A 60,948-nucleotide genomic window follows, 5' to 3' on the forward strand; every position below is an offset into this window, starting at 1 on the left:
TACATAAAACCATTGAACAGTAAAAGTAATATTAATAATAGAACAAAGACAAATGAAAGAACTATAAAACAATATCAGTACGCAGAATCTATACATCAAGACCATCGTGTATAATTTGAGAAGTTGATACGGAATATTTATCAACAAGGTCTTGATACCTTCCGATGAACTTTTTTAGAAAAAGGACGAGACGTTCTTTGACATACCCCTGGTTCATCAACTTTCTACTCAGACACTGATTACGTTTTACAAAGTCTGAGTAGGAACTGCAAGCTCTATAATATCGAATAAGTTGGGGACTATATATCCCATATGCAGGTGAAGTTGGTATATTGCTACTAAGGTGGGGGGAAATTTATAATTTCAAAATTAAAATCGTCTCGTTTGTCATAGATTCGGGTACTGAGATGACTGTGTAAGTCAAATTCGAGATATAATTCTAAAAATGAGGCGGAGGAAGCCGTGTCTGTTGTTTCTTTAATCTCTAGCTCTGGGGGATATATTAATGGAACCCAATCAGAAAAGTTCGGATTGTTTATGGAAAGAACATCATCAATATATCTGAAAGTGAAATTAAATAATCTGGCTTCTTTGATCCTCTTGTTTTTGACAAGTGTCTGGAGGAACTCCGATTCATATGAAAATAAGAAGAGGTCGACAAGAAGAGGCGCACAGTTTGTTCCTATAGGAATGCCGACAATTTGTTGGAAAAGTCTACCTCCAAACTCAACAAATATGTTGTTGATAAGAAACTCCAGCATACTGACCACTTGTTCTTCTGTGTAGCATGTTTGTCACTATTTACGAAATATGCCTTATGAAATCCCAAAGTAATAAATTTATAGCGTATGCTACCATTTTTATGTTGAAAGGCATTGTGGATTATTTCTTTTTTATGTTGAAAGGCATTGTGGATATAACTTTAGGAAAAAAAGGAAATGAGTATATTTGATAGTGAAATTAAAATCCCTTTTTAAAAAGACAGACGCTGTCATATTTTCAAAAATTAACTTTAAAGCTTTGCCTTTTTATTTAATATGAAGAATTTTTCTTTACTTTGTTCCCGAATTGTACTGAGTAAGATTCAGATTGAGAAACTGGAAAAAAAAAGTACACATTTATCTTATGCTATCTTCTTGGTTTTCCTCAAGGGTATCATCAGCCCAGTAGTCAGCACTTCTGTGATGACTTGAGGTATCATTCAGATGTTCATTATTATAAATTAACTGTTAACAAAACTTAGATTTTTGAAGTATTACTGCTTTTATACCTCAACAATAGATTACCTTAGCTGTATTTGGCAAAACCTTTTGAAATTTTTGGTCTTCAATGCTCTTCAACTTCGTAATTTATTTGGCCTTTTTAACATTTTTTTATTTGAGCGTCACTGATGAGTCCTGTGTAGACGAAGCACACGTCTGGCGTAAATATAAAATTCCAATCCTTGTTTCTATGATGAGTTCTTTTAGCCATCAATTTTTAAGAGCTCTTTAAGCAGTGGGGAGCATTTTCATGTGGAAAAGACATATTTTAAGTGCACGAAATAAAGAAGCTGCTAAATCATTTCTCTTCAATTTTATGAAAGAAGATAGAATTTGTATTGTATCTGATTGTTCCATGAAATATCTACCCTATACATATAGAGAAAATCAGCTTGATTGGTTTGATCAAAGAGGCATATCATGGTACATGTCTGTTTGCTTCAGAAGAATTGCCGTCTCTGACCTTTGTACACAACTTTGATCCACATATTTCACAGGACTCAAAAACATCAGCAACAATTTGTTATATTCTCAACAATGTTCTAAAACAATCCAGGTCGAATCTGTTCACCTCTGGTCAGATAATGTTGCATGTCTAAATGTGCAGATACTTTCATTAACTTCAATAACAACAAGTCTCCAAAGGACACAAAGCATCATTCAATGTATGTAAAGCCCAAGACGTAGAAGGGGCCTGTGATAGATCAGCTGCAACATTCAAGTCTGGAGTTAAGAGATTCATCAACCAAGGGAATTATGTTATTAATGGTAAGAGGATTAAAACAGTTAGTAGTCTGGAATTCTTTTAGTTTTTAGACAATGATGTTGTAATTGCTTAAGCCGAAGATGGCAGATGGCAGAATTTAATTTATGAGTTTGACTGTCCCTTTGGTATCTTTCGTCCCTCTTTTAAGTATAAAAACTCATCACTTAAGAAAACGTAAAATCTAAAATTTATAAAAATGGAAAGGGAGCTTATGTCAATAGATATAAACAATTTATCAAAGTTGCATAAAATTTTGTGAAAGTGTTAGTTCTTGTCCCAAAATTGGAAAATCCCCCCTTTTTTAAGCATAAAAATTCATAACACGGAAATGTAAAATCTGAAATTTATAAAAATTGAAAGGGAGCTTACATCAATAGATAAACAATTCACCAAAGTTTCATGGACATTGGTGAAAGCCTTTTTGAGTTATTGTCCGAAGTGTTGAAAATCCCCCTTTTTTTATGAATAAAGCCCCATAAATCCAAAACTTAAAATCTGAAATTTATAAAAATTAAAAGGGAGCTTACATCAATAGATATAAACAATTCACCAAAGTTTCATGAACATTGGTGAAAGCCTTTTTGAGTTATTGTCCGAAATGTTGAAAATCTCCCTTTTTATGAATAAAGCCCCATAAATCCAAAACTTAAAATCTGAAATTTATAAAAATTGAACATCAATAGATATAAACAATTCACCAAAGTTTCATGGACATTGGTGAAAGCCTTTTTGAGTAATTGTCCGAAGTGTTGAAAATCCCCCCTTTTTTATGAATAAAGCCCCATAAATCCAAAACTTAAAATCTGAAATTAAAAAAAAATGAAAGGGAGCTTACGTCAATAGATATAAACAATTCACTTAAGTTTCATGGAAATTGGTGAAAGTGTTTTTGAGTTATTGTCCGAAGTGTGGACGACGGACGGACGGACGGACAACGGTATACCATAATACGTCCCGTCTAAAAGACGACGGGCGTATATAAACGAAAAAGACACAGACAAATAATAGTACACGAGACACAACATAAAAAAAAAATGAAGATTAAACAACACGAACCCCAACAAAAACTAGGGGTGATTTCAAGAGTTCCAGAAGGGTTAACAGGTCCTGCTGCACGTGTGCCACACGTCGTGTTGCTCATGTTATTACAACCCCGGTAAATTGTTTAATTCTGTATAGGTCACATTCGTGAAAAGGGAAGGAAATTGTAGTAACGATATAAGGAACATATCCGACGTCATCTGTGAAACGGTTATTCAATAACGGTCAACCAACTCGTTGTATCCTCCTTAAAATTTACGAAGGAATGATTTAAACTTCACCATTTGGAACTCTTGGTTTAATAGCTTCATTGTGAGAAGCAACGTGTATCAAAAAGTAAGATCACAAAAATACTGAACTTTGAGGAAAATCAATTCGGAAAGTCCATAATCACATGGCAAAATCAAATAACAAAACGCATCAAAAACGAATGAACAAGAACTGTCATATTCCTGACTAGGAAACATGATAGGAAATATTAGCCCGGAAATATCGTAACAATTGTTAAGAGAAATATGCTTCGTAGGCATGCGCTGCTTGAATATTGCTACATAGAAATGGAAAGTTCACAATTTGGAAACTGAAATCATCCCTTTTGTCGAAAGTTTTTTGTAACCGACCATCATAGTCAATTTCTTGATGTTATTCAAGATATGAGGTAGACTTAACTGCATCTGTTGTATCCTTTATCTCTAGTTCGATGGGATAGATGCGTTGAACAGCCACCAAATAATCGAGTGAGAGAATATCATCTTTATAGCGGAAAGTAAAGTTAAGGGATAATGCTAACATCCTGTATAATTCAGCCTCATAATAAAGAAACAGCATTAGAACCAATGACATTTTTTTCATGATGAAAATACAGAAGGTATGAACGTATGGGGTCAGCCATTTGATTTTAAAGAAGTTTTATTTTTTTCAAATTGGTTATTCATTCATTTGCTATTTATTTCATCTTTTTGGAACAGATTTACATATTGTTCAAAATGTTTCTGGCATTTTGTCCAGCAGCATATTTATATTCATCATGCAGTGTCGTATCTTGTGCTGCTCTGTACGATTTTCCATCCTGCTCCACCAACATTTTGAATGAAAATTAAATTGATTGATTTTTCATTGACGAAATGCCACGTCAATTTTGTTTATTTGCCATTTTTTCTTTATGAATATGAAAAAAAAAATAAACATGCCCATATAGATTTTAGTTATAGGTATATATTTACTATTGAAATAATGATTTCCTCCTAATTAAGCCTAATTTTACATTTGACACTTATAAAATTTTAATTTTTTTCAATACAACCGCCTTTTAAAATCAAGAATTGAACAACCCGGGGAGTCGTTATATAGAGACCCCTATCCAAGATGGCGTTATTAACCGCGAAGTCGTCTATTGAATATCCTGGTTCCCGGTACTAATGTCTCATTTTAAAAAATAAAATTGTAGACAGATTTTCATAATATACCTTTAAATAAAATTCACATTAAAGTGTTGCTTTTATATTACAGAAGATGTATGAGATGATCAAAATGACACTGACCCACGTCAAGTAGTTAAAGTTACCTTGGCAAATGGTGTTGAATTGGATATTCCTATTACCACACCTGCACTTAATAAGAATAAGGAAAATAAACCTGACAAAATCAAAGATTATACACTATATGGTTAACAGGTTGGGATGACATTTATTTACACTTTTTTTAAATGTGAAAATACCAGATAGACAAAAAAATGCTCCCATTATTAAAAATGATCATGCTTCAACTTCGGGGTCACACCATGAATCCTAAGTACCAAAAAGAAATACTTAGAATGCTTGTGTAACAGTATTCTGTCATGGGTCTTTTTCAAGTTTTTGAAGCCTGTTTCATAAATACAACTGGAAAATCTGATTGAAATGTCCCTGAAGATCTCGTGCAAGAGTGGAATGAAATAGAGTAAAAAATAAACAAAAACACAATAAGCATATGTACAGCAATAAACTTGGTGCAAATATCTACAACAAAACATATGTACAGCAATAAACTTGGTGCAAATATTTACAACAGAACATCTGCATTACCATCTATTCACACGATCGCAGACAATTTTGACAGGGAAGCTTGAACAATTATCAGATAAAAAAAAACATTCCAGGAAACAAAATGATGAAGAGGAGTTACTGCTCACTCAGGACATGAAGAAAATTAGAGCATTTCATTACACCAGTGGTAGATTTTATAAGGAATTCAATTCTATTCCAAGGTCAATTTCTAAAAAGGTTGATGGACAATTGTTGTTGAAGTGGTCCAATAATAACAGAGGACTTTTTTCTTTGAAATAGCATCAATTACTAACATATGTCTCAAAGATAGTACAGCCATTCTATTTATAACAACATTGTTTCCTAGGTCACAGGTTGCTACTATTATGACTATTACGTAGATATAGAAAATCAATAATACAATGCATGTATTTTCATAGCAAACTGTAGAATTCCTTTAAAGACAAGCCATACAGGAACAATTCCAGTGTTAAATTTTCTTAACATATTGAGTGGAAGCTCACTCATGAAATATGCAGACAAAATAAACCTTGATGATTTACTTTTCGATATGTTTCAGATTGAAAGTGAGTTTTTTAAAGTAAAACACAATTATTCAGGTGTCAATAAAATGCTAAAAGATAAAAAAAAAAGCTTTCTAACAGAAAAAGATATTTACATCAGTTTTTTGGTCAAATTCTTTCAAAGTTCATCGGTCTTACATTGAACTAGAAAATAAATATAAATATAATAAACCTTTATATTTGGATATGAATTTTTCAACATTGGGAAATCTTCTGACAGTTTTACATAATTTATATATGCCGGTTTTGACGCCAAAGATGCTGCAAAGCTATCGGAAAACCCAGTATATAGATGTGGAAATATATATGTATCTATTAAGCTGTTCTCAGCATGGAAATATTGCAAAAGCATATGCTTTGCAATGTCCTGTTTCTTTCTGGATAACTTGAAAGGAGTATCCTCTGAACCTGAACTAACATTCAAACAAAGATCACATGTACACGATGTTTTACGCATGTCACAACATTGGTAGTTTTCTCTGTTTGTTGGTGCAGGAAACCCAAAGTATTCTGACATAAATTTTCTTCTGCATCTGTCCTCATTTTTAATATATTCCCCCATTTCCGATTTAAGATGTTCCTTCATGTCAGAATATTTGTAATACAGCACAGATTATGCATGTCGGCCATTCCTGCCACATCTTCCTATATTTCTTGGACATACATGTAAGCTATTAAGTAAAATAGACTTAAAAGACAAAAAAAGTGATAGTGAATATATGATTTATGTGAAAAAAAATGTAATGACAATTATGATTTCACAAACGTATGAATACTCTTCTAAATCTTATTAAAATTGAGATGATAAAGAAATTTGCAGACAAGACAGAGTTTATCGTAAATACTTTTTTTTAAAATTGCTAATGTAATTACTCTCCAAGCTTTCATGGATGTTCGCTGGTCATGTGTTTTACTGTTTGTCTGATATTTGGAATTCTCTGGTATTATCCACCAAACCACCATTAAAAGAGGGACGAAAGATACCGCAGTCAAACTCATAAATCGAAAATAAACTGACAACGACAATAGCTAAAAATGAAAAAGATAAACAGACAAATAACAATACACATGACACAACATAGAAAACTAAAGAATAAGCAGCACGAACCCCACCAAAAATTAGGGGTGATCTCAAGTAATCTGGAAGGGTAAGGCAGCAACCATTTGATTTTCTGGGGGGGGGGGGGGGCTATGGTTTTTTTTGGAAAAAAAAGTTTGTTTCCAGTTTTTGAAGAAAAAAATAATTTGTTTTTGATTCTGAGAAAAAAAAATTGTTTGTTTCACCCTCAGCTGCCACTATATGTAATGCTAAAATTGAAAGAAAAAAATTGTTTTCGACTTGTCGCGAAAAAAATAGAGTTTGTACAGAAAAAAAAACCATAAGCCCCCCCCCCCCAGAAAATCAAATGGTTGCTGCCTAAGCAGATCCTGTTCCACGTGAGGCATCCGTCGTGTTGCTCATGTTATTACAATTCCGGTAATAGTCTAATTGTAGGTCACATTCATGAAAGGGAAGAGGATTGTAGTTACGACGTTAGGAAAAAGTAAAATCACAAAAATACTGAACTCAGAGGAAAATCTAGTCGGAAAGTCCATAATCACATGGAAAAATTAAATGACAAAATACATCAAAAACGAATGGACAAGAACTGTCATATTCCTGACTTGGTACAGGCATTTTCAAATGTAGAATGGTTTTCAAGCGCTAAACCTCTCCCTCTCTAAGACAGTCTTATCAAATTGCGGTATGTTTACAATGATGCGTGAACTAAACAGGCATAATGAATTTTAAAAAGTCAAAATATGGGTACTTCAGTCATCATCGTGTATCAATTTTAAAAGGAACAATTTAACTGAACACAAAAATATCTATCTACAAAACACATTCATTGATTCGCGTGTCTGACGTCAGAAATTTTTTTAAACGTCACATATATTTGTCGTTCAATGTATATACAAACAATTTTAAAATTTCACATGGGCAATATTGACATATACAGGGTTAAAAAAAATCAAAAGTATGTAAGAAGTAATTTCAGAAATAGACCGTTATTTCAATAGTCCAAAAGTTATATAGAATTTATAAGAATCCACAAAAAGTTCATTCCACTTCGCGATTGAATAATTTTGACGTTTGTGGTTCAACGTACTTTCTAATTCATAATAGAAATATATCATAATGACATATAGTAAAACAATATCATACTGACGGGATATTTTAAAGTAAAGAGGAAAGTTATAAGAACCAAAGAAACACAAAAAGTCGCATATATACAAAAAAGTTAAATCACAAAAATACTGAACTTACAAAGGGAAATCAATTCGGAAAGTTCATAAACACATGGCAAAATCAAATAACAAAACGCATAAAAAAACGAATGGTCAAGAACTGTCATATTCCTGACTTGGTACAGGCTTTTTTAAATGTAGAAAATGGTGGAATAAACCTGGTTTTATAGCGCTAACCCTCTCACTTTGATGACAGTCTCATCAAATTCTGTTATATTTACATTGATGCGTTAATTAAACAGACACAAAAATTAAGATGAAATGGTTTTCCTTGAATTTTAAATGCTCTTTATCTCATATGCAATGGCAATATACCAACAAAGGTAACATCTGGCACAACAATAAAACATGAGGTTTATATAGAAATATTTAAATATGTACCGGATTACCTTTAAAATAAAATGTTTGATAGCAAAGTAGTATTCTGACAAAATAATGTTCTCTTTTCACATTTGAAAAGAACAACTTGCTTTCATGTACAACTATGGAACGCCAAAACTGTCTTTATGTGGAACTCTGACTTTACGTTTTATTATACTTCACGTTAAAATGCCATATTCTGATTGGCTGATACGAGGGTGTTAGTTTACTCTATCACATAGCTGAGAGGGTGACAATTTTTTTGAATGTTACCCTCTCGTCTAGACCAATCAAAACCGATAGTTTAAAGGACAATGCATTGAATTTACATGAAGTAATTAAATACAATGCTAAAAATCTACGTTTTGGCTCAGATTTTATTATTTGACTGTCAAAATTAAAAAAAAATAAAACATCTTGAATAACTTTTGTTAATTTTTTTTCTAACACCCATAACGTTGTTATGTACGTAACGTCATAGAAAATACTTTTAAAATAAAATTAATCTGTAAAAGACTATAATGATAGGACATTCAGTATAATAAATTAAATAACACATAGCTGAGAGGGTGATAGAGCAGATTGGTACCCCTTGAAAAAGCATTGTCAACCTTGGCTTCGCCGCGGTTGACAATGTTTTCTCGGGGTAACAATCTGCTCTATCACCCTCTCAGCTATGTGTTATTTTTATAATGTTGTTTTACAATAACTTGATGATATTTTGTCTATTTATATAAAAAAGGAGATTTGGTATGCTTGAATAATGTGGCGGGATCCCCCTAACATGGTACAGTGGCATAACAGTACAATATAAGAACGAAATATACAAAATCAGTTGAAAAAGGCTTAACTTATACGATAGACAAAAAAAACCAAGTGGATGTGGACGGGTACTTATACATCCCAGCAATAAAAAGACACTAGGTACAAATTTGAGTTTACTCGCTATAACCAGACAGCTAGTTCAAAGCCATTAACAACTAATAAAAAAAATCATGTATATAAGACTTAATTAATATAGTTTTGACATTACATAATGACGTTTTGATACAACTCAATATGGAATAGTCATTACCTAATGATATTTCCATATTTCACGATATGGTTTCGTATTAACTTGATATAGTTTTGTCATTGCTCAATATGGTTTTGTCATTACTCGGTGTGGTTTCAAGATTATTCAATGTGATTGTGTCATTAATCAAAGTGGTTTTAACATTACTTGATGTCAATGTGACTTAACGTTATGTAGTTGTTTTATTACAAGATATGGTTTTGTCATTTCGAAATGATGATTTGCCTATTCTTCATATGGTTTTAACATTACGTAATCATGTTTCAAAAATTGACGATTTACGCTACATGTGTTTATTTCAGTATTTGATGTTGTATACCATTACTTGATGAGGTAAAACCACGTGATTATTTCGGGAAAAAATCTTTTTTTTAAACAGATTTCAATATGTCGATGTTTAATTGTGCTTTGGATGGGTATCGCTATCCGTTGAGTTAAAGTTCGAGTGGTTGTTCAGAGTTGGTATGAAAAAGGGGAACAGCAGACAATAATAAGAAAAACAGTACTTAAAAGTTTAATGTATTAGGACATAATTGGGATATCCCCAAACCACTTGTTCCTGACGTTTTATTCCCACGTAACCCTGTGTCTCGCCTGATATAATTGCTGTCAGTGTAAAAACGTAATTTCGACTGTACATTTATTGATACATTTATTAGTAAAAACTACAAAAAAAATATTTCTGAAGATGATTTTTTTATATCTCATAGTATAACATATAATAATCTCTCAAATAGAGACCGCTATTAATAGAATAGCAAAAATAGAGTAATCTCAAATAGAATAGCAAAAAAGATATTTGATCTCTCAAATAGAGTATTAAAAGCAATGAGAAAACGTGTTACATACACAAAGACACAATATTCTAAAAGAGTATTTAACGAATTCAAATGAAGAAAAAAATACATAAACAGACGAAATAAATAAAGAGATAAAAATATGACGAACAATAAACTAATTGAAGAGCTTATAAATAAAACAGAGGAAACAATACAAACTAACAGAAAGAAAAAAAAGATTAAGAAAAAAAACAGGTGTCGTATCCTCATAAGAGAAATGAAATTGGAACTATTCTACATATGACAAAGGAGGAAACCTATAGGGCAGGGGTACCTGATGAGAATAAGCCTAGGTCTACATGACCATAACCGAAACACCTTTTTTTTAGTATACACACAATAATTAAACTACAAACATGCAATTGTGAATTTCTAGAAAAATATGGAAATAAATGCCGAAGATTGTATTCCATAACCGGAAATATTTATCATACACTGAGTTTACCAGCTCTTAATTACTCTAAATGTATGCACATAGGAAATTGATTTAAAAACGAAGGATTATGATTAGATATACTGGATTGGTCCTTGACCCCATTGATTTTAACATGTATCCTCATAAGAGAAATGAAATTGGAACTATTCTTCATATTGCAAAGGGGGAAACATATAGGCTAGGGATACCTGATGAGGATAAGCCTAGGTCTACATGACCATAACCGAAACACCCTTTTTTAGTAAACACACAATAATTAAACTACAAACATGCAATTGTGAATTTATTAAAAAAATATGGAAATAAATGCAGAAGACTGTATTCCATAACCGGAAATATTTATCATACACTGAGTTTACCAGCTCTTAATTACTCGAAATGTATGCACATAGGAAATTGATTTAAAAACGAAGGATTATGATAAGATATACTGGATTGGTCCTAGACCCGATTGATTTTAACAACTTATTAAAAAAAAGGAAAACAAAAATTATCTCTTAGGGAAATTCAAAACAAATAGTCCCTAATCAAATAGAATAATCAAAAGCTCGAACACATCAAACGAATAGATAAGAACTGTTATATTCCTGACTTTGTACAATCATTTGAGACAGTACATAAAGATAATCAGTACATTTATTAAAGAAAATGTCAAAAAATATGAATTCAACGTTTTAAGGTAGTATGATTGCATTAAAAATAATCGAGTGGCAGATGGTGTCGGATTCGCAGACTTTTTTAGAATTATACAGGAGGAAAATATAACCGAAACGAAACGGCAAGCAGACTAAATATGATATGATATGATGCCATCTGAAACGAGACAATGGAAGGAAGCTCCTATATTGTATTCATCGAAAAATGAGATTGTTGTGTCTGTGATTCTTTTCTTCATACGCTAATGATAAATTAAATTGACATCATAATCTATTATGTACAAGACGCAAAAGATAGCAAAATGTTCAAGGGAAAATCAAACTCATAAATTGAAAGTAAACTGCATGACAACGTTATGGCTAAAAAAGACAAAGACAAACAATAGTACACATAACACAACTTGAATATAAAATTGGGAATGTAAACGGGGAATATGTCATAAAAACAACAACCCGGCCAAAGAGAATACAACAGCCGAAGGCCACATATAGATCTTCAACGCAGCGAGAAAATGCCGCACCCGGAGGTGGTCCTCAGAATTTAACTAATTGAAAAATTACATGTATGTTTTCATCATATGAAAATCAAAACTATAAACAAACCAATACGAACCCGACCAAAAACTGAGGGTGACTCGGGTGCCTAATTTGTCCGAATCGAGCGTCATTGGTGAGTGTTAAGCTACGAAATCTCGCATACAAAATATTTAGCGTGCATGGTATCTTGTATAATTTGATCCGTTCTAAAACGAATTTACCTACGATTACCTAGTTTATGATCGTTTTTCTATTTTTATGTGCTTTGTTTTGTTTTGCTAACTGAAATATCTTTAAATTTGCACTTATTCTAAATCTTTTAAAATGATATGTAGAAATATTGAGTAACTCTTGACAGAAATCGGAGTAATTTAGGGTTTAAAAATGACAAAGTTGAAGTCATCTCTTCAAAAAGTTTTATGGACGTTTTATGAGATTCTACTTCTCGCTCACTATATGTTGTGGCAGTAATTTTTTTATATACTGTTTGAAACTTAAAAAACTGTTTTTATTTTATTTATTTAATAATTTATATCGTTAATTTCCTAGAACAATTGTTTCCTTAATATTTATAAACTTAATTTTTATTACAAAGAAAGAATAAATATGTTTTAGTGTCGATCTACTATTTTGATGGTACATATTTGGTATGGAATTGTGAACACGAAAGGAATTTTAAAGACATTCTTTATCGTGACAAAACCACATAAAGATGCCTAGCAATAATAGTGTGTAGATAACTACGAGGAATATATTAAGTAAACAAATATTGCTTAACGAAAAAAAACAACTAAAGTAATACAAAAAAAGTCATATCGTATATGGAAAAAGATATACATCTTTATGAGTAGTTATTATATCATTACGTATTCAAAAGACCCGACCTTCATTTACATAGAAAATAATTAAAACGAAATTATGATTTTACTGTATAAGGTGTCTCAAATTTTTAAATAAAATAAACTGATTTATTGGATTGTTTGAATGCATAAACGCAACATTGGTATGCATATTTTCCGGTCAATAAATTTAAGGTAGCCATCCAATGGTGACGTAAGTATCAAATATAAATCATATAAAAAAGAAGATGTGGTATGATTGCCAATGAGACAACTATCCACAAAAGACCAAAATGACACAGACATTAACAACTATAGGTCACCGTACCGCCTTCAACAATGAGGAAAGCCCATATCGCATAGTCAGCTATAAAAGGCCCCGATAAGACAATGTAAAACAATTCAAACGAGAAAACTAACGGCCTTATTTATGTAAAATAAATGAACGAAAAACAAATATGTAACACATAAACAAACGACAACCACAGAATTACAGGCTGCTGACTTGGGATAGGCACATACATAAATAATGTGGTGGGATTAAACATGTTAGCGGGATCCCAACCCTCCCCTAACCTGGGACAGCGGTATAACAGTACAACATAAGAACGAACTATAAAAATCAGTTGAAAAAGGCTTAACTCATCAGATGGACAAAAATACAGACTATTTCGACATTCAATGTAAATAACTTCGGCTAAACTCAATTTTTTTTTGTTACACTGACTGACCGAAACAATAATTTAATATCAAAATATGATGAAAAAAAAACGTGCTTTCTTATCCATCATTGTTTATCTTATATTTATTTATTAAGTCAACAGCAAGGCGTTTAGTAACACAGTATGTAAAATTAAGAAAGAAAAAAAAAAATGTAATATTTATATATGTAAGTATTATATATAGATGCTACCACTGCATAGAGTGTAATACGATATTTAACTACTTGAGACAGTTAAAATATTCAAATGTAACAGTCGAGTGGATAAATTCGTATTGCACGAGATTTGAGATTTGGTGGTGGAAATATTTTCTACAATGATTTCAAGACGATATTCAAACACTCTTAATCCTTCTTTTTGAATATCTGCAAAAGGTTGGAAAATGGCCATTGTTATATCATAGTTTGTTTCAGTGTTTGTAATATTTTTACGTTGTGTTTCCGTTGTGTCGTTTGTTTTCTCCTATATTTTAGTGTGAATTCACATTACTGTAAGACGTGTCATGGTTCTTTTCTATCCCAAATTCATGTATTTGGTTTTGACGCTATATTGGTTATTCTCATCGGATTTTGTCTAATGCGTAGTCCGTTGCTGTGCGTGTTACATTTTAATGTTGTGTCGTCGTTCTCCTGTAATATTTAATGCGTTTCCCTCAGTTTTAGTTTGTTACCCGATTTTTTTTTATCCATAGATTTATGAGTTTTGAACAGCGGTATACTACTGTTTCTTTTATTTAGCGAACAATTTTGAACTCCTAGGGGATATAAGAGCCCATTTTAGCGCAGGATTAATCCGTTCACCTGTATTTTCGATAGAAGAGGGACGAAAGATACCAAAGGGACGGTCAAACTCATAAATCTAAAACAAACTGACAACGCCATGGCTTAAAATGAAAAAGACAAACAGAAAAACAATAGTACACATGACACAACATAGAAAACTAAAGAATAAACAACACGAACCCCACCAAAAACTAGGGGTGATCTCAGGTGCTCCGGAAGGGTAAGCAGATCCTGCTCCACATGTGGCACCCGTCGTGTTGCTTATGTGATTACAAAATCCGGTAAATAGTCTAATTCGGTAGGTCACATTCATGAAAGGGAAGGGGATTGTAGTTACGACGTAAGGAACATATCCGATATCATTTGTGAAACGGTTATTCCATAACGGTCAACCAACTCGTGATGGCGTCCGTAAAATTTACGAAGGGATGATTTAAACTTCACCATTTGGAACTCTTGGTTTAATAGCTTCCTTGTGAGCAGTAACCCTCTATCAAGAAAATCATGATAGGAAATGCAAGCACGGGAATATCGTATCAATTGGGAGATATATACCCCGTATGCAGGTGCTGCTGGAATGTTGCTACTTAGAAATGGAAAGTTCACAATTGGAAAGCTGAAATCATCTCTTTTGTCGTAAAGTTTTGTTTTCAACCGACCCTCATTGTCAATTTCTAGATGTAAGTCAAGATATGAAGCCGACTTAACTGTATATGTAGTATCCTTTATCTCCAATTCGATGGGATAGATGCGTTCCACGTAGTCACCAAATTTTGAATTGTTTAATGAAAGAACGTCATCTATATAGCGGAAAGTAGAGTTCAAGGATATTGCTAACTTCTTATCTTTCTTCCTAACAAGTTCCTGCATGAAGTCAGCCTCATAATAATAAAGAAACAAGTCGGCAAGTAGAGGGGCACAGTTTGTTCCCATTGGGATGCCGACAGTCTGTTGAAAAACAGGTCCTCCGAACGTTACAAATATGTTGTCAATCAAGAAATCAAGCATCTTGATAATATCGGTTTCAGAGAATTTTTTGTTTGAATCAGAGTGATTCTTTACAAAGAATGATTTATCCCTCCCTAAGACAAGATACTTGTATCTACGTTGGCCATTCTTTTTTATGAAACAAAGTAATACCAACTCTTTCAATTTGTCTTTTAGTTTGGATAGCCTATTTTAGCAAAAACTTACCTGGTTGAAAAATACTCACTAGGCTTTGGACAAAAGTTCAGTGTAATACAAAGGGAACAAATAATGGTCCGGAGAAAATAATGGTCCAGAGTTATTCCATGACCATTATAATGAGCAATGTTATAGTTGTCATCCAGCTTTTTACGTTTTTCTTGATACTATTATCAAATTGCAAACAAAAATACGAATTATAGACGAATGTGCACCACAATCTAGACAAGAGAAAGAGAAAGAACAGTTCCTAATGCAAATCAACAGTATTGTGCAGGAGGTTTATTCAGAGCCCATTACAGACGTTCTCTAGGATCTAACTTCCAGGCTAGAACGAACTGTAAGCATTTGATTAAATTTTTTAGACATTATATGTTTTATATTGTGCTGTCTTTTAAGTCTATTTAATTTTGTTATTTATCATACTAAGTATATTATAATGGGTTGAAAATATTTCGCTGAAACGGGCTTTGAAAATTGTAATTTTCGCTTAAATTGGTTAAAAATCAGGCGCTAAAATGGTTTCTACTTTGGCGCTAAAATGTCCTCCGCCGAAACAGGCATGGGCATGTGAATTTTAGAGGACAGCAAGCACATTTGACGTCATAATTGATTTTTGACCAATGGAGAACTGAGATCAAACGAACCACACGTTGACTAAATAAAAATAACCAACGGGTTGGGAAAAAGTATAAATCAGGTGAGAATTAAAGAAATATTGTGTCACGAAATTTGTTCACCCGAGACGGTTAGATTCTAATATTCAAAGCCCGGTGTTTGCCGAGCTATTTTGATAATTAAAATTTATAACTGTTGAGAGTGGAGAAATATCGGGATACACGAGGTAGAATCTGTTTCTCTAATGATTTTTATCTTTTTCAAAGATTTTCAGAAAACTTGTGTTCTTTATGTGTGATATCATTAGGAATGGTTGCCTTCTTCATGAATTCTCAATGGTTTGACGTCATAATTTAATTTTGATCATTTGCTTAGAACAAATATTTCACTAGTGATGAGAAATATTTTTCTAACACCTATCAAGAAATGTGAAAACAAACCGCAAAATATTAGAGGAAATGTATGTCCACCAGCATTTAAAATACCAATCATTTTTTCTTATAAAATTGTCAGTTATTCTCTGAATGCGGAGGTGGCCTAGAGATTTACTTTTAGTCGAGTAGCAAGTATCAAGTTGCAAAAAGCGAGTATCAAGTTATGAAAGGTGAGTATCGAGTTATAAAAAGTGAGTAGCGAGTAACAAAAAGCGAGTATCGAGTTATAAAAAGTGAGGAGCAAGTAACAAAAAGTGAGTAGCGAGTTATAAAAAGCGAGTATCGAGTTATAAAAGTGAGTAGCGATTAACAAAAAGCAAGTATCGAGTTATAAAAAGTGAGTATCGAGTTATAAAAAGTGAGTAGCGAGTAACAAAAAGCGAGTATCGAGTTATAAAAAGTGAGTATCGAGTAACAAAAGCTACCATTTATATTTTTGGTTTTTCAACGAATGATCATCTCATGGTTTATTTCCCTTTTCATTACTTACTAATTCTGAAGGCTTTCAATACAATTTGATACCTTGCTATTTTATATGAATTCATTGCAAAGGATAGTCGTTTTACTTTATTTATAAATTACTGTAAATCAGGATAAATGTTTTTATTTCGTCATCTAACCTGATTATTTGTTTATAGTTTGCTTAGTATCGACCCGATGAGTTAAAACTTAAAAGCTGTTCTCTTCAGAGTTTTACTTGGTTGTTCTTATGTTGTGCTGTACCGGTAATGCCACTGTCCTATGTTAGAGGAAAGGGACAGATCCTGCACATACTTTTAACCTCCCTAAATATATATACGGTTTCCTAACTTACATGTTCCAAGTAAGAAATCTATGATTTTTGTTGTCTCTTGTTACTGTAATTCATATATACATGTTTTAACATTGATGATTTCGTATTTAAATCTGGGTGTTGTTTAATCTCATCTGAATTGTTTTACATGTGAAGTTGGGGGATTACAGCTTACTTTGCGGCACAAGCCAATGCTCAATGTTGAAGGCTGTACTGTGACCTATAATTGCTTACATTGAAGAGATTTTGTCATGGATGGAGATATGTCTCATTGGCAACCAAAGAGGGGAGCAAGGGGTTTAACTGTTATGCTGTTATGGGCCAAATTGATTCTTTGTTATCTGTTATTCTGAAAATATATTTGCTGTTAGCTGTTATTGTCTTATTCATTGTTAGCTGTTATTGGACTATTAGGGTTTTTGTTATCTGTTTTTGTGATAATATATTTGCTGTTAACTGTTATTGAAAATTGGAATGTTAGCATTTTTTTTTTGACAGCCCATATTTGGTAGAAATTGAAGACTGTTGAACATTGGGGTCTACCACTAGTAATATTGTGGTCCCGTATTCGGTGAAGGATTTCATTAACATATATACCCATCACAGATCAACACATAAACATATTAATATCAGTGAGGTCAAAGGACAATTCCAGTATAATTCATGATGATTATCCTTTGTAATAAAATTCATCTTTTATGAACGTGTAGCTTGTTGTTCGGTGTGAACCAAGGCTCCGTGTTGAAGGCTGTTTTTTTTTACCTACAATGATTTGCCTCTATAAATTGTTACTTGGATGGAGAGTCTGTCTCATTGCACTCATATACCTATATCTTTTCCTATATCTATGTATTTAGAATCATTTTTTTTTGTCTGGGGATAATGTTCCTTGTTTCCCGTACGTACATATTAAATTCGAGCATTTCTTTATATGACAAAAAGGAAAATATATGGCCAGGGATATCTGATGAGGATCTCAATTAAGAACTACATGTAGGTCCTTACTACCAATATTAATATGCATTTTTTAACAAAACTAATACAGATATAGTGTATGTTTCCTGGATTATTGCTTAACGTTTTGATAAATATTCCCATAATTAGCTAATTTGTAAATTTATTCATAAAAATACAAAGTGTAATTATGAAAAATCTTTTATTCAAACACCAATATACAAATTGAAATTATAGCCTCAGTCCTCCCCGGAGTTATGTTGTTTCGTTTTCCAATACAAAGCACTAGTATGTCAAGAAGAATACTAATTAGACTTGTATTATTTTTAATTTTTGTTTCTTATGTACAATTAGGAGTTGAGTATGGTGTTCATTAGCAATGAACTAGTTCATGTAGTATAGATATTTGTTTATGGGCCAGCTGAAGGACGCCTCCTGGTCTGGGAATTTCGCTCTGCATTGAAGACCTGTTTGTGACCTTCTGCTGTTGTCTGTTCTTTGGTCGGGTTGTTGTCTCTTTGACACATTCCCCATTTCCATTCTCAATTTTAATTCATCTCCAAACAAGCGTTATGGTATGGTTATAAAAGTATTCTTTCACAATGGAACAAGTAATGAAATTCATCACCTATATCATTACTAGAGCAAAAATTACAGTCATAGGTTTTGAATCCAAAAATTACTATTTAAAGTTCCAATTGAGGATAACATATTATAAACTTTGTCATAAGTTTACAAATTCAAAATTTAATTTGAAAAGTAAAATTCTTTCCTTGTATCTATTTTCAGTTCCTTAATTGTAAAGAAAAGGTGTATTTTACAGATAGGTTTTCACTATTATTTTCATTATTTTTTTATACTAATTGGAAATTTCAAGCTGACGTACTATTTTAATAAAGATGTCTCTGTTTATAGTTTAATATAGACACATGATCATCTAGGGGTAAGGTAGTTGGCTGTGACACAACGAAATGGGCGTAAGCAAACTTAAACACACATGGGGGTCTTGCACAGTCGTACTGCATTTATAAGAATGATATGTATTTTAGTATATTACTTTAACATTAGTTCTTTCAAAATGGCAAACAAAATATATCAATTTAAATTAATGAATTAAAATGAATATCCTTTGCAATGAACTATGATGCGCTGATATAAAAATGATAAGTACCTTTTGTTACTCGCTACTCACTTTTTATAACTCGATACTCACTTTTTATAACTCGATACTCGCTTTTTGTTACTCGCTACTCACTTTTTATAACTCGATACTCGGTTTTTGTTACTCGCTACTCACATTTTATAACTCGCTACTCACTTTTTGTTACTCGCTACTCACTGTTTATAACTCGCTACTCACTTTTTATAACTCGCTACTCACTTTTTGTTACTCGCTACTCACTTTTTATAACTCGATACTCACTTTTTATAACTCGCTACTCACTTTTTGTTACTCGCTACTCGCTTTTTGTAACTCGATACTCACTTTTTATAGCTCGATACTCACTTTTTGTTACTCGATACTTGATACTCGACAAAAAGAAATCCTCGTGACGAATGTGTTCTCTGAATTTCGAAGGCGAGATATTATCTGTTACAAACCATTACCACGGAAATATTGTTTCCTAAAAAAACAAACGTTCATACATTCGTGTTTTAAGAAGTTGGCAAACTAGAATATACAAAAATATAAAATATAATGTTTTAAGTACATATTAAGTACTAAATAAAGGGGAATAAAAATGTATAATGCATAAGAAGTTTTGAATTAATGAGAAACAATATTAATTTCAGTATGAGTATTGATGCTTGTTAATACATGTATACTGTTTGATATATATATATAATTAAAAAAAAGATGTGGTATGATTGTCAATGAGATAACTCTCAACAATAGACCAAATGACACAGAAATTAATAACTATTGGTCACTCTACGGCCTTCAACAATGAGCAAAGGTCATACCTCATAGTCAGCGATAAAGCCCCCAAAATGACAGTTGTTAAACAATCTAAACGAGAAAACTAACGGACTAATGTATGTACAAAAAATTAACGAAAAGCAAATATACATAGACTGTCGCGTTGTTAAATATGTTAGCGGAATCCCAACCTTACCTTAACCCAGGACAGAGGGGTAAAGAAACCCCGTTCATACATTCATGTTTTAAGAAGTTGGCAAACTTTATTGTTCAAAATAAATAAGATATTTGTATTTAGAACGTTAGTATGTAGTAAAGGTGAATAAAAATGTATTGTATAAGAAGCCTTAGAATTTATGAGAAAGCAGCATGTATTTCAGCACGAGTAATGAAGCTTGTGTAACGGGGCTTTATTGTGTGTATGATTTGGGACTAGTCATTATTTTGGGTCCATGTATCCGGGATCGTATTCCATCTTGTCCGTTAATGTTGGGAGCTAGCACTCGCATATTTGTCACCATAAAGTCACTGTTAGAATTACATGTATAACTAAATAAACTTAATGTTCACATCTTTAATCTTGTAACAGTACATGTATAGATAATATTCACAGTTATAAATTCCAATATAAAACTACATGTTATTTCATTCTCAAATATAATGCAACTTGTTATTTTAAACTCTTTAAAACGGCTGACCAATATAAAGTTTCTCACAAGATCGAGCTATAAACATCTGTTCTTTATTTAGATTAGACATTGCTTAATGGTATTAGATTATTTGGATAAACTTGTAAATGTTATTGCAGTTCTACTGTGCAACTCATGTATCGTATAAAGTGTCACATTAATCAAGATGAAAGATCATCAAACTGATTAAGAACTGACCATCAAATCTTTGATGTAATTGACCACGCCACATTACTCCCCGCTAAACAAAATTCGTTTTCACTCAATTTAAAAAATAAAATCAAAAGTTATTACATAAGTAAAAATTAAGATAAGGGGAGGCAATGTAATTAAAACATTAAAAAAATAACTTTTTCTTTAACTGAAACTACTTTTAAAAAATATAAACTAATAATAAAAAAAAGTAATGATAATTGCTACACCATGTAATTTATTAATTTACGTCGTGAATAGTTGTGGAAAACTTGCAAAAAGATTACTCTTAAAAACTGAATAAACATTTATCCTCCCAACTTCAAACTCTTGATATTTATAACTACAAAAGAGGCACTAAACAAAAATCATAAAAATATATTACACACAAGTTTGACAATCATAAATCTATTGAAATACATTATGGTAAGGTCTAATTGCGAATTTGGACCGTTAATCCAAGCATAAACGAAATAATAAAATAATTACAAGCGTCAATTAAAATAAACTTATCATTATCTCTGGGCAATCATAAAAATTAATTTACTACGAAAATCAGCATATCATTAGCTGCAATTTTCACATCTTTGTGACCGTATCACCATAGAACTCAGAATGACCAACACTGTCAATCTACTTCATGGGCACTCCCATATATACATTAAAATAACATAAGCAGCCCTTGTTACTTAACTATACACACAACACGCCCACTCTCGTAATGAAAAGATATTAAAACTATAGCTTATTCAAACAACTTAGAATGAAAAAAAATATACTAAACATAGCATAAAGCATTCTAATAGAAAAAAAAATTATGAAGACTTAAAATTATTTACAAAATAATGAAAATATTATCCACATGACTTCATCGGATGAACTTGCGGAACCACTTCTTCTAATCTTTCAACAGGAGTGTCATTTTCCTTCATTTCAGACGGTCCCTGTCGATACGCTGCCTGTTACGAATCGACAGATTTGCCAGTCCATACTGGTTTTTACATATATATACATCGTCACCAACAAAAAACTTCGATACTGCTAGTCTTTTGTCACATCTCAGAGTCATCTCAGGTTTCTAGTCATCGAAATTGTTCTCCAGCTTTTGTCCAATGTTCTTCAATATATAATACTCTCGCGTATAAACGTTAACATCCATGTTTAGTAAAAGCATATTCAAAAAACAAAGAAACAAATAGGCGGACGCAAAAGTTCACAAATATTTACAGCAAGTCACTTTATTACATTATGGCATATACAAAGTTATCCTAATTCAACCTCTCGCCACTTTGATCACAACGGCTCCTCATAAGTATCACTTGTATGGATGCACAAATTGTGTCTGCTTTCCCCACACACCACGCATTTGCTAATTTGTCCAGATTTCGCACACATCATAACTCCGGGTTCTGCCATAGAGACCACGGGTACCTCCACCAAATGTAATGGGGCTTTATTGTGTGTATGATTTGGGACTAATCATTATTTTGGGTCCATGTATCCGGGATCGTATTCCATCTTGCCCGTTAAGGTATAAAACCACTTATTCATAGCCCCATTGCTTTCTATGTTAAATTCTGCAATTTCAAGCATTTATGGCTACTTTGTCTTAAGTTCAAATAAAGTGGCAGTTATTTCATGTCAAAACTGTACCTTATCCTGACTTGTGCTGAAAGAATCAACATACTTTTAATTGCATATTAGAGCGTACTAGTTCCCCTAAGTTTGATAGTACAAAAAACAGGAACTTCTGATCTGAACAACAGGCCCAATGTGCCATCCTATTAAAATTTCCTGTACTGCTTTATTATTCAAGTAAACTTTTAACAAGGATTCTGCAGGGAGCCCAAGTGCCCAAGCTTTCATTTGATACAAAAACTACCAAAATATTCCCACTATTGACAAAGATACAGCTATGCGTAGGAACTATTTTGTTTAAAATATGTACAATTTCTTGTATGTTTTTTCCGACCGGGCCTGAATTAGTGGTTCTATACCTTAATGTAGGGAACTAGCACTCGCATATTTGTCACCATAAAGTCACTGTTAGAATTGCATGTATAACTAAGTCTACTTAATGTTCACATCTTTAATCTTGTAACAGTGCATGTATAGACAATATTCACAGTTTTAAATTCCATTATAAAACTACATGTTATTTCATTCTCAAATATAATGCAACTTGTTATTTCAAACTCTTTAAAACGACTGACCAATATGAAGTTTCTCACAAGATCGAGCTATAAACATCTGCTCTTAATTTAGATTAGACATTGCTTAACAGTATTATATTATTTGAATACACTTGTAAATGTTATTGCAGTTTTACTGTGCAACTCATGTATCGTATAAAATGTCACATTAATCAAACTGATTAAGAACTGACCATCAAATCTTTGATGTAATTGACCACGCCACATTTGTTAATACGTGTATACTGTTTAATATTGATAACCCTGCTATACATATTAGTTTGTCTTTAAGAAACGCAGACATGAATAAAAGCATGACGCCAAACTCCTCACCTGTCATGAAAACGTTTTCTATCTAGTGCGTTCAATTCGAAATCGTATCAAAAAGTTTTGTTTGAACATCGGTTAACTTTAGCTGCTGTTACGTCTAATTCAATATGATGGGAGACTAAAGATAAGCTACAGGTAAAATCACAAAAATACTGAACTCCGAGGAAAATTCAAAATGAAAAGTTCCTAATCAAATGATAAAATCAAATAATTTGCAAAATTCTTTCAATGACTGTTTGTATAAAGACAGGAATTGACTTTTTAAAAAAGTTGCTGTGTAATTTAATTTGAAAGAGATAAACTGAATGTGTATACACAAATGACATTGGTATATGTGTAGATCCTGCAAGATTGCCGCAAGTTTGCAACAACCAATTGCTACAAGCTTGCAGCAAACAATTGCTGCAAACTTGCGGCAAATCTAATTTGCATAATTATGTTTGCCGCAAGCTTCCCGCAAACTTCATTTGCATAGTAAAATGTTTGCCGCAGGGCTTATTTTTCGGTAAGGGTTAGTTCAAATTTCAAAACCTATTCATTAGACTTTAATCACATGAATCATGATTCGTGTAAAATGGTTCAAGTGGTAAATTAGAAATCGATGATGTACGCCGTTTCGTAATCATTGTATGTATACATATAAATTTTATCAAAATGTTATTGTCAAGCACTTGATTTTTATTCGGTAATGTATAAAATTTATTTGTATTTTATGAGAATATAATGTACATATTATCTAACTTTACTTTTATATATGCCCTACTTCGATATGTATTTATAAATATTATGTATGATTTTATTCACATGTATTTGATTTTGTGTGGTTATGACCTATGTGTTATTAATGTATAAGAGAGGGTGGTATGGTTCAAAGTTTTCACTACACAATAAGGTATGGGGGAAAACTGGTTTGAGAATATGTGTATGCTCATAAAATGCTTGCATGACCACAAAATTTATTTCATCAGATTATTTTTTGCGGGAAAAAAGTTATAAAAGTAAACCATTATAAGTCAATGTACGGTCTTCAACACGGAGCCTTGGCTCACACCGAACAGCATGCTATAAAGGGCTCCAAAAATTACTTATATGTAATTTTAAAACCATTCAAACGGGAAAACCAACGGTCTAATCTATATGAAAACGAGAAACGCGTATGAACTTTATAAACAGACGACAACTGCTGTTCATCAGATTTCTGACTTAGGACAGATGCAAACATTTGCAGGGGATTAAACGTTTTAATGGTACCAAACCTTCTCCCATTTCTGAAACAATAGTATAACATTACAACATAGAAAAATATATACACGAATATATCCGATAAAGATAGGTTAAGTGTACATAGGAACAATGACAATGTAACTACATAATCCATCTCCTGAATTTTGCACAACTCAGAAGATATAACTGCATACCCACCGATATTACACTAAATTCTTAGCTTCTTGCGAGGTTCGAGTTTCTAACAAATATGTGTTTTGCTTTGTGGACACTTTATCCATTGTCTTTGTTTTTGCTCAGTCTTTGCTGTTAATCATAAATGCCCCGTGCTTAGCGGCGAATCAGCCAATTTTCTGGTATTGTGACCCATTCGGACAGCAGGAGGGTCAAACGCTACTACCACACATCAACCAATGCAAAGTGAAGTAAAAACAAAAATGTAAAAAGATTTTGAAGAAAATCAAGTTTTAGTACATTAAATATTATTAGTTACATAAATAGTAAGTCTACGCTTCAATTGGATATATAGACAAGATATGGCATTGGGCCTTTTTTAAACCCTTCTTACCACATCCAACCCATAATCGTTCACGAATGTCCATACTAACACTGCAAGGTAAATGCATTCCAAAAGAGTTCAAGGTTTGATAAAGTAAAACCGAACCATCCGTAGAAATGAAGTGTAGCGCATCATTAAATGTATCAGTAGTTATAATTATTCCACGAGTTGTAACTGTAATGTCATTTGGACAAAACATATTATTTGACAGTTCGTAACCTTTATAAAACCAACGAAGCATTCCAGTTTCGTATAATGATACAATCCGTCCGTGTTCGTTGTCAATAGTATCGACGACATAAATAATATTTCCGTCTGTTGATACTCTAGATGGTACAGTAAATAATTTATTTTTTTCTGAATCCAATTCATAAATCCGACTTGTTCTACCAAAATTATCTAGCTTTCTTACTTGTCTAATACTTAATTTATTAACCAAAAAAGGAGCAGTTGTTTTCTCGCGAAGTCCAACAAGAATTCCACCTTCGTTCGAAATACATAGTCCTTTCGGAATAAGTGGTTGAAAATCATGTAATATTTCAACTGAACCATCTCCAGCTAATATTTTAACGGTTGTATCATTTGTTGAACTTGAAAATATAAGGCAACCTGAGCGAAGTATTGCAATTGAGCAGACGTCAATTTTCTGGTATGACTTTAAATGCGTCTCTGTAGATCCCACGGAAGCGTATTCTATAGTGTTGTCAACAGCACAGCCTAATAACGCAGTACTATCGTTCACTGCACATACTGGATTAATATATGACAGTTTTGTGTCAAAGGAGTGAAGTTTGAGCAGTTCAACATCAACACAACAATTTTCCTTTATGCATCCAAAACTGTCTGCAATAGATTTTCTAGACAGGAGGTTGCCATCTTGAAATCGAGGCATCTTTTCTATTGGCAGAACATTACAGTTTAACTCGCAGGAGATATAATCTGTAGATTGTTGTTTGTTGCAATATGTCCTTAACTGTCTTTCATATGTTGATAAAATTTGGCTTATTTCCATCCATTTTTTGTTTGCCTCTTGACAGAGTAAAGCAGAATACGTTTGTAACATTTCTTCGAGTTGCTTTTGACGTCTCCTTATATTTGTAACCAGTCTTTCATAATTAGCACATTCCGTTTTTCTCAAGTTTTCAATAAAATCCAGTTTTTTTAAAATATCGATCGAGTCTTTATTTTCCATAATGATTATCACTGAAAGTTTAAATGCTAGACTGTTTCGCACTTACACCGGTATTATATATACATGAATATGAAACGTTAAAGTTTAAAGTTACCTTACGTCTTGAATACTTTTCATATTAATATTTCCTACACAATTATATAATTTTAAAAGATACACATGGTTTCTTCTATACATGTGCCTGTTTCTGAGGCGTTATAATTGTAGATAAGATTTTAAAAAGGGATAATCATTAATTACAATAAGTAATCAAGCAGAATTGTAACTCCTACATGTTCATTTCCTATTGCTAAGAAATATATATGTATACTGATATATAAGGATATGGGTTATTTAATGTTAGAAATTGTTGAGATACAAAATTTAATCTATTGTACATTTGTTTTATACGGACGGTATTCGAGCAATATTTTTTTTTTTTTCAAATTGTCAACTTTAATCTTGGAATCTATCTATCTATCATATTGTTATTATATACAATGTAGTACATGAAATCAACATTATAATAAATAAAATGACGAAGGACAAAAGAATGTTCATAAAAAAAAAACAATTCATTACTAATTTTTACTCCCACTGATGGAGTTGTGTAACTTAGAAAGAAAAGTTTGATGTAAAAGAGATGCGAAAGATACCAAAGGGATGTTAAAACTCATAAACCGAATACAAACTGACAAACAAGCTCAGTGTACATCTGAACTAAAACAATGAGATCCAGTTTCTTAGCCGACATGACGAAAAAACGACGAGTTAAAGAATTCAACTTTATTTATGACTTAGAGAGCAACTATTTAATTTCAAATGAAGGTTGTTTTTTTATGAGTCAGAATTTTTTTTCCAACTTTCATTTATTGTTTCGACGGTATCTATCAAGTTCATATTTTTTTTTCTAAACTAAACACTCTAAGGTTTTGTTTGTTTGTTTTTTTTTTTTTTTTAAAGGATTCAGAATAAAAACAATTTGTCATCTACTTCACCAGAATATTTTTTTCATTAAAATAGAGATCAGAGTATATTTAAGGAATAACTCCTACGTCGTTCGGTTAAACTAGGGTCATCAGAGCCGTGCAGTTTAAATGATGTATACCGACTTGCTTGGCAGAATCAATTTGCGACAATTGCAGTTTTGAAAATGAAACAGTTGCGTCACGCTTTATTTTTCTGATGATTTCAAATACGCCAATAAATGGAATCAAATTTAACTGTACATTTGTTTTACCTATAGCATAAATGTAACATGTACTATGAAGACCTATCAACTTTAGAATAAACTCAACACTCATCAAAATTGAGAAAAATCACCAATAAATAAATTGTTCACTAACAGAATATATTTTCATATGTTAAGATGTCTGATATATAGTTCAATAAAATAAAGAATAATAAAGGGAAACCTTATGATGAATGTTTTACGGTTATTTTGAGTGGGGTTTTCAATAACATGAAACTAATACTCAGAAACTAGAATTTCAAAGACAAATTTTGAAAGAATGATTTGGAACATCTCTGTACAGATATCAAAGAAACTGCACTCATTTCATTCAAACAATCAAGCCTAATTTCACAGAATTCTTGATATGTTTTTTTTTTAAATCCAGTCTCATAATTATTTTTTTTAGAATGCCATGAATATTTATATTATTTTGTGTATTCGTGTATTATGTTTATATTATTTTGTGTATTCGTGTATTATGCTTATATTCTTTTGTGTATTCGTGTATTATGTTAAGTTTTGTAATATAAATGGTGAGACGAAAATAAACTATTTTTTGTTGGTGTTGTAACATTTTGTTGTGTAAGAACAGAGACATATAATACATGTATTATATATCTCTGGAACTGGTAATAATGAAAATATATATTTTCATAAAATTGGCGCAATTAGATGATTTTCCAATTGCCGCAAATGATACCTATAGCAATTTAAATGAAGTGGCTGACTATAATTATAATTAAATTCCTAATGTTGTAATTTATCAGGATAACTTTGACAGAGAATATACTGAAGAAACGTTGAATAAATGAATAATCTTAAAACATTATAGGAACAAAGTTTAATGTTAAAACAGTTAAATTGTCAATCCTAACTTATATCTTTAATGTTTAAATTAAATTAAACTTCAAATAAACATTTAAATATTAAATAACTGATCTGTACAAATTAAGGGAATTAACCAAAATTTAACATCCATTACATTAGTTTCCGTTTGTAGAAAGAAAACCGGGACGATAGATTTTGAAAGCAGAGAAAACTGTGCACCTTATAATCATAATGAATGTACCAGATGACAAATACGGATACTAAAAAAAAAAAACATGCTAGAAATAAGGCCTAGGTACGTGTACTTTAATACTGTCATGGGCCCGCGATGTCGCGGTTGTGTTCTTGTGAGTCAGTATTTTAACAAGATCCGTATTACAGTTGTACCCATGGTCTCATTTGAAAGATTGTTTGAAAATAAGCACACACGAATATCATCAACCTGATTAAAAGGTTTAACATTTTATAATCGAAATCAAGATGAAAAAAAGGGTGGGAGAATTTGAAAAACTTATACGTTCTGTTCGATATTTAACCTTTAAGTTAATAAATTGAAGGCAATAGTTAAAACTGTTTTCATTACAGTCACATTAGAATCAACTTAATAAAATAATTAAATGTTCATTTTGCAACTTAAGGTTCATTTTCCCTGCCTTAAGGCATTAATGCAACTTAAATGAAAACAAAGCTATTGCTTGATTGACTTTATATTAATTTTGGTGAAAGCATAAATAGATTAAATTGCTTTTAAATAGATTCTAAAAACCAAAGATTAACGATAATATCTTTTGAAGAAGTTTCTTTGAAATGATTTATTGTCATGGATTTAAGGTTAATGGAAAGTACATTTGATTTTCAACCGAATATAAGATAAATTTGTGACAGAAAGGGATTTTTGAACACGAAGGAAGTTCCAATAAATCAAGATGTGATATTAGATCATACAACTTTTATGTATATATGTATACGGACTTAATGATGTTCGCTTCCTTCAGAACACTAAAACTTCTCCACGTGTGTGTTTGTCTTTTAAAGCAGCTCCATTTGTTAAGACTTGTATACATTTTTGATAGAAATTATTGTAAATTAAGGAATGTATCTCCCTCATGCAAAGCTCTGATTCCTTTCACGGATTTGGCTATAGTTTTTGGACCTTTTGGATTATAGCTCTTCACCTTTTATATAAGCTTTGGATTTTAAATATTTTGGCCACGAGCATCACTGAAGAGACATGTATTGTCGAAATGCGCATCTGGTGCAAGTAAATTGGTACCGTTAATTTTATTACTACCACTGGGTCGATGCCTTTGCTGGTGGACTTTAAGTCCCCGAGGGTATCACCAGCCCAGTAGCCAGTACTTCGGTACTGGCATGAACATACGGATTTTTTGTGTTAATAAAATTTGCTGTTATAAAATGATAGAAATTATTATAAATTAAGGAATGTATCTCCCTCATGCAAAGCTCTGATTCCTTTCACGGATTTGGCTATGGTTTTTGGACCTTTTGGATTATAGCTCTTCATCTTTTATATAAGCTTTAGATTTTAAATATTTTGGCCACGAGCATCACTGAAGAGACATGTATGGTCGAAATGCGCATCTGGTGCAAGTAAATTGGTACCGTTAATTTTATTGACCATACCGAATAAATCTGTTTTACCTTTTTTTAATTTTATACATGTAGATATAATGAGAAAAAGTTGAAAAGGACAAATTTGTTCTGCAACTTGAGTTCAGGATATTATGGTTCCCTTTGTTGCTTAAATTCTAAACATGCGAATATTTAAAAAAAAAAATCCACAGCCTTACCCTTTGTACTCCTATATTATAATTTTTACATGCAACGTTAGCGATGATTTCTTAAAACACGTATATAAATAAAAAATGGTTAAGTTAGTATAAAAATGGACTTCCAGGGTGTGCTCGACTTAAGTGTATCAACATAAGTTTGTTTTTAATTTGAAAAAGATATGTTTTAGTTTTATAACGAAAATTTCTATAGTAAAGTCTGGACGTTTTATTTACAAAAATGTTGGCTGTAATTTCCACCAAATCTCAATTGTCCAACATTGCAGTGACATATTAAACAGTATTACTTTGAATAACGTTTCCCTTTGGTAAATGTACAAAATGACACGACACTTTTATACTGTATTTTTACTGTTTTTATATAGATGCACAATATTTGTAATTAACAGGCCTATAGAAGGCGTTTTCAACCTAATAATAACACAAAACTGTCAAATTTGTATTACGACTAGGTCCTTCATACATTGTAACAAATGATCCCGAAAGAAAAGTTTATTTCCAGCCAATGCATAATTATTTCTAAGTTATTGAAAACTATACTTAGATAAAATGCTACGCTGAGCGCAGCCTGATGCGACCACACAGGTCGAGGCAAATTTGGACACAATATTCAAGCTTGATACTGCCTGATTCTGGATTGGAATAAAACTTTTTACATAGTATAGGTTTCTGACAAAAAAAAATGTGGTAAAAGATCTTTAAAATTTGAAATAGGACATTTAATTTACCTAGAATAGTCTGATATCCAAAATCTAACAACAGGGTCAAATAAGCATATAAAAACCTTATGTAAATTAGTATGGACTGATTTGAAAACAGGGCCAAAAATAAATAATGTAAATACACAATAAGATTCAGCCGCAATAATTCAGTTTTTTATGAAGTCAAACAGTTTAATTTTGGACCCTTTTGAACTTAACGTAGACCAATTTATGAATATCCAAAAATGTAATACTAGTTAAAATATCCCACAAATTTATGACTTTAAGCTAATTCCCTTGAAAATTGGTTAAAAATATAATTTTGTATTTTTTTTTCAATTGAAGATTTCTAGCTCTATTGCGAAATTCTGTGCTTTTACGCAATACTGTGCTGTTGTGCAATGATGTGCTATTGCGCAAAACTGTGCAATTGAAGATTTCTTGCTATTGCACAATACTGTGCTTTTGCGCTATACTGTGCTACTGCATAATACTGTTCAACTAAAGAGTTCTTGCTATTGTGTTTGGAAAAAAAATGCCGCTTAACTCAACCCCGGCTTTCCTTTTGAGATATAAAACCGTGTGGTACAATTTCAGAGAGATCCAAACCATAACACGAAAGTTATTGTAGCTAATGTTTTGTTTTGTTTTGTTTTTTTATTTTGGCCCCTATTTCTTAAACTGTTGATACCATAACCCATAATAGTTATCAAAGGTACCAGGATTATAATTTAGTACGCCAGACGCGCGTTTCGTCTACATCAGACTCATCAGTGACGCTCAAATCCAAATATTTAGTAGGCCAAACAAGTACAAAGTTGAAGAGCATTGAGGATCAAAAATTCCAAAAAGTTGCGCCAAATACAGCTAAGGTAATCTATGCCTGGGATAAGAAAATCCTTAGTTTTTTTCGAAAAATTCATAGTTTTGTGAACAGGAAATTTATAAAAATGACCACATTATTGATATTCATGTCAACACCGAAGTGTTGACTACTAGGCTGGTGATACCTTCGGGGACGAAACGTCCACCAGCAGTGGCATCGACCCAGTGGTGTAAATAGTTATCAAAGGTATCAATCACAGCCTTCCTTTTGTTGTATTTATCCTTCTGGTAAAATTTCATAGATATCTAGCCACTTTAACTAAGTAAAAGTTATTGTCCGAAAATCAAATGTGTCTTCTCACGATGCCGACCACATCATTGCATTATACTAACGCAAACAAATTTTTGCAGTCCTATAAAAATCGTTTTTTTAAATGCAAAAGTACTTCTTAGAAGCAAGAATAAAATAGCTAATACAATTCAAATTATATATTAAAACGATAGAACTGTAAGATTGCATTTTAAAATTTTATGTGAAGTCAAATAAGCATGAACAGAGAAAGCGACAAATGTTCTTTTGCTTTAAAATGAATGCATTAAGTATTTAGCCAAGTCCTTTGCAATTAAAAATTTAATACGAGATTAAGATACAAATGTAACAAAAATTGTGATTATAAAATTGAATTTCGCAAAGAACTTCCTCGTTTATACATTATGAACAAATTAATAAATGAAAGGTATGTTTTTATTCATTGAGAGTTTTAAAAAAATAGTTCAATATGAATGCTTTTTAATTTACCATCAGAATCAGGATTTTTGTTTTGACACACGATTTTCAGATCGTAAATCCAAGCAGTTAATGCGGGTGAGAGTACCTGGTTGCGCATAAATAAAATGGAAATATGTTCTGTAGATTTAAGGTGGTACAGAACCTAACACTACAGGGAGATAACTCTGTAAAGTCAGCTAAACGTTTTAATACGTTGTGTTGTAAAAGGAATATTAAGCTTCTCAATGATAAAAATTGGCGTTTATCAAATTGCTATAAATATAACCAGTGTAATTTTTCTGACAAAACAGTTGGTTCAAATTTTTTTTAATTTTTTATATTTTTGTTAAAGTGTCAAAGTATATACTTTGACAAAATTTTATGAAAATTAAACGACACAAATTAATTTTAGTGAAAGTGTTGGGTACCACCTTAATCTTTACTTTTAATTTTCAATCATTGTCCATCATTAATCTTTGAACACTTTTGAGTTTATATATATAGTAGATTATAAAGTTGTTCAATGTTCAACACATTTATAAAAGAGGTGTATTTTATCCAAAAACTTATTTATTATACTTTTAAAACTAAAAATATTGAATGCAAACGATATGAACCTACAAGTTCTTGTACTATAGGTCTTTGTGTTGACAGCTTAGTAAGAGATTACATAGAAAATACAATAACAATACTACCTACAGTTATAAAAAGTAAAATCACAAAAATACTGAACTCAGAGGAAAATACAGAACGGAAATTCCCTAACCAAATGAAAAAATATAATGATAAAACACAGCAAACGAAAGGACAACTGTCATATTCCTGACTTGGTACAAGCATTTTCAAATGTGGAAAATGGTGGATTGAACCTGATTTTATAGCGCTAAGCCTCTCACTTGTATGACAGTCGCATCAAATTCCAAGGACCGAAATGCAAAATAAAAAAGCAACGCAGCAAAATTGAAAATAAAGATAATAAACAAGATAACAGTGTGGTAGATCGTTCATAGAAGCACGCAGGATCGATATAAATATACTATTGAAATATAACACAAAATAACCTAATTACAGCTTAATTGTTCCGTATGAATTCATTTTCTAATAATATTTGCTTCAGAATAATAGGTTATATACCTATTAGTTGAAGGAACACCCATTAACAACGATATAAAAAGTATATCTCATTTCTATTCCGTTGGTATTTTCATAATTAAGGTTGTAATTTTTTTTGTTGACAAAATATCGTTATTTTCATGACTTATAATTATTATATGACTTTTTGGTAGACTGTGTTTTATTACCTACAATGTACTCAGGATACATGAAATTATATATTAGTATGAAAGCTTATGTGGGTCATTCTATGCTGTAGAAAAAAAATTGTCCGTGGTCACGACTTACATTTTTTTTCTCTAGAGCATAGAATGACCCAAATAAGCTTTCATATATTTGGCTTTTTAACACCATATGACATGTAAGTTTAAAATGCACGTACTCATGCATTATGGTTTAAATGTAAAACAAATAGGCATCTTAGACATTAAAAATGTCGTTACATGAACTTGTTAGGAAAGTACTTTGCTATACATGAGTAAGTTACATTATAAATCCCTGAAAAAGACGCTTAGGCAATTATCATTGTCTAATAGACGATTTACATTAGTTTGTAAATTCATATAGATTAAAGCAAGACAACTCCTACCTGACCAGTGTCTACTCTGTGTAAGATCAACGTAAAGTTTAACGAACCTTCCCAATCCGTTGTACTGTATTCTGGTTAGGCGATTTCTTGTATGTCTTTATGTTAGCTACAGCTACAGGTCTAATATGAACAATAGAAATCCGCCGATTCCTGCTACAAAAAAAAAACGAAACCGAAGAAGGAAACTGCCATTGCATTACATGTGCCTAGAAACATATTTTAATTGAGTCTGATAACTGCAACTGTAACAAAGGTATTATGCTTCTCATAACAATGGCATGCCAAATAATAGGACAGACAGTTAATTTTAAATGAACTCTAAAAGTTTAATCACCTAAAGAATTGTTGAAAAAGAAATCCCAAGATCACCACTCGGGGACTCGACAAAAAACATGCCATGATGATATTACTTATGATCTTACTGCTCAAGTTTCAGACTTATAAGCCTAATCAAGTGTTTTAAATCTGTCTTTTTTTTACCAACAGCGGACATGGCATAGGCGGATCCAGGGCGGATCCCCCCTTTCGTGGGAAAAATTTGGTTGATTATATAGGGACTCACTGAAGCATGACTGGAGCGGGGCCCCCTCAGGTCAGTCAGCGTCCCCCTCCTCCCCCTTATGAAAAGTTCTGGATCTGCATGATGATTTTTTTACATTTGATTATCTAAGGAGCAAGGTAACATTTGACAGAGTAGTTTCAAAGGAAAGATCATTTTTGAAGTTGGCAGACAACGATAAACGCCAAGTGATTGCAAATGCTCTCGTGGTCTTTCAGGCTAGGTGAGCCAAAATGAAGTGGAAAATTGTCCTATTTCTATTTTGTAAGTGAAACGATCATTGTTTGTTCAAATTATACCAAACTAAAATGTCTGTACAATTATGGATTGTATTAATAGAACTTTCAAACATGATTGAATATAAGAGAGCAGATAACTCTTTTCTAATATCTTGGATCTACGAAAGTGTCAATTGAAAATAACCTTGAATATTAATATTGAAACGTTTTATTTACTAAACATTACAGATATATGATACTGTATACACAACATGCATGTGCACCTGAATTCAGCTATTTCTATATAGTGAGTATGCTCGAATTCAAATACTGGTTGTTTAAAAGTTTGTATTGTTTCTGCATTTTACAATGAAATTATCGTGCGAAATTTGACAGAATTGTTAGATTTATTTCCAGAATATTATTTGATTTTTTTTATATTAATCTGCAACTCTTTTTTTTCCCCCGTAAAAACATGATATCAAGAATAGAATTGCAATGAACACTGATACTAGGGCCGTCTTAAGTTCATATTGAAATCTGATACTATAGGGCCTTACTAAACTTGCATTAAAGAGACAGTTTCTCAATTCTGAAGGACTCTTAGTGACTTTGAGATATAAATAACAATAAAAGCGCGTCTTTTTTATGCTTGGATTTTTTTTTTCAGGTGAGTGTATTCCAAAATATATATGATAATAAGGAAAGAAAGAGAATATTTTGAATGGGGTATTAAGCTTTTAAAGATTTAAATCTTCGTTTTTATTAATAATGTTTTTAAAAGATCCTATGTAAGAAACTGTTTAACTTTTCTTTGCTTAGTGTTTCCACATGCGAGGAAACATCCGCAAACCAAATCGACTGCATATTGTGAAGACGAATTGGCGTTGAAATCGTTTGTTTAGGACACAAACACACATGAATTACCTTTCTATAAGCATAGTATCAGAACTCACACAAACACACATGAATTACCTTTCTATAAGCATAGTATCAGAACAGATTGTTGAATTTTACATCAATGTTTTAACAAAATGGAAAAGATATGCTTTTTATTGAATATCCTAACTGATAAGCAACAATTGCAAATACAAAATTCTTTTAGTGTTTAAAAAAAAAAAAGAAAGAAAGAAAGAACTGATAATTAGAATAAAATGATTAATTTCTCAAAATAGAGTTTTGTTTGCAACTACAAAGTAATCAAATTGAGTTGAAAACAGCATTTATTATCATATATATTTGTTTTCTTAAATTTTTTCAGTAATTGATAACTTTAAATTTTTGGAGAAAAGATGAAAATGCAATTTATTATAGAAGCTCATGACTATATTACAAACATGGTAACAAAGTACAAGAAAAATAGGTATTTCATAATATGTTATATAGAGATTAATACATGGCCTTTTCCATATCAGCCTGGGTATCATCCCGAGACGTAGTCGAGGTGCTGATATGGGTCGAGGGATGATACCCAGGCTGATATGGAAAAGGCCATGTATTAATCGCTGTATCATATACTTCCGACAATAGTTTTATGTAAGGCAAATAAAAAAATGCAATAACTAAAACAGTCAAACACTTTATAAAGAAGTGAAATAATGAATCCAACAAATACAAGTAATAATTGACTAACAACATCATCACTACCTCCATATATATGTATGGTACATGTAACATTTCCTATGGAGGCATTTTGAAACATTTGGAATTTTGAGGTAGGAAGCATAGAAGTATTTATTTTTAACGTTGCGTCGTTTGTTTTCTCTTATTTTTGAGTGTAAATTCACATTGCGATAAGACGTGTCACGGTACTTGTCTATCCCAGATTCATGTATTTAGTTTTGATGTTATATTTGTTATTCTCGTGGGATTTTGTCTGTTGCTTGGTCCGTTTCTGTGTGTGTTACATTGTAGTGTTGTTTCGTTGTTCTCCTCTGATATTTAATGCGTTTCCCTCAGTTTTAGTTTGTTACCCCGATTTTGTTTTTTGTTCATGGATTTATGAGTTTGAACAGCGGTATACTACTGTTGCCTTTATTTACAGTTTTATCATTATGGTCATTTTTACTACATGTTGTACTAGATTCATAATTATCAATGGCTTGTAGATCCATATCAGCTAGTATTAAGTTATCTTCATTTGGAAAATCAATATCACTAGATTTAATCATGTTTACAGTCTGTTTTTCCATTACAGCAGGTTCTGTACACACTGATTTACCACCAGATCCAATATCAGACAATATGTTGGACATTTTGATTTGTTGATCTAAAGATGCTGAACTATAATCATTTATAGATGCTACATTTTTGTGTCCAGTTAACTGCATTACTGTTGTTGCCTCTACATGGGAGTGCAGCAATGATGTCACTGTTGTTTTTCTAGCTGAATGATTAACTTTTCGACCAGTTAATCCTTCTTTCTCTGACATTACTTTGACTAATTCACCAAGTTTATTCTTGCCCATTGGCTGCATACTGTACCATGTATTTGTGTTTTCTGTGTCAAAATCATCATGACCCTTGTTGTGATAACGAGGAAGAATTGACAAATAAAATTTACTGTCTGGCTTCAATGATTCAGTAGGCCTTCTTTGAATATAAGTCTTGAATGTTTTCTCAGGACATCTTGGATTATCTAAAAAATATGCAATGATGTAAATGTAAACACAATCTTGTCATTTTATAAGAGACAGAAAAAACAATAGGAATATCAATAACACTGTCATTCATAAAGAAACATCAAAGTTTTTTGCACTTTTTTTAAGTTGGTCTGTATAACTCACTATATGTGTGATATTTTCGTAGCGGAGTGAGTTTCACCGGTGTTTGATTTAAACAGATTATCTGATAGCTATAGAGGAATTATATCTGGGTATTATCTTGTTATGAAATATACTAAATGATATTATCTTTTTGTATAATACTAAGAATAATAAACATGATAAAAGTACTTTTTTAAGAATAATTACCTGCAATTGCAAACATTTTTGGGGCAAATGACCTTGCACTTCCCTCTCCCTTTCTTGTTTTTGTTTGGCGCTCAGTAAATTCAAGATACTGGACTCCTCATGGTGTTGCTTTCATCTCAATATCACTAAACTTCATATCTTGATGTTCTTGGCGGCTTCTCATGCCAAAATGCATTGAATTATTTAGCCACACTGTATTAGTCAAAGCATCTTGATTACCTGTCAAATAAAAGCATACATTGAAATAAAACCAGTAATTAAAACATCATTTTATTAGGGAAATATGTGTATGCATGTACCTCGATACTAATAACATGCATTAAATTACTATTCGATTATTTACTGTACATGTACATTGAGTGTATATGAATATGTTTATGCTTAACAGAAAAAATAAGTATTATGTTTCTTGTGGAAACAATACCAAATAGTAGTACCTGAAAATATACACTTTAACGCATTCATAGGAACACTTATATAATTTAAAAATAATAATTTCAATGTACATAAAGTGATGGTTTAGATCATATTTTATTTCACTTACTTGTTCCAAGCCAATTTCTGTCATAAAGATGATCAATTTCCTCTTGTGTGAAAACATCTGCCTTTCGTGTTCTGTTCCCAAAACCTTTGTTCTTAAGATCTTTCTTTTTAGCTGACAGAACGTCCCTTGAGTGCTGAAAGTCTTTATCAGTTAAAATGTTCACACCAGTCTCAGAATTTTCATTTAGATGTCTGTTAATTGAAGACTGTATGGACTTAAGTGTGTCAGGTTCATATTCTTCACCTTTTTTGTTCCTCACCGATATAAAAAATCTGGCAAGATATTGATCCAGTTTCTCATTTTCAATCGTTGAAAACGGACGTTCTTCATTTTGTGTAGCTAAAAGCCAAGTTTGAAACAGGCTAATGTCACTTTTTGTTTTTCTTATGGTGTTAGCGTTCTTCATCGAGTTGATAAACTCAGTTGTGTCTCCTTCTCCAACATTTAAAAACCTATCCTCCGTCATTTTCTTATCTGTCAGATGTTTTGAGCAGAACTTATAAAATTTGTTTGTAAACAGACGATACCGGAAACCGGAAGTAACTTGCACGAGAGGCACTGGTATGGTGTTTTTGCACGAGAGGCACTTGATATGGGTTATCAGCCCGGGTGGTAAATTATGGCTTGTGCACTTCCGCCCATTACACATATGCAAAAGCTATCATATTAATGCTAAGTATATGATAAAAATGTATAACAGTCATATATTAAGATGTATATTTATATATTAGTGGTATCCTCTGAATACCAATACTATTTCTCACAATCACAAGTATTTTTGATCAATGTCACAGTGTATTAGTTGTTTTTTTCTAAAGGGAGATAATTCAAATTGATTACCTGCCATTGGCTTCTAGTCTTCTCAGCAAACATGTTAGTATTTTCTTTTTTACATTTATGATATACCTATAATAGCTGTATACAACACAATATATTTGAAAGTCATATAAAAGATATTTACCAAGAAATTCAAAGACCTACATGTATAAAGATTAAAATTTGAGGTGTCTTTTTTCCCCAGCTCATAACAATCATTGCACACATGTCATCATTACAAAGAGAGCTAACTGTCTCATCATGGAATGTCCGTGGTCTTGGGGATAAATACACAGACGATTTATTTATTGATAATATCAAATCTGATATAAATGTTATATTAGAAACATGGAAAGGAGAGAATGCTGAAACTCAAATTGAGAATTTTGTTTCTATTTCAAAGTGTAGAAGAAAACTTAAAAAATCTAAAAGACACAACGGTGGCATTATTATATACATTAAAAAAGAAATTTTCAAGCGAATAACTAATTTATCTAAAGCACCTTCATCTCCAAATAGAATATGGCTTAAACTAGATAAGTCCTTCTTTGGATTTCAGAAAGATTTATTCTTATGTGCTTTTTATATTCCTCCTTATTCTATTCATTTAGATGATGATTTTCAGAACTTAGAAAATGAAATAGTTAAATTTTCTCTTAAATATGAAATTGCATTGATAGGTGACTTTAATGCTAGAGTAAGTGATCACACAGATTTTGTCAATCAAGAATCATATGACTCCCATGTTTTACAAGATATTTTACCACCCAACTATGATGATAATATATTTGTCGAAAGAAACAGTCAAGACCAAACTTTAAATTGTCATGGAAAATCACTTTTAAATATGATATATCCTCAATACTGTGGATACTAAATGGTAGATTTATAGGTGACTCCTTAGGTTATTTTACATGTTATACTTTTAATGGTTGTAGTACTGTTGATTATGGTCTAGTTAGCAAGGACCTCTTGTCCTCGGTGAAATATTGTTTTACTAAAGGTCCTAATTACCTCTCTGACCATGTTCAGATCTATTTTGTTTTCAAATGTAAGTTGAACTTTTCGCATAACATTGATTAGACCCACTCTTTAAAAAATTGCACAAGCTACAAATGGACACCAGAGTCTAAAGAAAAACAAATATAAAACATTGTCCTCTAAGCAAGTAATAAATATAATTGTAGACTTCGAGCAAAAAAAAAAAATTGAAATCAGTGAGTCGGGTATTAATTCAGCATCTGAAAAACTTACAATCATACTTGACAACATATCGAAAGATGTCAGCTTAAGAAAAAGTCCTATTCATTATAGGTGGCACGGTAGTATTTCCTGGCCCATAGGGTATAATGAGAGCCTTTTTAGATTTTTCACCCATTTCTAACACTGCGAATAATTCTACATTCACAGTTAACTGAAGTACTTTCATTTTACTATTGAGAAATGAATTTGAATGTGTATCATGACCGTTTACTTTTTTTGCTATTTTTAAAAACCTAAGGCCACTAGTGCTTTTAGGTCTTTTATCGTGCAGTGAATACAAAATTTTTAAAAAATCCCAAAAATTCATTTTCATCTGTATGTAAAATTATTTCATATTTTTCTACACCTGATTCATCCCTCAGTCTGAGAAAGTATTTCAGTTGATACTCTATTTTTTGTCCAATCACACTGACTTAGGTAGGGTACACAAAAGAGCAACCTAAATTCTGGAATGCAAATACTACCGTGCCACCTATAAGAAAAAAAGAAAATTATAAAACCTTGGTCTGACAGTGACATTGGAAACTTAAAATCAAAAATAAATTTTCTTGGGACAAAATTTTATAAAAAAATTATTAGATGCTTAAACTGAAAATCCTCAATAATTTTGGAAATTGTTGAAAGAAGCTAATAGTTATACCCATAACAACATCAATACACCTAGCAACGATAATTTTCAACCCGAAAAATTTAACGAAACACTTCCAATCCCAGGTTGACTGGGAAGAACCTAAAAATAAAACTCATATAGAAGAGATTGAAAACTTTCTATCAGATTTAAATAATTACAAAAAAAATAATTTTACTGATAAACCTATAACAATAACAGAGGTTAAACGAGTAACTAAATCACTTAAAGTTGGTAAATCATGTGGTCCTGATCTCATATTAAATGAAATAATAAAAACACGCTGTTCTGTTATTGTTAAGTCTGTAACTATACTTTTTAATTTAATATTTTCATCAGGATTTTATCCAGAAACTTGGCTTAATTCCTAATAGTCCCTTTATTTAAGGGTGGTGATCCACTTGACCCAAATAATTATAGGGGTATTTCACTCTTATATGGTGTAGCAAAAATATTTAGTCTGGTTTTAAATAAAAGGGTAATGATTTATATGGAAGACAAATACAGTAAATTTCAATTTGGTTTTAGACCTAAAATGAGGACAACTGACAGTTTGTACTAAAAATTTTGATAAATAAATACATACATCTTAGTAACAGAAAAAAATTATGCATGCTTCATTGACTTCCGCAAAGCTTTTAATTCTGTGTGGCGTAAAGCTTTTTTTTAAACTTTTGTCTACAGGAGTAGAGCGGAAATGGCAATAAGATGATTAATATTATTAAATGTATGTATTCCAAGACAACGTCAGCACTGAAAATTAGCAATTGTTTTACTGACTACTTTGATGTAAACTGAGGAGTTAGGCAAGAGGCGTTTAAGCCCTACCCTTTTTAACATATATATAAATGATGTTCCAAATTTAATCTCCAGAAATGAGTGTCAACCGTTAACTCTAAAAAATTCTGTTATTGGAAGTTTAATGTTTGCAGATGATTTATTAATAATGTCCGAATCAAAAGAAGGTCTTCAGGAAAGCTTAGATCAATTTTCTTCTTACTGTGATAAATGGCAACTCACTGTTAATTGTAAAAAGACTAAGACTACGGTTATTGGTAATCATCATAAAAAGTTGCAAAATATAACATTTAATTACAAGCACACTGTTTTAGAATCCGTACATGAATTTAGGTTCTTAGGCAACTTGCTCTCACAGAATGGCAACTTATTGTCATCTGCTGAAGCACTTTCAAAAAAGTTATGTACTCTTTCAAAAGCTATGCAAGTGGTCTGAACGAATTACCTGCAAATTTATCTGTTCATTTATTTGATTCTTTGGTTCTTCCTATTCTTACATATAATTGTGAAATTTGGTATATGGATGTGAACAAATCATACTATAATGCCATTGTTAGAGCCAGAAATAATAATTCTCCTTTGGATAAACTCAGTTTTATAGATAAGAGTCCTCCTGAAAAAAATCGAAATAAGTTTTGTAAATTTGCACTTGGAGTTAAGAAGTGTGCTAGTAGTATCGCCTCAAGATCTGAATTAGGAAGATTCCCTCTTTTTTCTTTCATTGCCACACAGTCACTTTTATATGAAGACCGACTTTTGAGTGAAAACTCATCTGATTTACCTAAAGAGTGTTACTCCCTTTCTAAATCACTTCATGATCAAGGTATATACTCATGGTCCTCATATGTAAATCATATTAGGTCTGATAATAATATTAGCAAACCCAAAGATGTAACCAAACACAAAATCAGAGACTAAGAATTTCAGTAAAAAATACTATAAAAATGAATTTCAGCAAAGATATAAAGAAATATATGACAATAAAATATCATCTCTCGACCAAAATAGCAAATTAACTTGTATTGTTTAAGAATATAAAAACTGAATATAAACAAGAATTTTATTTGACATACCCTAATCTTGATACAAGAAATAATATGCTAATTTAGAATAAGTGATCATTCTCTCGCTATTGAAACTGGAAGATATAAAAATTCTCCACGCCCTCAAAGACTTTGTAATAAGTGCAAAGTTCTGGATGATGAATCCCATTTCTTTCCAATTTGTAAAATAAATGATGATTTAAGACATGTCTTTTTTAATGATTTAAAAACTCAATACAAAGATTTTGTGTCATAATAAAATGAAATATATACTAAATCCAACCACTAGTCGGCAAGTTAAATCTTTAGGCTCCTTTATTAGACAGTCTATGGAACTGAGGACAGGGGGCACTTGAAGTCATTTGTTGTGTTAAATGTTTTGGTTTATTTTTATTTTGTATGTAAATTTTAATGTCATTATATTGTTGTTATAACATGTAATTGTCATGCCTTTGGCCCTCTTATGAGTGTAATTTGTGCTTGAATAGAGTTTATAAGTCATTAGGTTGTATTAAAAAGAGGGTCGAAAGATACCAGAGGGACAGTTAAACTCATAGTAATATTGTGTGAAGTTTGAAATACAAAACATAAATATATTATTGAAATTCTAGATAATGTTTCGAGTATACTTTTATGCAATGCATATTATCCTTTAAACAACATGACTTTTTCTTTTTTTTTTCTTTCATTTTCGTCGATTTTTTTGTGAAATGCAGTATTTGTACATCTTCAATATGTTATTACTTTGCCATATTTAACACGACAATACATTATGGTACTATAAATGATGACTTACGTAATGTTATTATCTTCATGAGTTTAATAATAACATATTAGATCATGGAATTGTCTGATTGAGTTAGCTTTAGCAATGTCTCTCCATGGATAACAGTAGGTGTATCATGCAGGAAATTAATCAAAGACAAAGGAATTACAATTTGAAGGAACAATTGCAATTTTTCCATTTGTTGCTTTAATTTTCAATGACATTACTTCTAAAATTATTTGCAAGCAGTAAAAATTACAGTGAAAAAAACTGACAATGAATTAGATATTTACGTATCTGCTTACACAAGTATAATTGAACATTAGTCGTAGTAGGGACATTTTCACATTTTCTTTGTATTGATGTTCTCTCTTTTTATTTACGATACAATTGTGATACATTAAATTTTGTGGAATAAATAAGGTATTCATTTGGCACGGTAGTAAAATGTATTTACAATCAGGAATTTAGGTTGCTCTTTTGTGTACCCTACTCAAGTCAATGTATCTGAACAGTGTGATTGAACAAAACATGCAGTATCTACTGATCATGCTTTTCAAAACTGAGGGATGAATCAGGTGTAGAAATAATGAAATAATTTTACATGCAGATGAAAAAATATTTTTGAGAATTTTGTATTCACTGTTCGACAAAAGACATAAAAGTACTGGTGACCTTAGGCTTATAAAGATAGCAAAAAAGGTAAACGGTCATGACACATTCAAATTCATTTCTGAATAATATAATGAAAGTACATTTAACTGTGTTAGCATAATTTTTAGCAGTGTTAGAAAGTGGTGAAAATTCTTAAAAAGTTATCATTATCCATATGTGTCAGGAAATACTACCGTACTCTCTTCAATGAATGAGCTTAGCATTAGCCGTTCCGGAATATAAATTGACTGGTAACGTTTTTTTAATTGTATTTCATTGATAAAGAAGTATAATTAATTATTGAAGAAACGGTTACCTGCAGCTTGGTTATACAGCATAGCTGACGGAATAATGTCATACCTCACCGATAGTTGCCTATAGAGTATCGTAAAACTATTCCTCAAGCTGGGATTGTATTTGTAAAACAAAAAACATAATCGAAAAGTAATATATAATTAGATTTACGTATGTTTATCTCAAGTAAAGATTATCTAGCTATCATGAATTTTCGGCTTCAGGTTAAAAACTTGAAAAAAAATCATCCCTGATGAAAGAAATCCAACTTAGGTCATAAAATAAACGAGTATCTTGAGATTTTACACATCCTTGCATTTTTTGCTTCTAATTGCATACTAGTTTACAGCATAGTGTCTGTTTTCAAAAGTTAATGCTAATGTTTAAACTAAACATTGAATATCAATTTGATATTTATTTATTTGCTCTGGTAATGCATAATTTAACAGTGATTTACCAATTTGTTCACGCGAGTGTTATTGAGCGACGAAAAACATATACGGCTTTTCTACGGTTAGTTTTAACACTAAATAAAATCTTGGACGATAGTTTTTTCATATTTAGATTTTAGTGTATTTTAATAATTTACTCCTTCGTACATGTAATTAAAAGCAGTTGTAAAACGTACACAATTTTTCTATATACACTCAACTACTATAATTGATTTTACTTCCTGGTAAAAAGTAAAATCACAAAACTACTGAACTCAGAGGAAAATTCAAAAAGGAAAGTCACTAATCAAATGGCAACATCATGAGCTCAAACACATTAAACGAATGGATAACAACTGTCATATTTCTGACTTGGTATATTCATTTTCTGAGGTAGTAGTTGAATGTACAACCGTTTTCTTTTTTCAGTCAACTACTGTTGATTTTACTTTCTTGTGAAGGGGAGTTAATTGTACAAACCTTTTCTTTGTATATTTTACGACAATTGTTTTTACTTCCGAGAGTAAACAGTTTAATTTTGTCAGCTCAATTTGGCCATCAGTTATGTTTTTTAAATTCTCTTATTTTTAAATTGATATCTTATATTAAATTTTAAAATAATTAATATCAATATTAAGTTGAGGGCGAAAAATTTAGGGTAAATGTTGAAGCGATTATATCTAATGATATCATATGAAATTTCGACTTGAATGTATAATTTTTGTATACACTGCAGCTGTGCTATTTGTGCAGTCAAATTGCATTGACCGTATAATCATTTCTTATCATTTTTTTATGTACAGTCACTGACTGTATATATATCTCCCTTTTTATGATAATAAGCTGGTTCTCGGCGGACTACTACACTTTGTTCATCAGTTTCAGTGAAGCGTAATACAAGTGGATTCCAGTTTTATGTGACCGGTTGTCCATTCGTTTCCGTTGAGTTTTATTTATGACGTCATTCCCGGAATTTTACGTCATTCGGTTCAAATTCAATAATGATGTTTTTTATCCTAAACATTTCATCTGGAACCATATATTTAGAATGACCATGAATTTGTCATAGTAGAATAGAAATAATTCATTGGGTTATTTTTAGACATGGTATTCCCCATTTGCCATGGTATTTGCTAGGGTATTTCCCATCTGCCATGGTATTTGCTAGCAAATACCCCGGTACATGGAATTCCCTAATGGCAAATACCCCGGCAGAGAAAAGAAAATCTCAATATATAGAAATTGGTGAAAAACACCATGTTTCTCATCCAATCAAAATACAGCATTATTACATAAGGTGGAATTATATCTATAATTAACTAATGACTTATTTCTAATCTAATATGACAAATTCATGGTCATTCTAAATATATGGTTCCAGATGAAATATTTAGGATAAAAAGCATCATTATTGAATTTCAACCGAATGACGTAAAAATTCCGGGAATGACGTCATAAATAAAACTGAACGGAAACGAATTGTCAACCAGTCACATAAAACTGGAATCCACTTGTATTACGCTTCACCGAAACTGATGAACAAAGTGTAGTAGTCAGCCGAGAACCAGCTTATTATCATGATAAAAAGGGAGATATTATACAGTCAGTGACTGTACATAAAAAAAAAAATGATAAGAAATGATTATAGGGTCAATGCAATTTGACTGCACAAATAGCACAGCTGCAGTGTATACAAAAATTATACATTCAAGTCGAAATTTCATATGATACCTGATTATAATAAACTTTCTGAGGTGGAACATTCGGTGGAATTAAACAATTATATCATGCTTACAAGGGGTATTTGCCAAAAATACCGGTTTCGAGGTAATCAAATTTCCCTCGCCTAACGGCTCTGGAAATGTGTACCTCTCAACCGGTATTTTTGGCAAATACCCCTTGTAAGCATGATATATTTGTATAAAATTATTTGCAAGCAGTAAAAATTACAGTAAAAAAAACTGACAATGAATTAGATATTTACGTATCTGCTTACACAAGTATAATTGAACATTAGTCGTAGTAGGGACATTTTCACATTTTCTTTGTATTGATGTTCTCTCTTTTTATTTACGATACAATTGTGATACATTAAATTTTGTGGAATATATAAGGTATCCATTTGGCACGGTAGTAAAATGTATTTACAATCAGGAATTTAGGTTGCTCTTTTGTGTACCCTACTCAAGTCAATGTATCTGAACAGAGTGATTGAACAAAACATGCAGTATCTACTGATCATGCTTTTCAAAACTGAGGGATGAATCAGGTGTAGAAATAATGAAATAATTTTACATGCAGGTGAAAATGAATTTTTGAGAATTTTGTATTCACTGTTCGATAAAAGACATAAAAGTGCTGGTGGCCTTAGGCTTATAAAGATAGCAAAAAAGGTAAACGGTCATGACACATTCAAATTCATTTCTGAATAATATAATGAAAGTACATTTAACTGTGTTAGCATAATTTTTAGCAGTGTTAGAAAGTGGTGAAAATTCTTTAAAAGTTATCATTATTCATATGGGCCAGGAAATACTACCGTGCCCTCTTAAATGAATGAGCTTAACATTAGCCGTTCCGGAATATAAATTGACTGGTAACGTTTTTTTAATTGTATTTCATTGATAAAGAAGTATAATTAATTATTGAAGAAACGGTTACCTGCAGCTTGGTTATACAGCATAGCTGACGGAATAATGTCATACCTCACCGAAAGTTGCCTATAGAGTATCGTAAAACTTTTCCTCAAGCTGGGATTGTATTTGTAAAACAAAAAACATAATCGAAAAGTAATATATAATTAGATTTACGTATGTTTATCTCAAGTAAAGATTATCTAGCTATCATGAATTTTTTCTGCTTCAGGTTAAAAACTTGAAAAAAAATCATCCCTGATGAAAGAAATCCAACTTAGGTCATCAAATAAACGAGTATCCTTGCATTTTTCGCTTCTAATTGCATACTAGTTTACAGCATAGTGTCTGTTTTCAAAAGTTAATGCTAATGTTTAAACTAAACATTGAATATCAATTTGATATTTATTTATTTGCTCTGGTAATGCATAATTTAACAGTGATTTACCAATTTGATCACGCGAGTGTAATTGAGCGACGAAAAACATATACGGCTTTTCTACGGTTAGTTTTAACACTAAATAAAATCTTGGACGATAGTTTTTTCATATTTAGATTTTAGTGTATTTTAATAATTTACTCCTTAGTACATGTAATTAAAAGCAATTATAAAACGTCCAAAATTTTTCTATATACATTCAACTACTATAATTGATTTTACTTCCTGTTAAAAAGTAAAATCACAAAACTACTGAACACAGAGGAAAATTCAAAAAGGAAAGTCACTAATCAAATGGCAACATCATGAGCTCAAACACATTAAACGAATGGATAACAACTGTCATATTTCTGACTTGGTATATTCATTTTCTGAGGTAGTAGTTGAATGTACAACCGTTTTCTTTTTTCAGTCAACTACTGTTGATTTTACTTTCTTGTGAAGGAGAGTTAATTGTACAAACCTTTTCTTTGTATATTTTACTACAATTGTTTTTACTTCCGAGAGTAAACAGTTTAATTTTGTCAGCTCAATTTGGCCATCAGTTATGTTTTTTTAAATTCTCTTATTTTTAAATTGATATCTTATATTAAATTTTAAAATAATTAATATTAATATTAAGTTGAGGGCGAAAAATTTAGGGTAAATGTTGAAGGGATTATATCTAATGATCGATTGTTTATCTTTAAAATTGCACGATAATTATAATCGATATTTTAGTTCAATAATCAAGATATTACTCATAAAAAAGATGTTCATGTTAGCGATCAATTTAAAGAACAAGATAATTTATTTTACTAAAATGGTGCGTGGACACAAGAGTTAAACCGTGGATCAATGATATAACATATAGCAAATCCGCCGCCTCAATTAGAGCTACATTGTCATGTATATAACCAAAATATGGACAATTACATGGGATTCAATAATTTCATTGCTTTTTTGCTGTAATTACTACATATATTTTGTAATTTGATTTAGAAAAAACATGGGATTTTCAATATCCCTTTGGACAGGGCAAAATCCCATGGGATTGACCATTATCCCATGGGATATTTGTTGTTCCAAACAACTGGTTGATGAAATGTTAGTGCATCACGAAAATAGGTCGACAATAAAGACTATCGTTTACAAAATGTTTTGGAAAATGTAGGCATGTTGACCGGCACTTTCAATTACAGACCATTCTACATTAGCAAATGCCTGTACCAAGTCAGAAATATAACAGTTGTTTTGCCTCCGTTTGAGCTTTTGGTATTGCCATTTGATTTGGGACTTTCTTTTCATGACTTTTTTTTTGTCGGAGTTCAGTTTTTTTGTAATTTTCAAAAAAAAAATGAAAAACAATTACAGGTCGTGAAATTATTACATGCGCGAATATAGCATTCAATGTATCTTTAAGCTCGTCACTGCGTATGTACAGCAAAGTTACTAAAATGATATGTGGGCCTGGGTAGCATTTGTTTTCAAGCGAACACCAGAGGCTTATCAGCAATTTCAGTATTTCGCTAATTTGCATTTATATTTTATTAAAACATTATTAAAAGAAGAAAAAAACAATCATGCATACATAGTTTCTTGTTCTAACTCTCATATTATTTTTTAAAATAGGCCAATTACTGTTCTGACAAGTTACTTTTAAATAGAAATGACATTGTTTCTCCCTGTATTGTATTCGTCGATTCTTTATAACATTCATGTTGACTGTCCTTCCAGCGTTTTATACGGAAAACATTTAGTAATTTGTATTAAATGCGATATCTGGCAAAACTAATTATCAGCAGGATGTCTGCATTATATTTATTTGTAGCACTTGGATTGTTCCTGACAGCGTTTTATAGTTTGAGAATGATCGCGACAATAAAATATTTATATAGTGTAACAAAACAATTTCCCGTTTACTTTTAATTCTCATTAGAGTGCAATTGATAAATTGTATGCCACGAATTCAATCACAGTATTGGTATATTTTATGACTCTTAATCTATTGTTATAGAACAAAGGGACTGTAAAGCATTTTATCATGATAGTGTCTTAAATTTCATTCATTTTCCAGTTCCTAACGTACATATTTTATCCTACAAGATGCGTATTTTTTTTTTATTTTTTTTGCAATAAATAATCGTTGTTTGCAATCTCTTACTTGCTTAAAATATAAAATCAACTGAGAGGTCTTTGTATCTCGCAAGATACACACAAGTGTGTCGACGCCGAAATTACAAAAATCAAGCCGTACTCTTGTTTCTTTTATCCTAAAGATATACGTTCAAACATCACAAATCATCCATTTGTCCATACATTTACGAGTAAGGCAAATTAACAAAACACTGTCTATTTACAGCAAAATAAAACTGCCCGTACAATGTTAATTTTAAGAAAATTTCGCAGTTTTTGTTTTTTATCTATAAAAAAGAAGATGTGGTATGATTATATATTATTATATATGGTCTGAAATAATATATCATGATAGAATGAGAGACACTTTGAATGTTAAAAATAACCAGATAAATAATATTAACGAGTATTTAAAAAGGCCTAAAACTGTCACAGAAAGATATACTCAGTTATTTCAAAGCATCTATGCTTCTTTTTCATTCAACTTATCTGCCAATCTTTCTGATTCCTGTAGGCAAACTGAGTCTGGTTACCGGTCAAGCAGACATGAAGTTCAACATAAAAATATATACATACCCCCACAAGTTCTATGCAGGGAAATAAAACTGATTGAACTGCACTAGAACCTACTAAATTATACAATTGATCTACTACCGTATGATGGTGTTATCTCACAAATCAGGCTTGAGCGACTGTCTCAGATAGCACTTGACAGCTAGTTCTTAATAAAGATGAGGAAGAAGTAGAAGACAGTTTTATTATATGTCGGCTTATTAGCAAAGTACTTTAACGGAAATATTTGTTATTTCGCCAATCTTCCCATGCGACAACTCTAGGAATTGATCATGATTATTCGGCGTGAAAATTTGAAAATACTGTAAAATTAAGCGAAAGGATCCAATAGCATGGTTGCAGGTAAAGGTATTTGAGTTTTAGCGTTTTCGTCTTTTCTTTCATCTTCTATAGAGCGAGAACGCTTAATATTTTTTCTTTCCGATTTCACATTTCGACTTCGCGTTTTCACGTTTCCTGTTTTGCGTTTTCGCCTTTTTTTATCGAACTGAAATCACTTGACATATCTAAAATAAGAGAACAATAAATGAATGCTTGATGAATTTAGGAAAGCATTTGCCATTTATGTTTTTTGGACTTTTTCTCAGTGTGTGTGTGTGTGAAAAGGGGGGGGGGTAGTGGGGGATGGCACAAACCGATTACCTTTTTATGTAATAGATTCAGATTCTTCCCTTTAACAACATACAATTAGAAAACAAGACACTTTTTTAAAACATGTCAATGCATTATTCCCTTATTTTCAATGGCAACAAATATTTTATTCACTAATGTACACTAATGGTTGATTAGCCATTGGTAATGTACTTGTAATATTTTTCATTATTTTATCGATCATAAAACATTATTTAATCAGTTGAGTTCTTTTCTAGTTTTCTAATTTTATTGTGCGTTTGTTTTTGTGTTTTGTTCATCACTATTTTAGATTTTTTTTATCTGAGCGTCACTGATGAGTCTTGTGTAGACGAAGCGCACGTCTGGCGTATTAAATTATAATCCTGGTACCTTTGATAACTAATTAGATCATAGTGATGGTAGACTACACACAAAACATGTATATTTACTAGTCACCAAAAAAACCCCAATAATATGCAATCCATTTTCCGTATATATTAAAGTTCAATACACACGTGCTTTCAACCTAAAAAGATAGCCAAAACGGTCCAATGTTCATAGCTTGCTGTTTTTGTTATCATTAAATGCATTGATTTACTTACGATACGAATAGGGAAAACATAAAATCGCCAAAAAAGTGAAGTCGAAAACGCGAAATCAAAAACACGAAATCAAAAAGAAACAATATTTAGGAAATAATTGATGTAGGCATTATATACGGAATCATTTTTGCCCGAGCGAAATTGATGGCTAAAATAACACGAATATAATGCCTACCCATGTTAAAACTACAATAAAGTATAGCTTGCATCAATTATTTCGATTCTTATTAGGACAATTAAGGTAATTTATATGTCCGATATGTATAAGTGTAAAGGGTTTGTGTAAGCTCTTCCATGAACCTCCCTTTTTTTTGTATTCAATCAAAACACTTGCAGTGTTATTGTTCAAAGGAATGAGTTTTGAACAGCCAGAATGAACGGTTGTCGTATCTAGGTCAAATGTGTTAATTTCGAATTGCAACACATTACAGTTATAATAAATGAATTAGTAACAACATGTGCATCATTTAAAAGCTTGGGAGTGTTTTAAATTAATGAAATATATTAGATGCAGGCCAATTTGATAAAATTCATTATTCTGCAGCAGTCAATATACGCATGTGCAAACACATTTTATTGGATTTGGAGCATGGTTTATTCACAAAGCGAAAGAAGCACGTCATGTTAGAATATTCGTTTTTCACACTATAAAATATGAAGGACGAACACGCAAAATGACCTTAAGCGGCCACAATACATTCGTTACTAACCATTATATTTTAGTTCACTCTCTGTTAAAAGTTGCACATTCCAATGATGAAGGAACTCCCATTCTTGTTGTCCCTTGTGCAAGTAGGGAGATGCCATCAATTAGGAAAACAAAAACAACTTGTGGTTATCACATCTGAAACTATGATGAATGTTATGGGCGCATGCCATTTGCTCCAACTTTCACTAAATCTAATCTTTCCTTTGCCACAAAACTACATTCGAACCATTTTTATTGGTAACATATAAGTTTAGCAAAAAAGTAAAATATTCATTGATATATCGTAAAAAAATGTTTTTAAACAGTATCCCCACTTGAGTGAATTCATACTCATTTCTAATATAAAACTTAGAGTCACTTAGATTTAAATTATACAGTTCTCACATGCAAATGTTTGAGGAGTCAGAAAAGAGATACCAGAGGGACATTTAAACGCATAGATTAAAAATAAACTGACAACGCCATGACTAAAAAAGAAAAAGACAAACAAACAAATAATAGTACATAAGACACAACATAGAAAAGTAAAGACTAAGTAATTCGAACCCCACCAAAAACTGGGGGGTTTGATGTCAGAAGATTGACATTGTCAAATGTGAACGAAACATGTCGATAGTTTTAAATTTTCTTGTCGAAACCGTTTTGAGCCGACTATACAGTATGTTGGTTTTTTTTTTTTTTATCTATTGAAGGCAGTATGGTTGCCCATTATTTTTCACATCGCCTTTATTTGAACTTTGATGCACATGCAATATTGGATTTTGGCGCAAAAGAAATATGGTTTATAGCGCTATTGAAAGATTTTTTTTGGCGAAAATGAAGTGCACAACATTTTTGCAAAACCAAAACGAGGATTTGCAATCCTCAAGAAAGCAAATGTAATGCTGTGAACATTGGTGAAAGTCGTTAAAATTAATTTAAACAAATATTTTTGAGCGATAAATAGTTTTGATGGAAATGCATGATACTTTACAATGAAGGAGACAATTTTATAATGTTGAGTGTTAATTATTAAAAGTTAGAAAGATAAAGATTGACTTATAAGATTGATCTTATAGGATCAATGAAGCAAACATTAATGTATGGTGGCCGGATGCAGCCATTTCGCCTTTTCGCCTTTTCGCGTTTTCTCCTTTCACTTTGCAAACGCGAAATCGAGAAATCGGGAAATCAAGAAATCGAGAAAGCGAAATCGAGAAATCGAGAAATTGGAAAATCGAGAAATCGAGAAATCGGGAAATGGAGAAAGCGAAAAAGCGAAAACGCGAAATCGAGAAATCTATTTCATTTCCCGTTTTCGCGTTTTCGCATTTTTGCTTTCTTGATTTCCCGATTTCTCGATTTCTCGATTTCTCGATTTCGCTTTCTCGATTTCTCGATTTCCCGATTTCCCGATTTCTCGATTTCTCGATTTCGCGTAAAAGTGAAAGGAGAAAACGTGAAAACGCGAAAAGTCGAAATGGCCGCATCCCGCCACCATAGAAAAGAGTTTGTGTATACACAGAAAAAAGTTTGTATATAAACAGTCTGTGTTTAAACGCAAACCTTTTTTATGTAAGCTGTTTAAAATGAAATTGAGCATGGATATTGGGAATGTGTCGTAGAGACAACAACCGACCAAAGAGTAGAAAATAGCCGAAAGCATTTTGAATAAATTACGAAAAATGATTGATTATAATGTTGAGTTCTCTAGATCTCTTAATGAAGTTTATTTCAAACCTTATTTTTAGCTCACTTGGCCTGAACTTTTCTTATCACTTGGCGTCCGTCGTCGTCGTCGTCCGTCATCGTCCGTCGTCGTTAACTTTTACAAAAATCTTCTCCTCTAAAACTACTAAGACAGATTTAACCAAACTTATCCACAATGGTCATTAGGGTATCTAAAAATGTGTCCGATAACCCCGCCCGCGGAACCAGATGGCCGACATGGCTAAAATAGTACATAGGGTAAAATTCGGTATTTTGGTTCATATCTCTAAAACCAAAGCATTAATAGCAAATCTACTGGCTTAAAATTGTTCATAAGGTCAAGATATATCTGCCCTGAAATTTTCAGACCAATCGGGCAACTTGTTGTTGGGTTGCTTCCCCTGAATTGGTAATTTTAAGAAAATTTTGCAGCTTTTGGTTATTATCAGGAATATTATTATAGATAGAGATAAACTGTAAACAGCATTAATGTACAGCAAAGTAAGAACTACAAATAAATCAACATGCAACATGACCTAAGTGGTTTATTGACCTCTTCAGGAGTTATTGCCCTTTAAAGTAAATTTCTAATAATTTTCATAATTTTTGTAAATGTTTGTAAATTTTTACAAATTTCCACTGTCACTTCGGCTAAGTTCATTATAGATAGAGATAATTCTAAGCAGCAAGATTGACAGTAAATTAAGATCTAAAAACACATCACCAACACCAAAACACAATTTTGTCATGAATCCATCTGTGTCTTTTGTTTAATATGCACATAGACCAAGGTGAGCCTCTAGTTTTCGATTGTTTTTATTTTCATCTTTTTTTGAAATAATTCATGACTGCGGTATAAAAGCAAAATAAAAGAATGTTTTTTAAAAAGTTATCGAATATAAAATTTTCAAAACATAAATTACAAATATATTCTAGAGTAAATATTGACTTCTTTAACAACTTAGAAACGGCTTTCAAAACTTGAACAGATACTCTTAGCCCCAATCATGATGAAATAATAAGTTAACTGAACTATTCGATACAATTGCCAATAAAAATGCATAAAACAATTTAGGGATTAATAACAAAAAAGAAGTTAGTATAGACATTTCAAGGATTACAACTTCAACACCTTGCAAAGCGTTTTGTATTTATACAGGCCTACAAATAAGCCAATCATATGGTAGTTGTAAGATGTAAATACTTCACGGAAGTTCTTAAACATGAAGAAATACATTCTCTTTACATCATTGTCTTGCACTCCACAGAAACGAATGGTAAACAAGTGTGACTACAACATCTCTGCTAGAGGCATCCTCTGAACGTCTGACGTTACCTACACATTGGTTACTTAGTACATCAACTTAAAAAAAAATATTGTTTTCTCTTGGCTTTATGTTAGTCCTCTACTAGGAATCATTATGTGCGTTTATGTAGCACCTTTTATTAATAAAACTAAAGAATGCGTAATTAACGTTTGAAAAAGAGCATATGATAATGATGGTATTCGTTATTTTCATATAGTAAGAAAACCTGTCTTATATAAATTGAGTACTTTTCGTGGTCTCTGTTGACATATATGACTTTTCGAAAATATGCTACACTTCCACACAATATTTTAAAACAAGTTTCCTCAATTATTTGAATGGTCCCCAGAAACATCTGATTGTAGATTTATTTGCTGCCACTCAGTTGAGCATTCTTCTGTAATGAAACAGTTGTAATATTTTTACTTTACAACATGTAAGTACGCTTTTACAATAAAACCTATCGATGTGTTTGAGCGTTTGATTTTGCCATGTGATTACTAATAGGGACTTTTTCCTCGGAGTTCTATATTTTTGTGATTTTACTATTTGTGAATAGTCCCATGTGTACCAATTGTGCTTCTCCAATAGGAAAATTGTTCCTTCAATATTTTGTATTTATGGATTTGCACAAGGTTGATACTGGAGTTTGGGGCACATGATTTATTTATAATCTATTTTTGGAATCGAACTAGCTTTTGGTGACTGCAAGTATCCTTAGATCAGCAGTTATTGGCGATCGTGCTGATCTGATAAATCAAGTCATTTTTAATCAAACCATATCTAATTATTTCATACAACTTAAATTGCACTAGTATAAATGCAATTATTGTATGTATATATGTGAATATGTGAATTGAAACAATTAATTGGATTTCATTTATATTTCAGGTATCATAACTGAAAGGTTTTCAATACGAGTTTAATTAGCTTTGTGCATTTGCCGAACATCAAGTGCAAATATTGGATAACTAGAATTCATACAGTTACACTTTAAATGATAGTGTTAAGTATACATCAAAGAGAGATTTTCAAAAATACTTGATCAACAAGTAATGTTACATTATTTTTTATTTATTTAAGTATTGATGACTGATGATTATTTCTAATGTTGTAAAATTTCTTTTGATATCAGAAAGCTTACGTAGATTTGACCAAACAACAAGTTACAAAATGAACTTTTATGAATCATAATAGTTCAAGCGATGACTTATTTCCAAAGTATGAGTGTACTTTTAGATATGTAAATAAATTACTTGGCGCACCAAACGGGTACTGGTTATGGCAGAAAATTACCTGAGAAATGTATATACGTATCTTCCAAAAAAATTCACATTATATACTCAGTCAATTTATCAATACAATGTGTTTGTTATTGTTGTTTGTCTTGTCCGTACTCTGGCTCTCTGATGATTGCGGTGGGTTTTGTCCTGTTATCCCTTTCATAGGGTGTACAAGTGTTTATCGTTTGTCGTTTTGATATAGATTAAGCTTTGGTTTTCTTGTTTTAATGGTTTTACACTAGTCATTTCTGGGGCTTTTTATAGCTTGCTGTTCGATGTAAGTCAAAGCTTCGTGTTGAAGGCCGTACTTTGAGCTATAATGGTTAAATATTTTTTTTTTTATAGTGATTAAGAATATAATACATTGTTGACTGCTGTACCCCTATTTTTGACATTTCTACCTATTATGTCTGTTTATTTTCTTAACACATCGTTGTCAATATAATGGAATTTGATGCGTCTGTCATACAAGTGAGAGGTTAAGCTAGGTTTAAAAGGAGGTTTAGTCCACCATTTTATACACAAGAAAAGGCCTATACCAAGTCAGGTATATGCCAGTTGTTATCCATTCGTTTGATGAGTTTGAGCTTTTGATTTTGCCATTTGATTAGATACCTCTTTTTGAATTCTCATTGGACTTCAGTATTTTTGTGATTTTACTTTTTAAAAATTATGATTTTGATTGAGAGTTGTCTTTTTGGCAGTCATACCACATATTCTTTTATCTTGTTTAAAATATATATAGCAAATCATTTAATAGAATAACAAACGGTTGAAGTTTAATAAATTTAAGAGGAAGAGGAAATGTACTTTATTAATTATAAACATATCCTGTAACGCAAACAAAAGTAACGCCAGACAACTTATTCTCACAACATAGAAATGCCTTAGGTAGCATCTCGACTATAATCTCAGAATGCTCTTATTGTGCACTATAATTTAATTAAGCTTTAAACAGCAGATTTGTACTTTATATTGACTGTAGACTGTTAAATGTGCAATATAGTTTCAGGTACATACATCTTATGCATGACATAGGTCAAGTGAATTATAATACGTCTTTTTTTAGATATGTTATATAACCGCCACTCACATATATCAACAGAAGTTTTACGGTTAATTTGAAATACAGTAATGATAGTACAGATAGGTCTACTTCATATCTTTACTTACCTCGAAATCAAAACTGAGGTTGGACTGAATACAAAAAAGTACATGAAAAAGAGATGCATGATTCATTGTGATAACAAAGAACCAGAAGTAACTAACGGGACAATTTAAAAACATTTGTCGACGACAATTCGTCAATGTCATGGTCAAAAACGAATAACGTCTAGACAATCAACAGTTCTCAATTTCACAAAAACGTTACATGGAAAACTGATCAATCCCATCAAGAACCGGTGTTGATCTCAGGAAATTCAATAGGGTAATCAGATTCAGTTCCATATGTTGCACTCGCAGTGTTGCTCATAGCAGGTACACATTTGGTGATTTGTGAATCGAGGAAAAAATGATGGGATTGTGGCTATTACAAGTGAGAAAAAATTCCGTAGTTATCTGTACCACAGATATTTAAAACACTGAACCAAATCAGGATGGTGTTCGTCAAACGTGCAAAGGGCTTCAATAATGTACTTAATATATGTTATATATATCTAATCATGCAGTTTGGCAGTCTATATCACATTTGAGAGAAACCCCAGTTATTTGCATTGGAACATTCTTCATAATCATGTTTGCCTGTTTATAACCGGCGTTCTAAACATTCCCCTCTCTCTTTTTTTTTTTTTTTTTTTTTGACATATTCTGTTACAGTAGCAAAACGTTTGAAGTTGTATTAGCCACCTCTTGGAGTCACCACTTGAACATTTTTCTTGCTATGACGTAAGTGATGGATGGGCAACCTGTTCTTCGTCCTTTACTACGTAGATAAGGAGCATCCATTTCAATAATCATATCATCGATATTCATGTTGCAGACATTCTTTGGTGTTTTAAAGTAATTATATTTCAGTACTAGAAAGTGAGAAATCAAGAATTTATAATTTGGAAAGCAACTGATCCATGTTCTGTACGTACTGCTGTTACCTCCGGAACAGTGTCTATGTATAAGATAGTCCCTATCAAACATCTCCTTAAGCACTCATTAACATTTATCTTCTATGTCATCTTCTCTCGCTATACTCATACAATGTGTCGTATTACAACCGGAAGCTGTTTCACCTTCGCCAACTGCAAAAGACGTTCAAGAACAACTATTCCTCTAGCCCACGTTTCACTTCTTCGATTATTGTTTTAGTTTTTACCAAAATTTCAAGATCTAACAAATATCTTTCATATTGACGGTTAGTTTCCATCATTGGTTGAATACCAAAAGTAAATTGTGATCGACTATCTTACATCAACTGCCTTCGGTCCTTGCTAGAAGGCCGATTACGTTGTTAGTAATAGATGGTGATGAGAAAGTGAATTCCGACGATTCTGCCTGTTTACTCTCCGTGAAAAAGGACTTACTAGAATGTCTTGTCTCTTTTAGATATATGTCTAAATGAAATGACTTTCTATAAGTTAAACTACTCGATTTTTTCGTAGAATATGTTGTCGTTCAAATAAGTTTTTTTTCTAAATATAACTATGTTATCTCCGAATTATGTATGTGATATAAGATTAGCAAGGATTTTCCGGTAAAGTAGTGAATGTGGATCAGTAGATGCACGTGGATAGGCTGGAAGAAATAAGATAAGATGGCGTGTATTTGTTTTCTTCATTTAACACCTTAAGTAAATGCATCTCCGACCAGGGATGTTAGTTTACAACCAAAATTCCAAAATGATGGTTCACTGCATATTTGTTTCTTGATAAAGCATCTTATAATTTTGCTGTTACAAAATTTTCGAAATTATTATAAATTAAGGAATGTATCTCCCTCACGCAAAGCTCTGATTCTTTTCACGGATTTGGCTTAACTTTTTGGACATTTTGGATTATAGCTCTTCATCTTTTATATAAGCTTTCGATTTCAAATATTTTGGCCACAAGCATAACTGAAGAGACATGTATTGTCGAAATGCGCATTTGGTGCAGGGAAATTGGTACCGTTAATGTTATTACTACCACTGGGTCGATGCCTCTGCTGGTGGACTATTAGTCCCCGATGGTATTACCAGCCCAGTAGTCAGTACTTCGGTACTGGCATAAAAAATACGGATTTTTGTGTTATTAAAATTTGCTGTTACAAAATTTTAGAAATTATTATAAATTAAGGAATGTATCTCCCTCATGCAAAGCTCTGATTCCTTTCACGCATTTGGCTTTACTTTTTGGACATTTTGGATTATAGCTCTTCGTCTTTCATATAAGCTTTCGATTTCAAATATTTTGGTCACGAGCATCACTGAAGAGACATGTATTGTAGAAATGCGCATCTGGTGCAGGGAAATTGGTACCGTTAATGTTATTATAGCTAGCAAAATTATGTTATTGTTCCTTTCGATTTTCCGTTAACACTTACAGAAGAACAGGATGAAGCTGTTCTTGATCTTATTTTGATCTTTAGTAGATCACTGATCATAACGCCATCCATGTTTTTTTTCCCTTGGATATTGTTTTATTCTAACGGACAACAACACCTACAGATAAAGTCATCCACCAATT

General features: G+C 31.8%; 1 protein-coding gene across 1 annotated transcript; it reads right to left on the minus strand.

The window, feature by feature from the left end:
* Positions 1-36,882: 36,882 nt before the first annotated feature.
* Positions 36,883-38,514, minus strand: LOC143078291 (uncharacterized). Its single transcript, XM_076253221.1, has 2 exons — positions 38,094-38,514; positions 36,883-37,759 (listed from the first exon to the last, which is right to left on the minus strand). The coding sequence occupies exons 1-2, from the start codon at positions 38,107-38,109 to the stop codon at positions 37,113-37,115; spliced, it is 663 nt and encodes a 220-aa protein (XP_076109336.1). The 5' UTR covers positions 38,110-38,514; the 3' UTR covers positions 36,883-37,112.
* Positions 38,515-60,948: the final 22,434 nt, after the last annotated feature.

The sequence above is a fragment of the Mytilus galloprovincialis genome, chromosome 1 (assembly GCF_965363235.1).
Source record: "Mytilus galloprovincialis chromosome 1, xbMytGall1.hap1.1, whole genome shotgun sequence".
Taxonomy (NCBI): Eukaryota; Metazoa; Mollusca; class Bivalvia; order Mytilida; family Mytilidae; genus Mytilus; species Mytilus galloprovincialis.